The sequence below is a fragment of the Dendropsophus ebraccatus genome, chromosome 8 (assembly GCF_027789765.1).
Source record: "Dendropsophus ebraccatus isolate aDenEbr1 chromosome 8, aDenEbr1.pat, whole genome shotgun sequence".
NCBI classification, from domain to species: Eukaryota; Metazoa; Chordata; class Amphibia; order Anura; family Hylidae; genus Dendropsophus; species Dendropsophus ebraccatus.
Window position 1 is genome coordinate 42,443,998 of NC_091461.1, and position 72,089 is coordinate 42,516,086.

Below are 72,089 nucleotides of genomic sequence, written 5' to 3' on the forward strand. Positions count from 1 at the left end.
ACTATATGGGATACTGATCTAGAAATTTATTCTGACTGCCAAACTTGGGAGTCAAGAAAGATTTTTTTTTTTTTTACCTGGTATGGGGCAACTCTAGATTAGCAGAATAGGGTTGAAGTTAATGGACTCTTATCTTTTTTTTTTCAACCTTATCAACAAACTATGTTCAGTACCTGTATGTATAAATCCTCATGTATTTAGCTCCCCCTAGTGGTGGCCACAAATAATACTGTACCTTTCAACTTTTTTTCAACGGTCCAACAGGGATACTTCTGGTGCATTGTATAAAAGATTGTTTGTTTTCATGCATATCTACATGCTGCAGTAGGTTTTGAATTAAATATAAGGACAAATGTAACTAAATACAGGTATTTTATGGTCCATTTCCCACCTCTACTGATAGGTGTTGGAGAGGATGTGGACTTACAGGTACAATATTACACATAGTCTGGGACTGTCCCCAAGCCAAAGATTATTGGAACACTGTATGCTAGATGCTGGAATCAGTGCTAACTATACGAGTTCCAAAGTCAGCCCAACTAGCTCTCCTATTATTAGGTATACAAGAGATTGACCCAATGTATTGTATCCTTACAGATAAATACTTTACTATTGCCAAACTCGTGCTAAGTTGGTACTGGAAATCACTGGAGATCACTAATATGGCTGAACTTGGTCAATTAGTTAATACCACATACAAATTCAAAGAAGCTATAGCATATGGCAACCACAACATTGTGGACTTCCGTAAATTATGGTACCCATGGAAACACAGTTCTTACTTTGTGACCTGAGTTCCCCATTAGTCCATATACATATCTACTTTATTGCTGTAATAGCGTAATTGTTTAATTATTTACAGTTGTAAGATGATGCCTGATTGTTGTTCTTTGTTTAGGTTGTTATCTTTCTTCTACATGTTGATTGACATGTCTGACTATGTGAACTTATTTGGTAGGCTTATTATGCTTTATTATCTTCATTTATATCCTTGTATACTTATCCAACTGTTGTATCTTACTGCTATGTTTGTGGCAAACTGAAAAATTTTGTGAAAATTTAATATCATTGAAACAAAAATAATGCTTAATTGTTTTAGATTGTTCACTGAAAACTAACATTCTTTGCTTAATTTTCCCAAGAGTTAGCAACTACAGCAGGTTATACCATAGTGCAACAGGGCAAGCCTGCTATATGCAGAATGTGGCCTTGTTTCGTTGCAGTATGTCCGAACTTAGTGGTAATACTGAACCATAAATTTTTCCAAAAAATGATATTTGTTCATGTGTGTTGCAATAATGTTCATCAATGCTAGTCCACTTGTTTAGAGCCTTAGTACAGCATTCTGCTGGTAATACTTAACCTTGATAGAGGTCCAAAGCAATCCTAAATGTCAACTCATAAACAGGATTTCTTCTATACAGAGGCCAGCAGCACTTAACTGTTTATGTGTTAATTATTTTCCTAGTCGGCAACATAAATATCCAGTAATGTATTGTAATTTCTCTACTGTAAGCCTGAATTAGGCTAAACAGCAAAGACTAATGAAACAGGTAACCTATTTTTCTTGATACCACCAGTACAGTACTGCCCTTTAACTAAGCCAGAATGAAACGTTGAGATTTAAAGGGGCTTCTGGACAATTTTTTGCGTTGATCAGTTGTTCGGTGGGGTTGTTGGCGCCCAATCAACTAATGATGGCTAATTCCATGAAATGGCCAGAAAGAAAACCCCTTCTAGAGGGGTCATCCAGGATTGGAAAGACATATCTGCTTCCTTTTAACAACAGCACCACAACTGCTCTCAGGCTGTGTGTGGTATTACCATTCACCTCCATTCTCTTTAATGGAACTGAGCTGTAATACCACAAGCAAACTGAGGGCAAGAGTGGTGCTGTTTCTGATTCAAGTATATTGTGTGAGGATACTATGGAATTAATGGCTTTATCATACAGAAAATCCAGTACTGAGTGGGACTGATGTGTGTCTAAAGTATATGTGACACGTGTAACTAAGAATTTTAGAATCCTGTGCTCATCTACATAAACTAAGGAATAAATCACACAAATCTGAGTAGGGTATAATATACTGTGGGGTCTGACAGGGTTACAGATGTCTGGGGATGGTCCATTGTAGATAAAGCCACTCAATGATAGTGGATTTGTGCTTTGTGAATGGGTGGCCCAGACCAAAGGTACCTTCCTGCAGCCAAGTTTGAGTGGGGCAAGCTTAGCAAAAGACAGCATGATCACCTCTTTAGGGGAGTCCATCAGTCCAAGTAGGTCATAAGAAGAGGGCTTCCCCTGCAGCCTAGAGATCCCTATATACTTTAGACTTTAAAGGGGGTTATCCAGTGCTACAAAAACATGGCCACTGTCTTTCAGAGACAACACGACTCTTGTCTCCAGTTCAGGTGCGGTTTGCAATTAAGCTCCATTCACTTCAATGGAACTGAGCAGCAAAACCCCGCTCAAGCTGGAGACAAGAATGAGGCTGTCTCTAGAAGAAAGTGGCCATGTTTTTGTAGCGCTAGGTAACCCCTTTAAACAAGCGACAGGTATAGACGTCATTCTAAGGTGTATGGGTCTCTCTGGACTGTCCAAGAGAACATCCATTCCAATTCCAAAACAAAGGGGTCAGGTGTAGTCAGGGGCGGATTAACTTTACCATAGGCCCCGGGCTGTTCACCAAGCCTGGGCCCCCCCACCCCACTGTAACTATGGCAGCACTAGCCTGGCATTCACAGTACAGAACAGATAATGTCATGATGTCCTGATTTGTGCAAAATTGCCATAAAAAAACAGTGATTTGTTTGCAAATCATGGCGGAAGTGTAGCCAGGAGACAGTACACCACTGAAAGTATAAGTCTTTTTGAGTGGTCATGGGCCCCCCAGGAGCTCAGGGCCCCGGGCTGCCGCCCAAAACGCCCCTATTATGATCCACTACTGGGTGTAGTGTTGAGCTGATCTGTCAAAATGTTCGAGTCGGCAGCTGAAAGACTCGGCATTTGATTACTGGTGGCTGCAGAGATTGCATGCCGCCCTAGGGCTGCCAGAAAAACATATCGGGAAAACATGTTTTACTGGCAGTCCAAGGGCGGCATGCAATCTCTGCAGCCACCAGTAATCAAATGCAGAGTCCTTTAGTTGCCGACTCAAACACTTTTGACAGATCAGCTCACTAGTCAGGTGGTGATATTCCTTCACGTCCAATCCCTTTGTTTTGTAATAGATTAGCTGCAGTAAGAGCTCTCTGGCTGCGGCTTATCCCTCTCAACCCCTCGGTCGTACCGAATGTCCTGTGTATGGCTAGGACAGGCGGCGAGTGGGAGAGATAACTGACAGCCAGACAAACCATTGTTCGGCCATCAGGTATTGAAGGACATCAGCAGATTTACTCAGACAGCAGTGAGGGAAGCAGTAGAAAATTATCATAGATAAGAGAAACGCCAATCTGTGCCTCTGACGCTCTCTGCCCGGGCGGCCACACTGGGGGGGGGGGGGGGGGTTATAGTAACTTTAATATGAATCTCACAGGCACAGCAGTGAGACTGCTAGGTTTGGCAGCCCACCTACAGATCTGCACTGGTACATGTTTGCATCCACTCCTGCTTTATATGACATTGCATAGCTTCAAGATGATAGTATACAACTAATAATTATCAGAAAAATAAGGTATCATGCTGGAAATCCCATTGAAGGTTAAAGTTTTATCTATGACTCATCTGGCACTGGACGGACTTTATGACTGATCTCACATGACATCGCTTGTATGTTCTAAGCAGCCAGTGCTAAGCAACAGGACAAATACATCCTAGGACTTCATTTACAGTGACTGTATATACCTTTTGTCGCAAGGAAAATTATGATAAGAGTCCTAGCTAGGAGGTGCACAGGAAAGATCAGTCTGATGAGAGATGTTCACACAGTCTGATGAGAGATGTTCACACACTCTGTTTCATCAACCTCATTTGGAAGCTCAAAAAAAAAATGGCTTTTTTTTATCTCTTCAAAGGAGACCGTCAGTGGGTTTATGCTGTCCTATCTAAGGATAGCATAATCTAGTGACAGAGGAGCTAAACATAACGATGAATCACTTACATTGTTCGGTGCAGCTGAACCAGAGATATCTTTCTAAATAATATGGACAATAAGTACTCCTCTCCATTATGTGCATGAGCCCAATAGTCCTGGATATTCATGAGTAGCCAAAAACTCTGCCCATCAGCTGCTGATTGGCAGTTATCTATCCATGCTAGGTATAGGCAGTCAACAGTCAATCAGCCTTATACAAAAAACGGCTATAGTCACACTGAAGTGTCAATCAGCAGCTGGAGGGCGGGGGAGGGCTGTGGCTAGAATCCTATTCTCCTGCATATTAGGAGAATGGCTAAACAGAATTATACAAGTAATACACCAATCTGTTCAGCATTTATATCACTAGTGTATGCTGCCCACATCCAAGGCAGCATTAACTTAGTGACAGATTCCCTTTAACTTTTTTTGGATTTTTTGCATTGTTTTCAATATTTTTTTACAGCTGCTTAACAGCTCAAATGTGCAAAACAGGAGTCTATGGAGCCTCGGTTGCGAGTCTCAAAACACAGGATAGCCAGATATCTCTAGCCTGTTGCCACGGGGTGCCTCCATGATAGGGAGAGCACCACACCACCCTGATAAATAGCCCCTTAAGTCCCACTCTGTTGCGAGTATTGGAACATAAATAGGGAAACACCAGGGTGGCCCCTTTTTGTCAATGTCTAACTCAAGGTGTGATTATTGCGATCATGACAAGGGCTTGCCAAGGCAGGCTTCCATCCACAGACAGCCGTTTCGGGGTTTTTGCCTCTCGTCAGTGTGGAGTAGGATTCTGGCTAGTTGGGGCAATAGCAAATCTACCAACAAAACACAGTTATCACTGAACTCAAGGAAAACAGTGAAAAAAATTCCAATGAAGTACTCAATCAAGAGTCTCCACTGATGCCCCCAAAAATGTAAATATGCAAAACAGGTTGCTTTACAGCTCAAAAACAATGAAAAAAATACTGTGAACAAAGCTGCCTGCTGTAAAGAGGTCAGACACGAGCCTGGTGAAGATGCCTGCTATGCCATTATAATAACCATGAGAAGGTATTAGCTGTGGTTGCAGTGATCATACCTTTAATAATCCATGGCAGTAATGGTGCAGAGAAAATGCACATGTATGGTTAACTTAATAAAGAAGATCAGGGGAATGTTCTTAGGTCTGTTAGTATGGAAAGACATTGAACAAATTGCTCTTTACAGGGGGAACCACAGTTAGAGTGGATGCATGCAAGAATAATATCAACACATTTTTGGATCTGTAGCTGATAGTTTGGGTAATAGTTTGGATCTGTATCTGTAATATGGATGGACTGTAGCTGTAATAAGGATGCAAGAATGTGTCCAGAGTTTGCTAATGTGAAACCAGCCTTACAGTTTCTATAAAAGCAGGTATAAGACCATTTTTTAGATGTCCTTCCTTTATTTAAAAAAAAAAAAAAAAAAAATCAACATGCGGAAAACCCATCTAAACTGTCTACAATACAATGCAGACTATGACCTTATGGCTTAATGCATAAAGAAGTCAATAAACTGTAAATATATAGACTGACTTTATTAATAAGGCAGAAACGGTGAGAATGATTACATATCTTTAACCCATCACGGTCCATAACAAGTTTAACAGTTTATTGATGCATTCATTTTAGCAATGAGCAACTATAATAAGCGATTGTGGGAACACTATATATGTGTAGAAACCAGCAATACTAAATTAGTAGCGCCTGCTGTACTACTTCCTTCCTGATGAGGTTATTACAGCTTGGATTTCTGTGGCATCGGTCCCAACCACTGTTCACCTGCAAGATAACATAAAGACAGCATGAGGTGCATTGTCCAGTATAAAGGGAATGTATTGCTCTGCATTAGTATTCTGAATGAGTACATAATCTCACCTTGATGTAATATTCTTAGATACCAGTAGGGGGCATATAAGGTTTTGGTAGAAAATATGTCATAAAACTATATAATTGCATATATGGAATAGAATTGGGTCACTACACCTTATATAGAAAGAGGCAGTGAGACAAAGAGGTAACTTACAAAAAAGGTAATGACTTTGCAATTATATTATATATAGAGCATAAACACTCATCCAATGGAGGAAAAAAAGGCAAATGTATGCTTATTTATCAGCATAAGTCAGCACTATACTTCAGGGAGAACACACAATGTATACTTTACCCCTAATTATATTCTGGTGGTGGTCCTACATCAGGTTACTGTGCAGTGACCAATCACCACAACAAGCACTATGTAGACACTGGGAAATATCAGCTCTGAACTGTGAATACAGCTCTGGCCTAGAATTACTATATAGATCAGATCGAAGTAAAGTCTATAGTTGAACAAATAATTGTCTAACAAAACAATTGTGAAAAAGAGCTGGTCCAAAGAAGGTGCTGGTGCCAACCTCATCCTTTATTAGACTGCCCTCAGGGGCGGATTAACTTTACCATGGGCCCTGGGCTGTTCACCAAGCTTGTGCCCCCCCCCCCAACCCACTGTAACAATGGCGGCACTAACTTTAGTAATTTTACTCCATAATGCAGCCTGTAAAGGACCTGTGGTGACATCATTGTCACATAATAAGGTCCTTCAGTATGTTCTCTAATGTTAATGCATTGTCTCCTGGCTGCAGTTTTGCCCTGATTTGTGCAAACTTGCAGTAAAAAGCAGCGACTTTTATGCAAATCATGGCAGAACTGTAGCCTGGAGATAATAAACCACTGAAAGTATAAGTCTGTTTGGGAGGCCATGGGCCCCCCAAGAGCTCAGGGCCCCAGGCTACCGCCCGAAACAGACCTATTATAATCCGCTACTGACTGCTCTATACTTAAGAGCTGCTGTCAACTCAAAATATGTGAGGTTTTAATGAAAATTCTAATAAAGCTAAAAGGTTGGTATATACATATCTCTAACACTGAACAGTCTCTTTTCCACATTGCTTCTATTACTGCCCTACTCAGAGACTATGCAAGGAGGCGCCGGCCTGCTGACCAGCTGAGCTGGATTACACTTTGGTTTCCAATGAACAATTGTTTTACAGCCATGCACATTTTAGTCCATATTAGCCGTAACAGTTTACACTGTCAGTACATGATCGATGACAATGGGCAAAAGCAGGAACGTTCTTTTTGGGAATATTCTGCCTTGAAAGATCATTTGTTCGACTATGAGCCAAAAAGCGTCATCAATAAGCTAAAATAATAGTTTGCTGTTAAATTGTCTCCTACAAACTGACATTGTAGGAAATTGTTCATTTTTATCAAGTTAATCTAATGTGTATGATGGGTAACTTTTATTGTAAGTGACTTATCTAGCGGTGGAACAATCAGACTTGCTTGTGACGAGTCAGATACTGCAGCATAGAAACTTACTACATATTATTCACACATCCTGTTCACTAAAACAGCTAAAGTAAAAGTAAACCCATGTAGGCTGTGTTCACACAATGTCTTTGAAAATAACGGCCATTGTTTTACAATGACGCCGTCAACCATGTTCCAGATCATCATTGACGACCTTCATTATCAAACAACGCCCGTTATGTTGCATAAAGACGTTGTGTGAACATAGCTTTAAGGCCCTATTCCACAGAACAATTATCGTTCGTATTCGGACGATATCGGCCGCTACGGACGATAATCGTCCGGTGGAATAGAGTGCAACGATCAGCCGACATCGTTCATGTCGGCTGATCGTTGCAGTCGCTTGTTTTTCAACATGTTGAAAAACAAGCGACTGATATAGCAGCGATCTGCTGCCGTCGCTCCGTTGAATAGGAGCATCGGCAGCAGACGCTGCTATATCCTATGGGCTGCCCGGACGATCAGCGATCCCCCGGGCAGCCCCTCCCGCACTCACCCGCTCGCTGCAGCCGCGTTGAATAGCGGCGGCAGCGAGCGGGGAACGAGGAGCAAACGAGCGCTGAGAGCGCTCGTTTGCTCCTCTAAACGACCTGTGGAATAGGGGCTTTAGTCTGTATTGAAGTACTGACCCAACCGATGTGCTAGAAGTTCAAAACGATCCGATCCAAAATACAGCTCTGGCTTGTCATTTATATGAGCCACTATGGAGGGCATCCCAAATATCTGCACAGCAAGAGAAAAACAGAAACTCAGTGAAGATAAATTATACAAAAACAGTAAAAGAACACACACAAATAATAGGAGGAAGAAGTGGCAGAGGAACTGGCTTTATCATAAAGGCAGAAGAAATTTGTACACAAATAAATTAGAGAGTTAATCTATTTTTATTTCATCTCATTCAACCCCTTTAATCTTAGGTATAGGAGGTCACAAGCAGAGATGATTGAACATCGGAAAATCTTAGGTTTTATAGAACTCGAACCTTGTTGAACCTTCCACTTTTGATTCCCGATGCTTTCCCGTTCCGTGGGGAAGGAGGAGACAGCCTGAGTATCGCCTGGAATTCCAGGATTCAGCCTAGATAATAGTCTGTATCCCAGAATTCCAGGCGGTAACCGTGCTGTCTCCTCCTTCCCCACGGACCAGGAAGGCATCAGGAATCAAATGCGGAAGGTTCAACAAGGTTCGAGTTCTATAGAACCTAAGAATTACCGATGTTCGATCATCTCTTGTCACAAGGAGTCTTTAAGTTTGACTGAATGGCAGCTAGCCATTAAAAAGGGAATACCATCACAGCATGTTATCATCTATCCACTAGATAGAAGATAACATGCTGATCACTTGAAGCACAGCTGATCCAGAGACTGGAAGAAAAATGGACCTAGGAATAGATAGAGTGCACCACGATTGCCCAATATTTATTGTCTAAGGTATGACATGCTAAATTAGAAATACCCATTAAAGGGGTTATCCAGAGACAGCACAACTCTTGTCTCCAGTTCAGGTGTGGTTTACAATTAAGCTCCATTTACTTCAATGGAACTGAGTTTCAAAACCTGCACCTAAACTGAAGACAAAAGTCCTGTTGTCTCTTGAAGAAAGTGGCCATGTTTTACAGACAGCACAGTGCCCCCATAATAGGAGAAAAACATAATGTCGCTTACCCCATAACCCAAAGCTTTATCTGTTGTTTCCTTTAGTTTAGTCTTAACTTCTGGTGAGGAAATTGAAGACAGTAGTTTTTTTGCCAGGTCTTCGGGTATCCCAGCCTTCTTAGCAGCCTAAACAAGGTTAGAAAATAACTATATAATGATTCTGAGCAATTGTTTAGAAACTGGACAACTAGAAGACAATACTGCAGAGCATGTCCTTACACCAAGAAGATAAGGGAGATTTCAAACTATTTGATGAGACCTCTGTGCTCATAGGAGTCTTGCAGCCCCTTTGTTGTTCACATCAGCCAAAAGCCATTTGCAATTGCAAATGCCATGCTAATGGTAGCAGTGGTGTAAGGTATGGCAGCTTTGTTCTGTTCACTTGAATGGGACAAAGATGCAATGCGTTATATTGTGAAAACAAATAGTATGTACCAACGAGCCTGCAGCCGATGCAAACATTGAAGATGCCTCAGTGGTCACCTAATCGCTGATCAGTGGTGTCCTGAGAGTTGGACCCCTGCCCATTCAATACTGATTGCCCGTACAGAAAGTCACCAATACAGAATGACTGCTTTAGCAGTTCCACCTGAGGCCACAAGGTGGCACTAAAATCCCACATGCACAGAAGATTGTATCAAGTGTCCCCAAGTTAATAACATAGAATGGGACCGATGACATATATATGAAACAGCAGTCTATGAATGGGTCAGAAACATACATAAAAAACATAAAAAAAACCATACATTATAATATATAAAGAAGAGCTGTAGCAGAGTAATAACAAATCTAGTGCTACCATCTCTACAGAGCGAGCTATATAGGAGAAGTCCCACCAACTTTGAAATCTGCAGGCAAGCAGGGTGGGTGTGAAAATAAGTTAACTCACCCATCCTCTGTGCCTTATAGCGCTGCCAGTGGGGTCTCGTTTTCTGCTACAAGACATCATCTTCTGCAGTAAAACCGGGTCCTGCAGCAGCAACGCCACGGCGCGGTGCCCCTGCCCCACTCTAGTCACTGATTGGCTGAGTAGGCAATGACTCAGTCAGGGTCATGACATTGCAGCAGTGAACAGGACCCGGCGGGGGTGCTATGAGACTCGAGGGAACGGTGAATTAACTTACTTTATTTTCACACCCACCCACAATAGTTGGTGAGACTTCTTTATATTGGGTGGTTTAAGGCGGTACCAATAACATGTTGTTTACCTTGTCTTAGGCTTAATTCACATTATTTTCTGGCTGTATGTTGTCGCTATACACTAAGATACTTACAAACATATGCCAATGTGTACTATGGCGTAGCTGAGATGGGCCAATGACTTCAATGGATTAAAGTTAGTCTTGTATGAGGCCTTACCTGAAGTATACTCTCTGGTTCTGTAATGTCTTTATCCTGTAAGAAGGAAATACATTTAAACCAGGCAGATTAAAAAAATCATAAAAATATATACAATTAGGGCTGGGTATAAACACACACAGCTCAATTATTGTGCAGCAGGGCTGTATATATATTATAATATACTGTACATTTAGCAATGTCCGTGCAGCCATTGCTTTTCAAAACGAAAAACAATAAAGTTTATACTTTCCTATTCTCCCCCGTTGTCCTGCAGCCTTTTGCCCACGCTCTCCACTCACTTCTGGTTCAGTCTCTTCAGTGACAGGCTGCTCAGCCAATCACTGGGCGAAACCAAGAGCCAGAAGCATCAGCGCTGAGTGGGGAACATGGGCAAAAGGCTGCAGGACAACGGGGGAGAATAGGAAAGTATAAACTTTATTATTTTTACACTATACACGTTACACTATGCACATCGATCGGTGGTCGATAATTTTTAAGCAAGTTTAAACAGTAACTATCATCTCTTTAGCTGATTATTGTCTTTATTACATGGAGCGATGATCTGCACAATCGGCCCGATTCGACTGATTATCACTCCATGTAATAGGGCCCTAAGGGTGCCCCCTCTGTGCCCCATATATGCAGTTATGTCTAATATGTGCCATCAAATAGTATTTAGGCCACCTTGAGCTCCATATAGTACAGGCAACCTCTATGTCTCCATGTAGTATAGGAGGTTTTCTCTGTGTATACATGTAGACAGAGCCCCCCCCTTGTCTCCAGTAAACTGTATTCACCACAGAACTAATCCCCCAGCAGTAAGCCCCGGTGTATGTTATGTGACTACTGGCAGTCATTTATGGGAATATTGGATGTCACTACGGTGGGCACTATGGCTGGCGCTGTTATGTAGTAAGCCCCCCTGTATGTTATGGGAATACTGGACGTCATTATGAGGGCACTATGGCTGGCAATGTTATGGGAATACTGGATGTCGTTATAGGGGGCACTAGGGCTGGCACTGTCATGGGAATACTGGATGTCATTATAGGGGGCACTACGGCTGGCCCTTTTATGTACTAAGCCCCCCTGTATGTTATGGGAATACTGGATGTCATTGTGGGAGCACTATGGCTGGCACTGTTATGGGAATACTGGATGTCATTGTGGGGGCACTATGGCTGGCACTGTTATGGGAATACTGGATGTCATTGTGGGGGCACTATGGCTGGCACTGTTATGGGAATACTGGATGTCATTGTGGGGGCAATATGGCTGGCACTGTTATGGAAATACTGGCTGTTATTATGAGGGGCACTATGGCTGGCCCTTTTATGGGAATATTGGATGTCATTATAGGGGGCACTATGGCTGGCAATTTTATTGGTCACTCCAGCTGGCACTGTTATAGTCTAGCACAGTATACTTTTCACTTTATACATGCATTCTCCTTGATATAATAGCAGAAGCAAAATCCCCAAAGAAAACCTCTTCTGCTTTCGAGACTGGAAAGAATACACCACTTCCTGCCTGGCATACAGCAGCTGGTAAGTACTGGAAGACTTGAGTTTTAAATAAAAGTACATTACAAATCTCTGGCACCAGCTGATTAGAATTTTTTGGTTGGAGTACCCCTTTAAAATAAATTCAAGGAAAGATAAGGGCCCATTCACACTAAGGATTCAGTGCTGAAATTCTGTGCGGAACCCCCCCTTCCGGACTGAATCCTGCCTTCTATGTGTTTGAAGGGGAGGGCTCTCCACTCAAAGAACGGACATTCTCAAATTCAATTGACAGCCTAATGGACAAAATGCTCATGTACACAATATAACACCAACCTCAGACCAGATGCGGACCCACAACTCACGGCAGACCTCCTCTAGGTACTCTGGATGTGACATCTGAACAGCTGTCACAAACCGCATGGCTGAAAGACTCCCTGTAAAATAGACCCAAAAATGTAAAAAGTTGAATTATACAAGAAAAGGAAATCAAAAGGAGTCACTTAAAACAGCCCATCAGGGGTTGACCCTTGACCTCTATAATGTGTAACACACAGAAAACATGCAGAATAGACCAAATAGCAGCCTAGGAGGGAGACTAGAAGAAAAGCGACCATCTGGATGCTTCTCCCAGCTTGAACGGGAAGTCGGATAACTCAGGCTACTACTAACCAAAGCATTGTGCATGTCTCTGTTATATCAAAGGGATAAAGGGGGAATCGGACAGCACATAGTCCTGGTAGGTAGCATGCATGCTTGATAAAGGCAAAGTGTAGGCCAAAACATAGCAATTTTGGTTGCTGTGTGTTTGCTACAACATACATGTAATATGTATGTCATATGCGATATGTCAATTTTTTTTTAACAATAGTATCAATTTCAATCCTAAAAGGATGAAAAAAAATCTAAAGATTCACACATAGTATTTTGGTCTAAATTGCAGTCAGTATTTTTATCCCAAAACAGAAGCTGAACCGACACTATGTTTTGGGCCACTCCTGGTTTTTGGTAAAAATACTGACCAGAATATTAAGTGTGAATCCAGATAATCTGTCAGATAATCTTTCTGTGTAAACGGACCCTCAGTGTATGTGATGTAGCCTCTACTATATGGAATACAGCCCAACCACCCTCACAACAAGGCAAATACCAACCTTTCTTAATGACAACATGAAAGAAATCACTTGGTTGTCGTAAAGGAACCTGGTAAAATTCAGCCAGCCGTTCCAAGTCCTTTGTCATGTAGATACCTTTCTTTGGTACCATGGCGGGTGGGGAGTTACCTGTGTGAGGAACAGATGAGAGTCGTTTCAGACACTTAATGCATTTCAAGTAATTGGTTAAAGGGGTTGTCCGGCGATAAAAAATTATTCACAGAATAACACACATTACAAAGTTATACAACTTTGTAATGTATGTTATGTCTGTGAATGGCCCCCTTCCCCGTGTTTCCCCCCACCCACGCTAGACCCGGAAGTGTGGTGCATTATACTCACCGCATCTCGTGTCGTCCACGGTCTCCGATCGTCAGCAGTGACGTCTTCTTCGGGAGGCCGGCGGATCTTCCCGAGTGCCGGCCGCCCTCTGCAGCGTCATCCGAAGCTCAGCCGCGATTGGCTGAGCATAACTGTGCTCAGCCAATCGCGGCTGATGACGCGGCCACGTCATCAGCTGCTCAGCCGCGATTGGCTGAGCACAGTTATGCTCAGCCAATCGCGGCTAAGCTTCGGATGACGCTGCAGAGGGCGGCCGGCACTCGGGAAGATCCGCCGGCCTCCCGAAGAAGACGTCACTGCTGAGGATCGGAGACCGTGGTCGGCACGTGACAGGTAATGTATAGCGCACCACACTTCCGGGTACACGGGTGGGGGTGGTGGGACACGGGGAAGGGGGCCATTCACAGACATAACATACATTACAAAGTTGTATAACTTTGTAATGTGTGTTATTCTGTGAATAATTTTTTATCGCCGGACAACCCCTTTAATATGACTGGGCAAGTTTATAGAGCTACTCAGCAGCGCCATCTGCAGGGTAAAATGTGGGGTTCAAAGAACACCTCATCAGCTACTTACAAGAGTTAGTAAGACATAAGTGAGCAAGACAGGGAAATTCACACAGCATGGAACTACATTTATGATTTTTCAGGCAATTTTAACCCTGACAGACACTCCTATATCTGCTCTAACACAAGAGCAGTCTTTTTTCTTCTAATCTTCAGGCTGACTGACACCAGGAAGGCTTCTTAAATACAGGAACCCCAGGTATTTCCTCCAATGAGATCCGTGTTACCAGGCAAGGGCGGAATGTGTTGGTCAATCAAAACTTCTTATGCTGACTTAAAGGGGAACTCCGGAAAAGAAAAACTTGTTTTCTATAAAAAATACATTAAAAGTTATATAGATGTGTGTATACAATGTATTACCGTATCTGTACGGTTCTGCCACACTGGTAGCTGACAGAAATCCAGAAAGTGAAAAAAATGGCATCTGTGCAAATCCACATTGTCTCCTGCTCCTTCTGCTATCCCCCTTAGGAGACAAATCTTCCATGCCTCTGTCTCACATTGTGTGTGTTTGCTGAGATCAGGCTGATGATGCAGACAGGGGGCAGGGTGTGAGCTCACAGAAGGCTTGGCTGGATCCCCCAATCCCCTGAGTGATCCACTGTCTCTGACCAGCCAGAAGCAGGTGCAGCACTGATTTCACTAATTGTGCAGAAGTGTGCAGTGAAATTAGGGCTGTGTTCACACATGTTGGAGTTTCATTGCAGTACTGCAGCGTATTCACAAAAAGGATGCAGTAACACAAGTAAATGATGCTAAACGGCAGAGAAGATCAGAGCCTTATTGTGGGGCTCAACTTCAAAGATAACAGATGCTTGATCATAATATGTGCATGGAAATGAAAAGAAAAAAAAATTCAAAAAGTTCTTTACTTACAGGTAGAGAATACAGTGTGCTGTGTGGTGTTACAGGTAGAGAATACAGTGTGCTGTGTGGTGTTACAGGTAGAGAATACAGCGCGCTGTGTGGTGTTACAGGTAGAGAATACAGTGTGGTGTTACAGGTAGAGAATACAGTGTGGTGTTACAGGTAGAGAATACAGTGTGGTGTTACAGGTAGAGAATACAGCATGCTGTGTGGTGTTACAGGTAGAGAATACAGTGTGCTGTGCGGTGTTACAGGTAGAGAATACAGTGTACTGTGTGGTGTTACAGGTAGAAAATACAGCGCTGTGTAGTGTTACAGGTAGAGAATACAGTGTGCTGTGTGGTGTTACAGGTAGAGAATACAGCATGCTGTGTGGTGTTACAGGTAGAGAATACAGAGTGCTGTGTGGTGTTACAGGTAGAGAATACAGTGTGCTGTGTGGTGTTACAGGTAGAGAATACAGCGCTGTGTGGTGTTACAGGTAGAGAATACAGTGTGCTGTGTGGTGTTACAGGTAGAGAATACAGTGTGCTGTGTGGTGTTACAGGTAGAGAATACAGCGTGCTGTGTGGTGTTACAGGTAGAGAATACAGTGTGTTGTGTGGTGTTACAGGTAGAGAATACAGTGTGCTGTGTGGTGTTACAGGTAGAGAATACAGTGTGCTGGGTGGGTTGGTTGCTCCACAATGAAATCATAAATTACTGCAAATAATTCAGTAACACAATGAAACTGCAATGTGTGAACACAGCCTAGATGTTCTGCAACAGATTTGCAGGGAATGGGCAGGGCGGAGGACTGTGATGAACAGCTGAGGGAAAGCATTGCATTCTTGAACCTGTAGTATTGTGTACAACTGATAAACCAGGAAGTGCAGAAACACAAAACAGAACAAAACCCCCAAAACAAATGGATTTTTGGTAGTTTAAAAAAATAGGATAGGTAAGTAATGCTTTATACTTCTGCAGAAGTTCAATTTTTTTTACCTGTACCTGGAGTTCCCCTTTAAATTAAGGACAGAAATACTGAACAAATCGGTGTATTACTTACATCATTCTATTCTATAGTTCTCCTGATATGCAGGAGAATAGGATTCATGCCAAGCCCCCCCCCCAGCTGCTGACTGACAGATGTCTGCTTATACACAGTATAGACCGACAACTGCAAATCAGTGGCCAATGGGCAGATGGTGCCAGTTCTCATTAAATCCCTCCCCTATCAAAAACTCAAATCAACCCACTTTCCTATTTTCCAAATAAAAGTGAACAAAAAAAAAACAACAAAAACAAACATATTTGGTATCATTGTCCAAACTAACCACCTCAACGCAAAAAAAAAAAATCCAAAATTGCTATAATAAAAAAATAAAGGTCAGAGCATGGCAATGCACACATTTTCTTTGAAAAACTACCCAAGTCTGGTATTGTGGCATATCAGTTTTTTCTCTGGCTTTGTAATACATCATACAGTAAAATAAAGAGTGGCAGTAAGAAGTACAACTTGTCCCGCAAAAATTAAAGTGTTATATATAAATGGATGGGGTTGGAAAAGGGTTAAATAAAATAGAACCTGAGGGACTCTGTATGCTGTTTGCTTCTTATCAGAGGTGGAGTTTGGCCTATGCTGGCTGTGATGTCTACTACATGCTGATGTGCTGTGACAGCAGAACAGGGTCAGTATAACCCCAATCAGCCAGACATCAGTGACCTGTTACCACTACAATGATTTTCATTTTTTACTTACACTTTTTCCCTCTCAATGTTCAATATCTATAAAGCTTTTAGATTTCCACCAACAGAGCTGTATGAGAACTTTTTTTTTTTGCACCACCATACTCTGACCTCTATAGCTTTTATATTTTCCCATCTATGAAGCTGCGGGCTCGTAATTTGCACAGTCATCTGTAGTTTTTATTGGTACCAGTTTGGTGCAGATCAAAGTCCAGGAAGAGCATTTCCCTACCACCTTCTAAGAGCACACATTCAATATGGTTACACTTTTAAATTGACTTTGTATTTTACACACAATGGTCTAATGATCCTGCAAAAATCATCCTTGAAGCGTGCAGTGTATGTAAAGGGATTTTAGACTTTTAGGCCAACACATGAAATGACACTTCTGGAGCACAGATCATAGATAGTGTCCCAGCACAGGTGTGCCACTAAGTCTTTTGTGCACCTGGGCAAAGTAACTCACTCAGGTTTCCACATTGGGATATGGTTAAAGAGTATTCTGTGTTTTCCGCCCTAGTTGTCACTACCGTGTTTTCTGTATGTCTTATGTTATGCACAGCTGAAGGAAGCATTGGGTTAATTGTGTTTGTCACATGTGTGCTTTCCTCTAATCACAGGTGCAGGCCTGTTTCCCTCTTTTTTCTGTCCTATCTCCTTCATTTTCTCTTTGCGCCGCACAGCCCCACCAATCACTAGGAGGTTTAGTTTTGCCCCAATAAAAGGGAGATTAGTTCCTGGTGGAAAGGTTCTTCTCATTTCAGTCACCAGAGAGAAAGCAACACAGAGATAGTTCCTGCCGCAGTGAAGTCAAGGCCTGGCCCAGGCCAGGACCCTTTGCAGGGACCAAAAGAGTTTTCTATTTTTTATGTAAGTCGCCACCGCTAGCATGCAGTACTAGACCCCTGAAGAGGAAAGGACGTCCCCTGAGGATCCCCTTGTCCATGCCAGGGATACTTTCTACAAGACACAGAGCAGCATACCTGAGTTAAGCACTGACCCCAGTAGGACAAAGCTGCAACTTGCCTATGTATCCAACTGTAACGCAAAACTGTTCTGAAAAGTGTCGGGAAGTCTGCTCAACCCAGCGCAGGGACCTGAGACCTTGTACTACCCTAATAGGACAGGTATGCCGACACTGTAGGACATAAGGCGGTCAGATAAGTGAGTACAAGTATCTTCTTCTTCTGCTCCTCTCAACTGCGCTATCCTGGCAAAGTACACCACTACCTTGGACAGGGCCCTCAAGACGCCCCTCTACTCTCACTTCTACAGTTACTACCTCTTCTCCCACTTGCCTGGACCTGCAGTTACTGAAGCCTTGTTTTTCTTTTGTATTGCACTAAATAACTCACAGCCCTCCAGTTGTTGCAAAACTATGGTTCCCATCTTGCCTGAATAGGCTAAAGCTGTAACTCTCCAGGCATGAAGGGAATTGTAATTTCGCAACAGCTGGAGGGCCTGAGTTTGACACCTGCAATGTAATGCATGAAAGTCCACCAGGGTGGGAGGCATCCTTACAATGCATTTGGAAAGTTTTAAAGGGGTACTCTGGAGAAAATAAAATTGGTGCCAGAAAGTTATACAGATTTGTAAGTTACTTCTATTTTAAAAAGTTTTTCAGTGTTGTATATCCTGCAGGAAGTGGTGTATTCTTTCCAGTCTGGCACAGTGCTCTCTGCTACCCCCTCTGTCGATGTCAGGAACGGCCCAGAGTAATAGCAAATCCACATAGAAAACCTCTCCTGCTCTGTACAGTTCCTGACATGGACAGAGGTGGCAGCAGAGAGCACTGTGTCAGCCTGGAAAAAATACCCCACCTCCTGCAGGACTTTAAGAGCCCATGCACATTACCTGACTTCACAGGAAAGGATACAACTCCAACATCAGCTCTAAGGTTATGTTCACACTGAGGAATCCGGGCGGATTACTGGCCGCTTGCATCTCCGCCCGTGCCATAGACTCCATTCTATGTTTGGGCAGATTACACAGTCCGCCTAAAGAATGAACAGATTCATTCTTTGGGCAGACGGTGGAATCCGCCTGTGCATAGAATGGAATCTATGGCATGGGTGGAGATGCGCGATGTCATAAGCGGGGGCAAGCGGTGGAATCCACAGCGGGTGATCCACCGGATTCCTCAGTGTGCACATACCCTAAATCTTCAATGTATACATGGAAGCCATGTGTGTGTGTCTCTCTCTTTATTAATGGAGAACCCTTTGGACTTCTGGGCCCACCACACAGTAAGGGAGAGACCTGGTACTGTAGGTCGTCCCGTTTACTTAAAGAGCTACATGTATGAATAAGCTGCTATCCATGTTCTACATTCTGATTTTACTTACCAGTTGTATTCATTATTCCCCCAAGGAATCCAGGTCGTAACTGAACATCTACGTTCCATATGTTCTTGTATCTGCATAGTATCTGTTGCAAAGTTAAAAAAAAGTATTAGAACAGAATAACATAAAACTGTATTTAAAGGGTACCTGTTTATAGATTTTTCTCCTCAGATCTGCGTACAGTAGCTGCTGATGACAAAAGATTTGGTTGGGTGGATACGTCCAATGTCTGATATCAGTACAGCATTTGTGTATGGAACTGGCCAGGTGCGGGACACATCTACGACAACCTGGTCTTCTGACGTCAAACGATGTGGAGAGAGAAGCAAAGTGACAGGTACCGTAACATACACTGCATGATACATCATGTCTGTATTCAGATGCATGGCTGCCCAGCAGTGTCAGGAGCTCTGCAGGATATCAATGACTCTTCTCTATAAGGGCACATTCACATGTACAGGATCTGCTGCAGATACCACTAAATGACTGAACAAAGCATCAAACCTGCAGCAGATCCTGAACATGTGAATGTGTCCTCATAAATGCCCATGCAAATGGGCACATGGCATGCATGGCTATATAATTTATTTATTTTACCCCATATTGCTGGGGTTGGCCTAGATAAAAAAAAAAATTAATGAAACCTACCAAGGTCCCCTGCCGCATCTGTTCCAGCACCTTTTGGTCCCCGGCTACTCAACGCTTCTCCCTGCTGAGCCAATGGGGTCTGGTTTCAGCCAATGACTGGACGGCTCATCTGAGAAGCAGGGAGACGTGATGAGCAGCATTCTAAAATTCATTTGACATGCCATATAGACATGTGAGTAGTTTGGACCAGTGGTCCAGGTGCTGAGACCCCCAGCCAATCACTAAAATCAAAAAGACCCCATACACAATAAGGCAGAAGCTGTTGTACAACTGTGAGTGTGAGCTAATATGCATCTAATGATACCAGGTCAGAACATGAGCCATATACATCAGGTATTGTATGGTTAGCCTCACCAACACCACTAAACAAGTGACACACATACAATACAATACAATACAAACACACACACACACACACACACTGCACACACATCTCAGCCACACTACATTGCAGCCATAAAGAAGTGACATGCAGCATTATGCATTATAATAAAGGTTTATTTCATGTATGTGAATCATCTGCAGCAACATATTAAGGATTTGCAATATGATCAATTCCCTTCCATGTTATTACCACAAAGGGTGACAGTAACAATAGTGTCCCAGCCCATACTGACACCAGGAAGTGCACGCACATGTGCAATGGTACTGACACAGCTCTGACCTCTCACCTCAAAGCCCAGCCAGGAATAAGGGGAGACCACATCATAGAAAAGCTCCAACACCTTCCGCTGAGACATGTCTGCTGCTGCTCTCACCCTCCAAGGAGCATTGTGGGAAGAGGACAAAGTGTATCCCCGCCTCTCGTATTTCTCTGACCTTGTCTTGACTGTAAATAATAGAGTAACACTGCCACCTCCTGGTAGCTTTCATTATTGCACCCAGCCAAATACAAACAAAGAATCGCATTCAACAGTTTGGTGCGGGTTTTTTGTGGACTAGAAGCAGGAAAATAGTGTTTTGTTTTTTTTCTTTTGACGAGAAGCAGGAGCAAATCCTAAAACCAGAGACTATCTTTCTTCATTGCTACTAATAGATTTATTCCATGAAGCTACATTTGCAATCAGGCAGAAGACAGACAAACGAGGCTGAAGTTGGTTTCTTATTCGGCCAGTTTCTTATTCAGAGGATTTTTCTTTTTCCTTTTTTAGCCATTATTCTTACAGAAAATTGATAATATTCATAACCTGCCCATAACTGAGGTGCCCTGAGGAGATTGGTGATAAAAATGGCCAAAAGGACCCCAAGGTTGGCGTAAAAGTGGGCATCAAAGTGAAAACTTTGCATCACATCCAAGAGAGTCCAGCCTGGCCCAAAGTAGTTCTGGGTATAAAAACTGGCATCAAAGTGGGCACATAGGTATTTTTTCCTATTTTGAATAAGTAACAGGTGTTTTCAAAGGGTTAAATGAGTTCGGGCCACTGATCTTACACTACGTACACACAGGTAGGGATGCCCTGCATCACATCCAAGAGAGTCCAGCCTGGCCCAAAGTGGTTCTGGGTATAAAAACCGGCATCAAAGTGGGCACATAGGCATTTTTTCCTATTTTGAATAAGTAACAGGTGTTTTCAAAGGGTTAAATGAGTTCGGGCCACTGATCTCACACTGATAATACACAGAGAGGGGCCCCGCATCACACTGATACTACACAGAAAGTAGATCCAGTGCTCCTAAGGGTCTAACTGTACAGTGGAGCAAATGCCAAACTGCACCACAACGGCATCGAGGATGAAGATAAGAGACATCCCTTCATCCATGGCGTCTCCACTGCAATAGGGACATATCAGCAGGTTACATTACTCTCACCTCCAGAGAGTTCCCCTTTAAGGCCAGTTCACACAGAGTAAAATCGGCGCAATTCGGAGTAGGAAATCTCCGCTGCTGAATCCCGCCTGCCTCAGTGATATACAGTCTGTCTATGGGAAGGATTGCGCACCTCCGCTCTCCGCGTCTTCATCCTCGATGCCGTTGTGGTGCAGTTTGGCATTTGCTCCACTGTACAGTTAGACCCTTAGGAGCACTGGAGCTACTTTCTGTGTAGTATCAGTGTGATGCGGGGCCCCTCTCTGTGTATTATCAGTGTGAGATCAGTGGCCCGAACTCATTTAACCCTTTGAAAACACCTGTTACTTATTCAAAATAGGAAAAAATGCCTATGTGCCCACTTTGATGCCAGTTTTTATACCCATAACCACTTCAGCCCCGAATAAGAAACTGGCCGAATAAGAAACCAACTTCAGCCTGGTGACAGACAATAACACTACAAGAAGTCTCAGTGTAGGTCTACAGAGAGAACACAGACACTATTTTGCACCCTTGTTAGGTGGTAAGGACAGCTATTTTCTTTTTTCACTCTATGTAGTTCCCCAGAGGAAGAAAATGTTATAGCTAGTACTAATATGTCTGATATGTCCCTATCACAATGCTGTGTTTATTGATAACTGATGCATATACACTGAGAAGGCTGAGCCTGGATGCAGTGAATGATAGGATAAGGGGGTGGGAGGTCTACTAACCTCACCTCTTTATTATGTTCCATAATGGTGCGTTTACACAGAACAATTATCGTTCTAATTTTCGCAATGATGATCACATTTAAGCGATAATCGGTTCGTGTAAACACAGCTAACGATCAAGTGACGAGCGAGAAATTGCTCATTGTGATCTTTCAACATGCTCTCAAATCGTTGTTGGTCGTTCGCTAAAACTTTGCATATCACTTCGTGTAAATAGTCTTTCAAAGATTCACACTGTGTGTGAGATGAGCTTAAAGGGGTACTCCGGGCAAAATTTATTTTTAATATGTTATTAAAAAAGAAAAGTTATACAAATCCCTAATATACACTAATTATGGGAAATGCACATATGGTGCTTTTTTTCCCTTAACTTAGTAGATCAGGCAGGCTCACTTCCTGTAAAAAAAGGTACCCACAGCGCAGGAGCAGGACCGGGCGCAGGACAGAGGCTGTCCTCGCTTTGCCTCAGAGCTCACCCAGACGCCCGCTCCTGCTCCTGCGCTGTGGGTATCTGAGAGGGGACAGGTTTATGCATATGGAAAAGGTGCAGGAACGCTCACAGCACCGCGACCGGGTGGCTAGATGGGGAGGTACAGGAGCACTCACCCTTCCGGGAGTAAACGGCGGGTGAGCGCTCCTGCAAGGGACCGGGCGGCTCAGAGCACGGGCAGCCGGATGGGGAGGTGCAGGAGCGCTCACCCTGCCAGGAACGACTGGCGGGTGAGCGCTCCCGCACAGGATGGGGCGGCTGGGTGGGCTCAGAGGTAGTTAGGGGAGCGCTGACCACGCTGGAACCGGACGGCAAGGTGAGCTAGTTGGGAGGAGGGGTCTCCTCAAAGGGGTGTCCGCACAGAGAGGGAGAAGGCAGAAGGAAGATGGCACTGATACATCTGCATACATGCGCCCCCTGCTTGACCCGGCCTTGAGACGTGACGTCACCTTTTTTTACAGGAAGTGAGCCTGCCTGATCTACTAAGTTGAGGGAAAATAGCACCATATGTGCATTTCCCATAATTAGTGTATATTATGGATTTGTATAACTTTTCTTTTGTAATAACATATTAAAAATAAATTTTGCCCGAGTACCCCTTTAAGAGATCTTAAAAACAAGGATTTTTCAGGATTTTTATAACGATTTGTCTAAACGCTGATCGTTAGAAAAACCTAATTGTTGCTTCAAAATCGTTAAACGATTGGGCGAATTATCGCTTTGTGTTACAAAAAAAAACAAAAAAAAAACATGTCTTACATAGTGTTGATGCTAGAGATGAGAATAACTCCCAGTGGCTGAAAAAGTTGGATGCAACCCTAGGGAGTCCTGGAAAACATGCAAAAATTTTAGATGTAGTTTAAAATGTTTTTCTTTTTTAATTGTTATCTTAACCCAACAATAAGGGATGTTGTTAGGGACAAGAGAAGATAATTTTTCCTAGATTTTAAAGTAAATGGAGCTTAATTGCAAACCGCACTTGATCTGGAGACAAGAGTGGGGCAAAAGTGGCCATGTTTTTGTAGTGCTAGATAACCTTCTTTAATATCAATGGGGTATTCCCCCCCAAAATAATTTTTGCATTAATACGTTGCCCACTCGTAGCTTTCCATCTTTCTAATATAAAGTTATTACGGATTCTGCACAGTTTCACTATTATCTAGATGCATACACCCCCACGTGGCACCCCCGATCCACGCAAGTCGCCTGGTGCTGGCCTCGTTGCTGGCCGCAGCACCCCCCGCGGATCGCCCAGTGCTGGCCGCATGGATACCCCCCTCCCGTCCCGGGACTCACCCGGTCCTGGCCGCAGAACCCCCCGCAAATCACCGGGTAGGCTGGTGATGCCACTGGACTCCTCACCCGCCCCCCGTGACCGCAGCTGCTTCCCCCCCAGCTGGTACTCACCACCTGCTGCACCACCCCCGCCGCTGCTGGACTGCACAAGCTGCCCGGCAAACGTCCCAAGCACCAACAGAATACCAAGAGAGGTGAGATCACCCCCCTCAATCCCACAGAACTAAAACTCCCTAACAGGTCATGATGGGAGTTTTAGTTCAGCAACCTGAAGGCATCCAGGTTGCAGAACTTCTACTCCCATCATGCCCTGCTGACAGGTAATGATGGGAGATGTAGTTCTGCAACCTGGATGGCTACAGGTTGCAGAACTACAACACCCATCAAGACCTGTCAGTAGGGCATGATGGGAGTTGTATTTCTCCAACCTGGATGGTCTCAGATGGCAAAACTACAACTCCCATCATGCCCTGCTGGCGGGTAATGATGGGAGATGTAGTTCTGCAACCTGGATGGCCATCCAGGTTGCAGAACTACATCTCCCATCATGTCCTATTGGCAGGTCCCAGCAAGCACTGCATGCTGGGAAATGTAGTTTCCTGGCCAGCGCCATCTTGTATACATGTATCGGCTTTTAGAAAAACGGCAGCAGCTAGAAAGACGGGTGATGGCTCAAAATACTCAGGCGGACTTGGTGAGTAAGACCAGCTAGGTTTGGGAGAATTTCATTTTTTGGCTCTTGGGGGAATACCCCTTTAAGTAGTAACCTATGCCTCTTGTTGTAAACCCAACAGACTTCTATTCATGGCAGATATGGTTGTTTGGTTCCTAGCTACCACAAAACCATATGGGCACTCTACAGTCTCTTCTCTTTGTTGGGGTAGAAAAATAAGTCCCCCCTTTCTCTAACAACTTGCACACTGCAGTTGCTATTAACCACGGCATCTAAGCAGGGGTACTCCGGGCTGGGAGGCTTTTTCGCCTATGGCCGTGAAGGAGGTGGATGAGTGCAATGACATCCCCTTACCTGCCCGGTTCCATCAGGATCCCGCCTCTGCCACTGGCTGGCTGAGCGGACTTGAAACATTACGCCTCAAGCCTGCGTCAAAGACCAGGACGTGGCCGGGCTACACAGACCAGAGCGGTGCGATCCGGCGAGGTAAGGGGACATCATTGCCCTCATCCACTTCCTCCCCGGCCATAGGCAAAAAAGCCCCCAAGCCCGGAGTACCCCTTTAAATGGCCTCAGATGAGAGCTAGCTCAGACATCAGCAATAGCTTTATGGTGTCAGCTGTATTACAGCTAATACCCACTGCTAATGGTGATGACTTAGCTCTGAGCTCATGCCATCACTGAGCCATGTGTGCATGGCAGATTGCACTAGCCCTCTGGCAGTATTACCATGTATTCAGTATATGTTGTTAAAGGGGTTGTCCAACGAAAATCTTTTTCTTTTAAATCAACTGGTGTCAGAAAGTTATATAGATTTGTAAGTAAGTCTTCATATACTTTTTAGCTGCTATATGTCCTGCAGGAAGTGTTATTTTATTTTAGACAGGAACTGTCCAGAGCAGTAGAGGTTTTCTATGGGAATTCCTATAGAAAACCTCTCCTGCTCTGGACAGTTCCTGTCTCAGACAGAGATGTCAGCAGAGAGCACAGTGTCAGACTAAAAAGAAAACACCATTTCCTGCAGGACATACAGCAGCTGATAAGTATGGGGAGGCTTGATATTTTTAAATAGAAGTACATTACAAATATATATAACTTTCTGACACCAATTGATTTGAAACCCCTTTAAAAAGGTTTTACCAAGTCATCCCCTTTTGACAATAAGTTTTTCATGGAGATTTATAACCCCTGGTGGATTACTAACCCCATGGATTCCTATTTGGCTTTAAATATTTAGGCTTCTGTTTTTTGGATCTATAACAATTGACTCACATGTATGGAGATTATTAATATACTGTATATATATATATATATATATATATATATATATATATATATATACATATACATTATTAATATACTGTGTGTATATATATATATATATATATATATATATATATATATAGTCAAAGAATTCCGCAGCACAACCATGTAGTGAAAAAATCCAAAATAGTGTATATATATATAAGGGTAGCTTCACACACAACGGATCCTCAGCGCAATTTACATTGCAAATTTGCAGCGAAATCCACTGCGGATCCCTTGTCATTTATTTTAAATGAGAATGTCTTCTCATTCAAAATGAATGACAAGGGATCCGCAATGGATTTTGCTGCAAATTTGCAGCATAAAATGCGCTGTGGATCCGTTGTATGTGAAGTTGCCCTAAAAAGAAACTTCTACCAGCTGGCAGGACAAAGTTTCCAATACTTACACAAATTTTCTCCCATTTACCATTATAAACATGGAGACTTCAGGGGGCTAAACAGAGCACTTGTACTGCCAGCTGGGTAATAATTTATTTTTCGTTATTGTTATTTCCAAATAAACCCTTTAGCATTATAGGTATGTTTTCCAATGAATGCGCAATTTTAATCTATTTGGTGAGTGGACAAACTGGGTTATTCTTCCTTTAGTAAAGGGAGGGGGGGGCGGGGATACCATCTAAAAGGGTGTATGGTTCTTTCATTGTCATAGAAGCAGGAAAACAAACAAACAAACACCTGGCACCGCAACATAAAACGCAAAGCAAAGATTTGCAAGGTAACCAGAATGGTGTTTCCTTTTGCCACTAATCCTCCTTGCCTGATGCAAATCATTTGGGAAGCCGGATCCAGTTGCTCGATTTGAATAGCATCTAAGTTGTTGTGAGAAGAAATGCAAAAAGAGGATTTGTTACCCAAGTCTAATCTTACGTGTGAATATGAACGGTTGTGATATTTGTTTCTTGCCAGCACTTAGTAACTGGTGTTTTACTTATCTATTGAAATGATTATTATTATTACTACTACTCTGTTAAAGGAGTTCACAATCTGATAAAAATAATGTGCTCTCTTGAGTCCAAGGGCACAGTACCTGCTAATCTTTCAAAGTCCTTCATGTCTCCTACAATTACTTTTTGGAAAACAGGGGTCATCGTTAGAGATGAGCGGACCACCATACTTTTGGTCCGACGGCATCGGCGCTCTCTCATTATGCCTGAGATCCCGGCCGCATAGTTCCGATCCCGTGAGTATGCAGCCAGGATATTCCAGGGAATTCACCATAGATTCCCTGGAATATCCTGGCCGCATATTCCCGGGAGTGCAACTATGCGGCCGGGATCGCAGACATAATGAGAGAGCGAACTGCTTTCGGACCAAAAGTCAGAACAGTTCGCTCATCTCTAGTCATCGTGCCCACTCCTGGAAAACCCAACCAGGACCAAAATCCGGCTGCATGTACCTTGTGCAAAATGACCCTTTCTTAAGCCGTCTTTTCAAGAAAAGTGTCTGAAAGTACTGTCTATGTGGACAATGCTGGTAGTTTTTATCACACAATATCACATAAATTTCACAGAGAACTATACAGACTAAAAATGCCTGTTTGTCTGTTGCAACGGACGCAGCATCACTGGTATCGGGTCCACCTACAGTGCAGCCCCTTCAAGGGGTTCCTTACCCATTACTGCTCCTGTTCTTAAAGCACTTAAAGTTTCCTGTTGCTGCTCCTGGCTGTGCCCTGCCTAAGTTGCTCTCTGTTGTATCTCACCGGCCACTGCAAGTAAGCCAAACCAGGGGTAGTGACCTGGGGACAGCCAGTCTTACCTGCCTTGTGGCGGCCCCTTTTACTTTGCTCTTAGGTGCTGTTTCTCCATCACTTGCCATGGTCCAGCAAATCCCCATCCTCTACCGTTACTATAGAATGTTCTGGAAGGTGGGAGAAGCTTTGAAACTGTCCTTTATCTGCCAGATTGTCACTTATTGTCCCTTTAGTGTCCTTCATTTCAAAACCCCACTAAGTCCTGTTTTGCCAGTACTGGCCCATTATTATCCTTCTATCACAATAGGCTACTAAAGAGGACGTGGAATTAGCAGAGAAGAGGCACTGAACAGAACAATACTAAAGGGGCAATAAATAGCAATTGGACACTAAATTGGAAGTTGATTCTGTGCCCATTTGTTATTTCTTTGTCTCTTTGTACCATTCCTAAGTGCTCAGTTGCCCCTGTTTAATCAATGAAAGCCCAAATGTAGTAGCTGACCTGCTTCTCTTTTCAGGCTGCCATCCTTCTCCTCCGCTGCCGAGGAAATGAACAGAGGTTTTCTGTAGTGTCACTGCTCCATCTTGTGTCCTGTACACGCTTTCTGGAAGTCACCATTACCCTGGCCTGTATCACCGCACAGAAGATCTCCTGTTCCTCAGTCACAAGTAGTAAGTTGCAGCTGACCTGCTATGGCTGCACACAGCTACAGCCGGCCATGCATCAGACTTTACAGTAAAGGTCTGTCTTTAAATATCCACCCTGTCCCTTTTTACATTAACAGACCTGCACCTACGCGGGGATGACGGTGGTGTAGTCCTTTTTTTTAACGGCTGAGGTCTATTCTCAAGCATCGGCTCGCCCCAAAGCACTGGTGGCAGGCCCTCCGGCCCCAGTGTAACAAAACCCCTTTGTGGCGCATTTCCATTAGAATCAATGAAGCCACAGCACAGAGGTGAAGGGGTTTTGTCACACTGGGGTTCGGCGGGCGGCGGTTAAAAAAAAACCAAAACACTGCAATACCGGCATCACCGTACCGCCGCTGGTCTGTTAATGTAAAAAACCTGGTGGTACACTCGCTTTAACCCAGTGTCATTTATAGACATACAGTATACACTAAATGTTATTTGAGACGTCTGCCTCTTCATAATTGAAGGTCCCTGTATAGAAATTAGACAAGTGATTCTGTAATACAGTATTCTAACTTTGATACTTTCTTAATGTTTCCTATACTTTCCTCTATTCCACCAACCCAAGACTTACATATGAATCCATATTCCTACCAAAGGACAAATAGTCGAGACCGTTTGTTATTCTAAAGCATAATGAATAGGACAAGATGCTGCTGTCATACATGACCAAAGAGTTTTGAGGTGGGCACATTCAACATGTGGTTCTGTTCTAGGTTATGTGCAACATCATTTTTGCCCATTTTTGGGTTATCTTTTTGCATTGCTGTCATTTTGACACCAAAATACATCCGTATTAAAAAGACAGACGTGAAAAAGGCATTGGGGGAGATTTATCAAAGGGTGTAAAATTTAGACTGGTGCAAACTGCCCACAGCAACCAATCACAGCTCAGCTTTAAGCAGTGCTGAAAGGAAACCTGAGCTGTGATTGGTTGCTGTGGGCAGTTTGCACCAGTCTAAATTTTACACCCTTTGATAAATCTCCCCCATTGTGTTAATGTAGCCCAACAGTGCAGGGTTTCTGGAAGTAAAATTTGAGGGGGAAAAAAAGGGCACACATAGATGTTTGGAACCTCATATTTAAATGTAGTGATGCTAAATGTAGTGACCAATAATAAAAAGGTAAAATGACAGGAGCCATGGATGTCTGGAGTCCTTCTCCCGGGGACTGTTATAGCGGAGAACGATCTGCCTGATTAATGCTATGGATTAGTGCACAAAAAATACACCAGACACAGGGGTCAGAATATGGCGAACAGCTACTGATAATAACTAAAGCTCACTGTATAAAGAATTTGCCCTCACTCAGACCCATAGATGGAAAAATACAAAAGTTATAGGGGTCAGAATATGACAATGTGAAGCCATTTTTTTTTTTTTTTTTTTAGAGTTTGTCCGAACTTTAGTGTGCGGCTTTTGTTTAGCGGTGGCTGCTAACATCAGATAAAGTCCTAAGGCTACCTGGGAAACATGAATACAGCCATTTAAACCCCAAATTTTGAGGCTTACCTTTTGTATTAAAATGTGATAAATGTACAGTGAAATTCCGTATCCTATAGACTACAAACAGTAGTTTATTATGGTACTAATATCAGGGTGTCAAGTACTATACTATCTTGCTGTCCATGATATGAACAAGATGACAGAGAAGACGTTTAGTAATATATAGAAGAAAAAGAACACAGTAGCACCGTATGAGCAGACAAATAAAGCCTGTGAGACAATAGTCTATACAGTTCACAAATTCACATTCTCCTGGCCCAGTCGTACCTGCTCAATGAATGTTTTGTATGTGTATTGAAGGGCTGCCGCCTACCAGTTTTCAGTGTCCCTGACGGGGTAATCAGTGGAGAAGATCAAAACTTGGCACAAACAGTGGTGGATTTCATTTGCCGCTAATCCCTTGGAACCAGGCCCGGTCTCTTTTTTTTTTCTCTCAGTTGTAAAGAAGACACGCGGCACTTGCATGGAGCTAAATTAGCTCTTTATTTCAGATGCGACACATTTCGAGGGTCCGCCGCCCTCTTCATCAGGCATAACATAACATGGTACAAGCACGTATTTCTATTAAGAAAGAAATGAATAACCGGGAACGAGTTTGCTTTTTGTTAGATAAAAGATTTTTTTAAAATATAAAACATGACTTTAAATATACACATATGTATAATGCATTCACAGCATTACATGTACATAATACATATGTAAAGCATACAAATTATAAAGCTCAACTCATTTTAAGAAACACTCACTTCACTATTAGTTGTCCCAGATTTCATACCAAATAGCTTCCTCACAAAATTACTTAGTTTTCTGTTTCCTGTTATTAAAATGACAGCATTTATACTTGGGAAACCTGAAACCAAAATGAAACATAAGGAAAACATCCAAGTGCCTATCTCTGTAGTCTCATTGAAGATTGCATTGAGGGCCCCGTAGAAGCATAAGTAGAGAATAAGGAGGAGAGTGATGGTTCTAGCAGCAGATATGTGGGAACTGACTTTTGAACTGGTAAAACCTTCACTGTTCTGTTTCATCCTTCTCATGTGCATGTATAGTGAATAGATGATGGTTCCAGCCGTGATACTGATGACTGTAAATGCAACAGCAGAAACCATCATGAATATCTGAAACAAGCACTTACATCTGCTCTTGACATTCAGATTATAGGTAATGATCGGTGTTCCATTATTTGAAGAGTTAGAAACAAAAAACAGGGGATTCCTATGAATGTCCCAATAAGTGGGCAGTCCAGTAGCCCAAGATAGAGCTATAGCGAAGAGAAGTAGCCAAGGGACCATTCGCGGGAGAGCTGACTTCATCTTATAGAAACATGCTCCACTGAGATTGACTATCTTCACGCAATAGTAGAAGCACAAACAGGTGGAGCACCAGAGACTGGAGAATGCCAGAGAAGCCATGGCGGCCCCTAAGGAATTAAGAACCCAGGCTTGGGCATAAAAGGGTAAAAACAAAAAGAAGCAGATCTCATTGCATAAAACTGTTCCTTGGAGAAAGATATTGGACAACACAATGGAGTTGATGATGAGATCACAAGGGTTAATTTCACGAGTCTTCAGCCAGTCTAGAAAATGGATGAGAAGGATAAAACTGTTTCCAATGAAACCAGACAGAGATAAAGTTGCATGTATGCCCACTCCTACAACAGGGTTCAGCTCCGACATAGTGACCAGTCTCCGATGGGGGAGGATTACTGAGTCATAATCTTCATTACTTTGTCCATGCAAGTCATTCGGTTAATCATAGTGTAATGGGTCTTTTTGTTGGTATTTTAATCCAGCAGGTAGAAAATTATGTCTTTCTCCTTTGTGAAGGAAGCCATAGGTCATTTTCCTTTTATTAAATGAGGCATCCTCTTTACAAATCAGGTGGTGTGAGTTTACGTGACTATACTTCTTCCAGCATTATCTCATGCACTGTGTGTAACGCTGTTCAATACCATAAACAACAATATGGAGACGCAAAAATATTTGCAAGTCAACCTAGTGTCAGCAGACTTCCTCTCCTCTCCTTACCCTATACAAACATTATGGTTTCTTTCTGTTTTGTCTACTTTAGAATCTATGGAAACATATTCCGTTGTCCTTTGTGTGTAAGGTTAAACTTTCAACGATGTTTACACTAATACCTGATTACAACGTATAGCCTGTGAAATGATACTAATAGACCACAACTACTTACCCTAACTTTATTAAAGTGATTTTCCATCTATATGTGTTATACAATGGAATGCCCCTCTGTGGGACACAGCAGAGAGGCCCTACAGATTACCAGCTCCCACTCTGTCAGACTCAGCAATTCATGAATGCCAGTAATGGCTGACTGTATGTTTCCTTGGTACCAACAGTTTCCTTCTAGACCCTCTGTTAATTTCTTGAACAACTTAATCTCTCCCCCCCCCCATTCTTCAGAAGTCTTTGTACCTATTGTTGTTTGGATTTGGTTAATTTTGTTACTACCTGTTAAAGTAAATGTTCCATCAGGAGAAGTGAAATTTTTTTTACTACTCTGTTAGTGCCAGCGCATGGATCCCAGTGGCATGGTCCTTTTTTCAAAAAGCTGCCCAGTTCCCGCAATCGTTGCCGTTTTCTTGTTGTGCACCAGCCCTCTCTATGTACCGGAGACAGGCCAGGCGCCCCCAGTGTAACACTATCCCCTCCTCTGCGGCCATGCTTGATTTTAATGGAGGCACATCACCAAGGGGAGGGGATTTTATTGCAATGTTTTGAAAAAAGTCACCATATGCCAAGATAAGAATACACACGATGTGGCACTCGCTCCAGTTTCCACTTGCTTTATTTAGCCATAGACATGACAACGATGCACATGAATGTGGTAGGCGACGATCGTTTCACGCTTTATAGCACTTCGTCACAGCTGTAAAGCGTCACGCTGTAAAGCGTGAAACGATCGTCGCCTACCACATTCATGTGCATGGTTGTCATGTCTATGGCCAAATAAAGCAAGTGGAAACTGGAGCGAGTGCCGCATCGTGTGTATTCTTATCTTGGCATATGGTGACGTCTATTTTCCATTGCATGCTGAGCACCGCTCAATCCACCGACTGTGTCCAGGTGAGCCGCATCCATTTGACTGCTGTGCAGTGGGGGGATAGTGCCGTGACATGTTTTGAAAAAAGGACCACACCACCGGAATCCCTGTGTCACCGCCAACAGGGTAGTGAAATAAAAAATTTCACTACTCCTGATGGTGCATTCACCTTTAAGGGCCGGTTCACACTGAGCAAACACAGCGCAATTCCGCAGAGCTCTCCGCCGCGGAATCCCACCGTGCTCAGTGTCCTGCTGTTAAGTGAATGGAGAGGGCGCGCACTCGTCCGCTGCTGCCGCTCTCCGCTCAAAGAATGAACATGTTCATTCTTTGAGCGGAGAGGAGAGGGAGCGGACAGGCGCACGCTCTCCCATTCGCTCAAAGCAGGACACTGAGCACGGCGGGATTCCACCGGAATTGCACCGTATTTGCTCAGTGTGAACCGGCCCTAACCTGTGCTCTTGCTTCTCAAGCAGCCTCCTACAGAGACTACAGAGACATCAAGTAAATTATTACAGAGACTCCTGCACCAGGTCTATATAGTAGAATGTAGGCTCTCAGTGGGGGCCCATTTATCCTATTTAGACAGGGTTTGTTAGAGTTCATTGAACTCAGATTGAAGCTGCTGTTTATTTGACTACTCTACTGTTTTTCACTAGTTTTTAGTAGTTCATAAGTGCTTCTAGAGCCTCCCATTATATGTTTCCTCCAAGTAGCGGGAGTCAGGGCACAGCAGCTTTGGGCTATGTTCACACAACGTAAGAGACCGTCACGGAACGGCTGGTCTCTGAAAAGATCATCCCGGTCGATCTTTGCAGCTGCAGAGTTCTGAGCGAGTGGTCGCAGAAAACTGACATGTCAGTTGTTTGCGGCGCCACTAGGGATCCCGGCCAGAGCGTATACTATGTATATGTAGATGGCAAGGTAATGTATATTTTCATAATAATCACAGCCGTTCTATAACAGCCATGGTTTTACGAAAATATGCGTTGTGTGAACATAGCCTTGGACAGTATCATGATCATAGAAGAGGTACTGCAGAGATACATCACCATCTGGCCTGCCGACAAGGGTGGTGGTGATGGATACGAACGCTGACAAACAAGAGGTGTATAGACAAGTGTATGATGATCAACCATCCTACAAAGGTCTATTAGAAATAATTTTTGGAGTTAGTTCAGAGGGCTTAGACAGAATAACTGATGAGAAGCTGGTTGAAGTCTTTATTGTAAATTATACTACTGTACCTGTACATAAATATGTTGCCCAAAATTCACAAAAGTCTGGAGAGCCCACCTGTGATAGTCTCTGGCCGTGGATCTCTATTTGAAAATGCAGCCAATGACTTAGGCTGTATCCATGTTTTGCAGGTGGGACTTGGACTGTCTCCATCTTTCCCACAGAGCAGGCAGACAGCGGGATTCAAAAGTGGATAGTTCTGATAAGTACTTGTAAGATGGGATGTTTCCCTACCTAAATTGTTCCTGCTGTGGGAATCTTTTGGAGGGTAATGAATTCATCATCTGTACATGGGGAACACCTTCAATATTAATCATAGGTACACATGTAGGTCTTACTATGTGGTGTATATGTCCCTGCAGTTTACTGTATGTAAATGAACCATTAATGCAGTAACTGTCCACATACAGAAACACAAAAGCACAATCAGAACACAAAAAGTGGAGCTGCCAATTCCTAAGCACTTTATTGAGTCTCGAGTCGACATTCCATTATTAAGCTACTATTCAGAGTAGTGGACCATGTACCATCACTAGTGAGGGGTGGTTACAGACAATTGAAATTGAAGAGACTTGAGCTTAAAGAATTTTTCTATTGAGAACTATGAGCCCAAAGGGGCTCTATCTGCAATTAAAAAGTCCTGCTCGGTATGTGATGCATAATCATCTGTGCATGTGTACAGTATATAGTGAGGGAATTGGTATTCTAGCGATTACTGTTTTTATTCTGGTTCAGGGAAGAAAAAGCGCTGCACCTCACACCTATGGCTGATACTAGTGCCCCTAGGCTAAATAAAAAACACATCAGAATTTTGTGTATGAATTGATCAAGTCATACTGCACCATGTACCATCGTTCAGGTATCTGATACACATGGGTCCCTACACTAAGTCCACACCGTGCCAGTCAGTGGCTACCAACCCCGCAGGCGTGCACAGTCAGGGAACGGGGGCCATGGGACAGCCCTGCGACCCCCATGCCACAGGACCAGACCCAAAAACACCACACCAGAACCCGGCCAGCACCGACGGCGGAGAAGGTCGCCCCCAAACAGCACAAGTCTGGATGAGGTATTGCGCTCACCATAGCTGCTGCAGACAGAATGGGAAAAGACAGGAGGGAATAAAACCATGTGCACTCAGGTGTCTCCTGCTAATTGCGGTCATGTGGGTCTCACCAGGAGGAGTGCAAAACACGGAGAAAAGAGAGAAACAAAATGCAGTTCATGAAAGAAAAAGCGCTGCACCTCACACCTATGGCTGATACTAGTGCCCCTAGGCTAAATAAAAAACACATCAGAATTTTGTGTATGAATTGATCAAGTCATACTGCCCCATGTACCTCGTGCCGGTATCTGATACACATGGGTCCCTACACTAAGTCCACACCGTGCCAGTCAGTGGCTACCAACCCCGCAGGCGTGCACAGTCAGGGAACGGGGGCCATGGGACAGCCCTGCGACCCCCATGCCACAGACCCAAAAACACCACACCAGAACCCGGCCAGCACCGCCGGCGGAGAAGGTCGCCCCCAAACAGCACAAGTCTGGATGAGGTTGCAGGGCCGTTCCATGGCCTCCCTTCCCTGACTGTGCACGCCTGCGGGGGTGGTGGTCACTGACCGGCACAGTGTGGACATGGGGCAGTGCGGCTTGATCAATTCACATACAGAATTCTGATGTTTTTTATGCAGCCGAGAGGTACTAGTATCAGCCATAGGTGTGAGGTGCAGCACTCTTTTTCTTCCCTGAACCGTATTTTGTTTCTCTCTTTTCTCCGTGTTTTGCACTTCTCCTGGTGAGACCCACATGACCGCAATTAGCAGGAGACACCTGAGTGCTCATGGTTTTAATCCTTCCTGTCTGTCCCATTCTATCTTTGATAGCTATGGTGAGTGCTATACCTTATCCAGACTTGTGCTGTTTGGGGGCAGCTTCCTCCGCCGGTGGTGCTGGCTGGGTTTTGGTGTGGCATTTTTGGGTCTGGTCCTGTGGCATGGGGGTTGCAGGGCCGTTCCATGGCCTCCCTTCCCTGACTGTGCACGCCTGCGGGGGTGGTGGTCACTGACCAACACAGTGTGGACTTAGTGTAGGGACCCATGTGTATCAGATACCTGCACGAGGTACATGGGGCAGTGTGGCTTGATCAATTCACATACAGAATTCTGATGTTTTTTATGCAGCCGAGAGGTACTAGTATCAGCCATAGGTGTGAGGTGCAGCACTCTTTTTCTTCCCTGAACCGTATTTTGTTTCTCTCTTTTCTCCGTGTTTTGCACTCCTCCTGGTGAGACCCACATGACCGCAATTAGCAGGAGACACCTGAGTGCTCATGGTTTTAATCCTTCCTGTCTGTCCCATTCTATCTTTGATAGCTATGGTGAGTGCTATACCTTATCCAGACTTGTGCTGTTTGGGGGCAGCTTCCTCCGCCGGTGGTGCTGGCTGGGTTTTGGTGTGGCATTTTTGGGTCTGGTTCTGTGGCATGGGGGTTGCAGGGCCGTTCCATGGCCTCCCTTCCCTGACTGTGCACGCCTGCGGGGGTGGTGGTCACTGACCGACACAGTGTGGACTTAGTGTAGGGACCCATGTGTATCAGATACCTGCACGAGGTACATGGGGCAGTGTGGCTTGATCAATTCACATACAGAATTCTGATGTTTTTTATGCAGCCGAGAGGTACTAGTATCAGCCAGGTGTGAGGTGCAGCACTCTTTTTCTTCCCTGAACCGTACTGTTTTTATTCTAATTATTGTTTTTATTATACCCAAAGATATTACTGCAGAACAGAATTGATGGGAACAGCGTTTCGTGTGGCTTTATGTAGTTGATATAGTCATCTGAGTGGTGATCACCATGCGCACTATGTTTATAATTACAGGTCCGGGTCGTGGGGACATCACTGAAGGTATTAGCGGCAGGTCTATGACAGAACAGAACAGAAGCATGCAGAAATGCAAAAATGGTGTCAAAACGCTTAGGGCAACACAAAGAGTACAACAGGGCTGCTTTTGAAATTCTTTCTATAAACTGCATTGGGTGGAATACCGTCACTGTCGTTATAACTTTCTAAAACAACAGTTAATGTGAAATAAAGCCAGTTTGCAATACACATTAATTATTTTTTTGTTGTTATCTTGCTGTTAAACAAAGCTGAACTTACCAGAAATCCAGGTCCAGTCTCCTGAAGGCAGATTTTCTGACTTGCGCTGGTTGAAAAAAAAAAAAAAACGGCTAAACACAGGAATAGCGGCCAGTACAGAGAGTCACGGCTTAATACAGTATGTCCATCAGTCACATGACTGCCTTTTTCTCTGTGAGCGCTCAGATGGCCTGGGATACACAGGTCTTCCTGTTTTTTGACTGTTTCCTGTTTTTTGTTCAGAAAAAAAGAGTCAGAAAGCAGGAAGTGCTGTGTTTTCCATGATAACAAAAAAATAAATAAAATAATAATGAATGTAAATTGCAAACTTGCTTTATATCACATCTACTGTTGATTTAGATTTTTGAAAGTTATAGCGACAGTGACACTTTAAAGTATACTCACCAGAACATGCTATCTGACTCATTGACCTGGAGTAAATGTGATTGTGCTGACAAGATTGGTCTCCCACTTTTGTCTCTTTTCCACACACACATATTAGATGCGATACCATGCTGACAAGCGCAGGGTGGACTCCCCCATCGATCCGGCATCTACTTTTTGTGTTTACCTCTGCTTCCTGAAAGTTTGTGACGGATCATGCAGCGCTTTTCTGTGTGCTTTTTTAGCACATCTAATTCATAAAGTTTATGTGAATGATGTTTTGGTGATATGTAATAGTGATTCTGACATCATGTGCTTCCCTATTAGTTGATGTTGTAAGGAAAATTCTTCTCTATCAAGTAGGACCAAACACCGAGGTTATAGTAAGATTTATTCCTGCAGGGAGAGCCCACACAGACAGCGTCCAGAGTGAGGTCTAAGGAAGACACACTGTGCGAAGCTTTTATAACAACTGAGACAGCAAGGAGCTGACTTTTTTACAACATATGGTACAATACAGAGATAGAACTTGCTTATTCAGGAGTCAACCAAGCAGACCTTCAATCTTTATTTAGCCAAGAAGACCCCTTCACATTCCTTACTGTGTCCTTCTCCCTGGCACACTACTATTCTCAAACTGTACATAAATATATCAATAATACATATTAAATCAACCCTTAAATTAACCCTTTATGATATATTTTAAATATTTTCCTAACATTCCCCCCTGATTAACATTTTATCATAAAGAGTCCACAATTATTTAAGTTTCCTGTTTGCTTGTCTAAGGCTTTTGCATGTTCCGTCATGGAGTGGTCATCTCTTCATCATCATCATCATCATCATCATCATCATAAGATTCTTCTATGGTAATTTCTTGTTGGTACATGGTCTTAGTTATTGACGTGTCAATTAGTCTCCGGATTAATCCTCTGATAAACGGAATGCAGCAACATCCATACACAGTCAGTACACTGATGATAAGTGCAAAGGAGATTAGGATGGACTTCACTACTTCGGACCATCTGCCAAACCATCCTTCAATCCATGATGTGAAGGGACCATAAACCCCAGAATTTTCAGCCAGTAACTCTGAGAGGGCGTTGAGGCCCTCTAGTGCTCTTGTGATGCTGCCATCTGGAGAGGTGTTGTTGGGAATAAAAGTACAGTAATAAGTACCAAACATTTTATATACTCCTCCTTTCTCAGTCAGCAGCATATAGAGAGACATCCCATTCTGCCCTCAATAAGGTTGGACCTAGCTGGTCTGCAATGCCCTTTATTGCATCTCTAGTATAATTAATCAATCTCTACTGATTATAATATCCAATCCACATTGTTTATTGTAGACCACCAATGAAGGAAACCTGCTGCCACCTGGTTTCTAGTCTTGAACTCGTTCGGTACACCTGTAGGGACTCGAATCTCATCTCTTTATAGATTCTAGGGTCAAAGGACCCTCCAGGGACTGACCTCTCAGTTCTATACCATTTGGTAAACGAGGTCCTTTCACTTTTCCAGTTATAGTCTCCTGCTGAGAACAGATGGAAGGGCATCAGTAGCTGGACCACAGTACAGACTCCATACCAGTAGGCCGGAGCTTAGGCCTCAGCTGCTTATCTCCACCCAACCACCAAATATCGGCTCTCATTGCAGTCTGACTTCTGAACCAAGATGCTAAATAATTTTCTGAGTCGAATGTTACGTTCCAAGTTTCTAACAATACTCTTTTATCACGTCTCCTACATACCCACCTGATCCCGAACGAGCAAAGCATGTATAGTTACCAGGGTAGGCAGTGACCAGGGGTGGTACGTCTGTTCCTTTCACTGTTGGATACAACAAAGAGAATGTTTTACATTTTCCATTGGAAGGTAGAAAAGAGTCATGATACAATTGAAGGATGCATTGCAGACCAGGGAGCAGAACTCTACCGTGGATGTTTCCCCCACATAGAATTTCATGTTCACAGGATTCTAGTCTAAGCCAGTGTCACAATCAACCCCGACCTTCTACCTATTACCCTCCTAAATTCTAGTTTCCCCAAGGGTTTTTATATAGGGAACCACTGTCCCCAGCAGTATCATTACTACAGAGGAGAGTAGGACTACTCTTTAGCCTTCGATCCCCCATACCTGTTTTTCCTCCTAGCCACGATTGTCCACATGGTCTCCACACACTACCATACTTTTCTTTTCCCTATCAATTCCATAATCACCCTAAGTCTCCGTCAGCCGTTGTTTTTTTTCACTGAGGTTGAGACGAGCCCCCTCTAATAGGAAGACCCCCCTTTGTAGTCAGACTTTGCCTCAGGAGATGGTGGTGATTCCCTATTCTCTCCCTATTGATCAGGTAGTGGTTTGACCAGCTGCAATGTGACAGGTGTATCCAGGACGTTCTCTCTATCCTCACTGCACTGGGGGTTGTTAACAATACCTGATATGGAACCTCCCACCTTGGATTATAAAAATAACTTTTTTCACCAGTGCTTTAGCTACAGTGATGGCATCTGGATTGCCCGTAGGAAATACCTCTATCCACCTTATAAATGCATTAGTAATTACCAAACAGCAGGATAGACAATTTTTTTTTTGTTTTTTATTAGTAATTAGAAATCCCTTAGATATCACCTCTACCATCCCCCCTGTTGAGACATGACTTGTCCCATGGCTCAATATAGCTGTAAAACTGAAAAGATTACTAGGTAGTATATATTTACCTAGTGGACATACAACTAGAGCTTCATGTAGGATTGCACATTTGTTTACCCATTCTGTTACTAATATCATCATCCCTAATATCATGTTACACAAATTCTAATCAGCATTTAGATCCACTATGTGTATAACATCACTATGTGTATAGCAGCACTATGTGTATAGAGATAACTGCAGGCTCCTTCATTTCATCTTGCTTTATTTCTTTTCCCTTTTCTGTTAGGACATAATATATTTGTTGGGAGGAGCAAGAACTGTTACATTTAACCTAAAGGCGAACTGGAGAGAATGGAACGGCTGCACATCCCATCTATGGCTGATACTAATGCCGCTAGGCCTATATTAAAAATCAACACCAGAGTGTCTGTATATGAATTGATCAAGCCATATTGCCCCGTGTACCACCGCGCAGGTCCTCTGGTCCACACGGGTCCCTACGCTAACTCCACACCGTGTCGGTCAGCGACCGGCAACCCCGCAAAGCGTGCACATGCAGGGAAGGGAGGCCATGGAACGGCCCTGCAACCCCAATGTCACAGGACCAGACCCAAAAAGCCCCACCAAAACCCAGCCAGCACCACCGGCGGGGAAGGCTGCCCCCAAACGACACCAGTATGGATATGGTATTACACTTACCACTGCTGCTCTCACAGAATGGGGAAGACATAGGGTCCAGACATGTGAGCACAGGCATATCCTGCTAATTTTGGTCATGTGGGTCTTATAAAGGAGTGCTAGCTGTTCAGAGAGGGAGAGCTGTGAAACACGAACTGGAGAGAATGGAACGGCTGCACATCCCATCTATGGCTGATACTAATGCCTAATGCCATCCCATCTATGGCTGATAACCTAAAGGACTGTCCTTCTCCCTCTGGGGTCCCACCTCTCTCCTCCCCTCTATGACACCAGTCTCCCACCCTTGAATTGGGTGAATTTGTATTCCTCTTGTTTCCCCGTTAGTTGCTGTCTGGGGATAAACTCTATCTTACTGTCCGATGGTGACACAGTACACACAACATGAACAGACACATAATACAGATATAAAAGCATAGATCACACATGGGCCCAGCACACCATACATTTCATACAAAAATATAAAAACATGGAGCTCCTTAAAAAATGAATAAATGACCAAAAAATGCAAAAATAGCCAAAATAAAAATGATTATCAAATCAAAATTGCAGTACTAAGTATAGCCTATTATCTTCTTCTTTCTGGCCAAATTTGTTCCTGAAATGTAAGTAGATAATTAGTGACATTATTACATACCGGGGCTTTCTCGACGTCATCCTCCAACTGTGAAATAAAACGTTATCATTGGACAGATTAGTTGTGGTGTCCCACCACTGTGGTTCTTAGTCTGACACCTGTCACAAAAGTTCTTCAAAAGTTTAAGTGGTGATGGAGGTAGAATTCTAGTTTTACCACTTAATGTTACTATATATTGCACAGCTGCAGTTGCAGATGAAAGCAAAGCTCCAGATTTCTTCCAAACAAACTACCATAAACACTATGCAGTGCTTAGCCAAGGAACACCCTAATCCAAGCCCTTTCTCTACACTGCTACTCTTTCTCCTGTTACTAAAGATTCCACTATCCACCAAGTTTCAGCACTAAAAAGAATGTATATATATATATATATATATATATATATATATATATTTTTTTTTTTTTTTGCTTACTGTACCTAGTATCAAATGTTCAAGATTATTTTGTTTTCTATGAAAGATCCACAGTAAAGCTGCTATTAATTTTTATCTTATCTGGGACTCTGTCTTCTATCTCACCAGCACCCACACACTGCACCGTACCCCTTGGGTTATTTTCATCTCACTGTGGGTGGCGGTGCTGCTAGTCTGGGTGAATCAGTTGCCACTCAGGAATACCATGACAAGAGCCCCAGGGACCGTCACAAGCCTTGTTAAAAGCAGGTACCCGCATCCTACCTGTACACTACTACAGTGCTGGCGTCACGACAGACAACACCCCTGTCCGAGTACCACATTAGTAGCTTTACTACAATTGTAAAAACAAACTTATTGTCTGAGAGAATCATAATAAGCTCAGACCTATCACTACGTGGATTTTACTTTGTTACATATCAATTCAAATGGATCCATCACATCACACACATTCCCTCAACCTAAGATTCAAACAGCTTCATAATAGAACAAAACATTTGCAACCTATATCACACATGCATACCATAGTATATATTGTTTCTTTTCATATATACTCATTGTAAATCTCCCAAATTATATCATAAGATGTTATCCATTTTAGTGTCATCATATAACATCAGACCGGCTTTTTACTTACTAGTCTTCCCAGCAAGAGAACCTGCTCTGCTGTGACACAAACTCTTCCCACACAGCTTTCCCAGGTGTTGAATAGCAACAAGTTATCATCAATGCATTTCTTTCTTTCAATTTCTAACACTAAGTATATATCACTTCCTGTCTCCCATCTCAACAAAAGCAACCCCATCCCAATGATTTACGTACTTAATTGCTCATAATTACTCAGCTGACAAGGTATTATTCTTAAAATAATGTGAAAGGAAAATACCCTCGTCTCTGATCTATATAGATCTTAAAACACAACAGAAGAGCAAACAAAAACAGGAGGAAGATAATCAAAGAAAATCCCTCCAAACAATGAATATCTACCCAACAAACGGGAATATCACAAACATCACCAACACTGGACTTATTCATGAGAGACTCTTGAGACGAGACACAATACATATAATAGTTGTGATTTTACTGGGGGACGTGTTCCTTCCTTTTATTTCTTATTCAATAATAAGAAATCACACCTAACGGGATCCCTTATACAGCCAGGAATTTTATGTATGAATTCCTTATATCAGTCACTCATCCAGTCACACAGACCATTCAGAGATCCTCATATATGGTGACACACATTTGTTGGGCATGTGGGATGAACTAGAAATCTAGTTCGTGAATAACAATGCTCGCTGCGTTCAAGACTGTGGGTCAAGAACCGCTTACCAAACCGTTATTCTCCCAGGACTTCAATGCTCGCTGCACCCTGTACGCACAGGGCCGCTTACCAAAACAAAGTCCACAGAACAGTAAGGCCGCTCACCCTTGGTGACCACAGCGGGGGTGTAAGAGACTGTCCCAACTCTTACTTTTGCAACATTTATTCCCAGACAGAACGCAGACAAAATAGAAAGACAAAGACACACAAAAGAAAACAAATGAACGTTCAATATAAATGATCCAGATCAGTTTCCTTATACTCTACGTAGCACATTATAGTCACTTCCCTGAGAATTCTCTACTATCACAATCCTTTCGGTTATCGGGCATGCACGGAGTATTCTTTCCTGTAGCCTCTCACAATGGCTGTGGACGATAGACCAGACCATAAGCAATATAAAACTCAAGCTATATTTTATCCTTGCCCTATATCCTTATCTCTGTCGTATCCCATACCTTAGTGACCTTAGTGACTCAACACAAAATGGTCTTACCTTAACCCAGGTGAATGGTCCCGTTCTGAAGGACTATAAATATGAACCCGTCACTCCGCTCCCGACCACATGGGCTGGCCTCTGTTTACAACAATTCAGTTGGAGGTCTTTTCCTTCAGAAGTCCCAGACTTCCCCGTTCACGGTATCAGGCCACGAATGGACAGGAGCTGGAGATGTTGGGTTCCGGTTCGAAGGACCAACTTGTAAGGAAAATTCTTCTCTATCAAGTAGGACAAAACACCGAGGTTAAATATTTTCCTAACAATGTATATATACCATCTATGTTCCTGGGCTGTATAGGCTTGATAAATACCTTTTGAATGAAACATTGCAGTTGCCAAGATGGAATAAAAAACTTTTTAGCACTTTAAACTGCCTTATTTGGATGTTACCGAGTTTGCGTCATGTCAGTTCCATAGGACACTGGGACTGGTAGAGTTATATATATATATATATATATATATATATGCGTTTGTATACAAGGCCTTGTGTTGGTCTGTAAAGTGGATTGCTATAGCACGATGGGGAGAGGCTGGTGCGCTCTGCTAACGTCACATGGTTCCCGGCCCAAGTGATACAGTATGTGTATATATACCCATGATGTTGTGTTTATATTTTGTCTATATTGATATGATTATCACCTGTTACATTGGTCACCAAGTATGAATTATATATGTTCTCATAATCATGTTTGTGATGTAATTAAAATCGGATCATGTTAGGTAATCCCTTACAAAGTATGGTTTTGTAAGCATTACTCCTGGATTTGTACAGTTTTATCATATTTTGATCACATTTTTATATTTAATAATGGATGATTAATTGGTTGATTGTAAGGGTTCACTACCATAAATATCCCCTGTTGGGACACAGTTGTATCACTGCTTGAAAAAGGCATTCTGCCCCCTACATGTATCCCTGTTGCTAATTGCAACACATTGTGACTGCACACCATGTCAGGATATCTTTGAAAAGGCATTCTACCACATACCATAGAGTATCTGTCATAGTTGCCAACATTTAAAATTTATTTCCAGGGACACGCTGGCTTTGCCATCAAGGGGTGTGGCTTCTTGTTAGTGCGGCCTATTGTGGATGTGGTTTTCAGAAGTTTGGCTGATCTCCAGTGTTTTTTTTTTCAGAATTCTCCCTATATTGTCCTCATTGTATGGACCTTACAGTTAGGACAATACAGAGGAAGCGTATCACACATCCTAGTGGCCCTCAGTATATTACAGACCCCAGTATCAGGCCTTCAGCATATTACATACCCTGGTATCAGACCCCCAGTATATTACACCCCCCAGTATCATGCCCCTCAGGATATTACACTTCCCAGTATCATGCCCCCCCAGGATATTACAGACTCCAGTATCAGGCCCCAGTATATTACACATCCTAGCATATTACACTTCCAAGTATCAGACCTCCAGCATATTATAAACTCCAGGATATTAGACATTCCTGTATAAGGTCTTCAGCATATAACACACCCCAGTATCAGGCCCCCAGCAGATTGTACATTCCAGTATCAGGTCCCCAGCATATTACAGACCTCAGTATCAGGCCTCCAGCATATTACAGAACCCCGTATGAGGCCCCCAGCATAACACAGCCCCCCTTATCTGGCCCCAGCATATTATAGACAACAATATTAGGCCCCAGCATATTAAAGACCCCAATACCTGTCCCATCATGTTAGGCATCTCCCCTAGTAGTTAACCCTCTCACTACACCTCCCTACCATGTAGACATCCCCCTCATGTGCAAGTTATAAAAACACAGCTAGAGACCCAAAAGTGTAGTCTATCACGCTTTGACTGGCACTTATCACAGAGTAAGGAGAAGTCAAAATAAAACACACAGGACAATAGATACATTTTAGAATTCTTTTTTAATTGCAACATTGTAATGAAACATTACCGGCCTTTATAACACTAACCATCGTCACAGTGACTCTCACGTCAGGCCTGGTGGGGACCACAGAACTCGTTGCGGTCATTCACAGCCGTCCACCATTGTCCTGAATTAAAAGCCACTGAACCTAAAGATCCAAAGGAAGGCAAAACAACCCCCGGAGAGTTCTACCTCAGGGGGGAAAAAATTCCTTCCTGACCCCACAAGTGGCGATCGGATATCTCCCTGGATCCATCTGGCCTGCTGCATATTGCTGTATAGGAGAAAGGGGGAGGGAGAGAAATACATGAAATCAACATATACAATACATGCCCTGCTCCTAAGAGCTTACACTCTAATATACAATACATGCCCTTCTCCTCAGAGCTTGTTCTCTATGGACATCAGGTGCACCGCTCGTGGACGCGTACAGTCTAACCAACCACAGACACACTGCCATTATACAGGAGGCGCACTGCTAATGGGATTGTACGCTCTATGGACAGCCAGACGCGGGGCTCCTGTGGCCACATTCACACCAGGGCCGACACACCGCCAACATTTTCACCACACGCACTAGCTGCAACGCCCGCCTGAGCGCGTACACTCAATGTACATGAGAAGCTCCAAAGAGCTTACACTCTAATACCCAACAGATGTCTTACTCCTCATGCAGCTTCATGTCTGGAAAAATCCTCTTCAATCTGTCAAGTGTGAAAAGATGGTTCAGCTGTAGAGGTTTCTACATTCTGCAACAATTGTGATGTCATATGATGTATATGATGTCATAAGCCTTATGATGTCATGTGGTATACTCTATCAAGCAGTGTTATAATAAGAATATATTTTGTTGCCCATGGCAACCAGAGCTCATTATTATTAGGAAGCTGAGCTGTGACTGGTTGCTATTGGCAACAAAAAGAATCTTACTATAGGACGCCACCATAAATCCCCCTTAAATCCCCAGTCACCCCCTGATCCAATAGGACCAGAAAGAGATAAGAGAGAGTTACTATATAGCACTTTTGCTATTAGATTTATGTTACACAATGCTAACAAAACATTATGGTACAAACTACCCAACAATGGAGCCTTATGGAATTGTCCCCCTGTCCATATGTCAGCCATGTAATTTTATAGGAGCCCTGTAATACCACATGTGTCCTGGAGTGGCAGCACCCCCCACCTCCATAACAGCTGACTGATACTTTATGCTCGTTGGGGCAATAATAATGCCCAGACAACAGAAATCTTTGAAATGTTTTGGGCATAAATGGCGCAATTCTTAACTCCCCCCCCCCCTCCCCCAGCTACGCAATGTGGGATGAGGTCTCAGCATTTAGGGAAGAGCTACTTACCTGCACTCGTCCTCTGTCAGGCTCCAGTGACTCCAGATTCCGGATTGAAGCTGTTTACATTCAGTGCCAGTTGTGATGTCACGGCTGCGTCGGCGTCCCGCGCTCCGGGCCGCCGCCGCAACTCCTCCTCCCCGCGGGCAGCCGCTGGGGTCCAAGTACCGGGACCCAGCGCTGCTGCTAGTTTGGCCCCTGGGGGCGCCTCACCTTCCTCCGCTCCTGTCTCTCGCTGTGCCGGCGCGTGTGTCCCCGCCTCCTAGGGCGCGCACGTGCCGGCTGTCTCAGATTTAAAGGGCCAGTCCGCCCCTAATTGGAAGTTACACTAAATCACTCCCTATAAATCCCAGCATGCCCTGTCCCTTGTGTTGGAGCCTCTACATGCTTCCCATAGCGTTTGGCCCAGCTCCCTGTTGTTCCTGACCTCAGTCCTTGTTCCTTGTTCCTGTTCGCTATCCGGTCCCTAGTCCCTGTCCACTGCCTTCCTATTGTTCCTGAGTACTGTCTGCCACCTGCGATTACGCCTACAGACCTCTGCCTGCACTACTGCTCCTGCCACGCCTCGCCTGCCGTCACTAGCAACCAAGCCAGGGGTAGCGACTTGGGAGTCGCCTGCCGCAGCAAGCCCATCCCGCCTTGTGGCGGGCTCTGGTGAAAACCAGCGGCCCCTTAGACTCCGCTCCCTGGTGAGGTTTGTGCCATTGCTAGTGACGGTCCAGTGGATCCATGACTCCAGGCGTTACAGATGTCATGTACTCTGTGATGTCATCATTACTGCTGCTCTGTGTATTATCTTAGTGAAAGGGAGTATAACATGGGGAGTGGGTGGGGCTTAGTGGAAGGAGGTGTGGCCTGACACATTTGTGTAATTGATGTCAGCAATAAATGTACATGGCAGTGGAAATAAACATGGAGGGTGATTCATCAAATTTTGTGCAGAGGAACAGGGAAGCAGTTGCCCATAGCAACCAGTCACATTCTGGATTTTATTTTTAGAGGCCTTTTTTAAAATTGAAAGCAGCAATCTGATTGGTTGCTGTGGGCACCTGCTCCCCTGCTCCTCTGCACAGGCTTTGATAAATCTCCCCATGGGGTATAATTCAGTATCAGCCACAGATGTAATAACGTTATGAAGAGGTTTGTGGCTTTTATTACACTTGGAGCATCTTCCAGCTGTGGATTTCAACTTAGACCGATGTATGAGGAGCCAGACTGTACTGAGTCTCCCCTTCTAACCTGCTAAATTTTTTTTTTTTTTTTTTTTTAAATTCTTTATTTGTATTTTCAAGAAAACACAAGAAGACACAGCAGGCAACAACGCCAACAGCACAGTGAAAACAGAGAGATAGGAACATCTTAATAGGAAGTAAAGCCAACATATTGCTGAGGCTCGAAGGACTGAACACTTAATACTTAATAGTAGGACCAAACCAAGGGAAGGGTCCCTTAACATCAGTACATAAATGAGCACTAGCCTAGGCGTCGGGGGATGTCAGCAATCCCTTAGGCCCCTAAGGTATAAGGACCAATAAAAACCGGGGCTGCTGCTCAGATCACATGAAAGAGGACATACAGAACACTTTCAACAATACGATCAGACATTAACGGGACAATAACACAAAGCAAAATCTCAAGTGGGGAACAGGAGAGGGGGGGGGGAGGTTATAAAATGGAGAAAAGAAAGAGAATTAGGTAAAGAAAGGAACGGAAAGTAAGGGGTATAGGAGTGTCCAGGGCGAGGCTACCAAAAGGTACAGCGCAAATCCCCACTCAACTCAACACTCAAGCTGTGGGGGAGGTACGCAGTAAGTCTTTATACATGTCAGTTTCCTGGAACTGCATCCACACAAACCAAGTGCGGGTAAAACGAGTATTGGAATCTAGGATACTAGCTGTCAGGTCCTCCATGTGCATGAGGTCGTTGACCTTGGAGATCCAGAGCGAGATCGGAGGGGGGTCTTGTTTCTTCCAGTAAAGGGGAACACATGCTCTGGCGGCCATTACCAAGAAACGAAGCAAGGAACGTTTGTATACTGACACCGATAAGTCGCAGTGATGAAGGAGAAATAGGGCAGGGTCCATAGGAAACGTCAGGTCAGTAACCTGTCGTATCACTCGCGTGACTTCTGACCAAAAAGTCTGAAGGCGAGGGCAGTCCCAGAAAATATGAAGGAACGTACCTTCCTCGATGCCACACCTCCAGCAAGTGGGGTCAACCTCAGGGATGAGGGCATGTAGTCGGGAGGGAACTCGGTACCATCTGGAGAGAATTTTGTATCCTGTTTCCTGAAAGCGGGAGCTAACAGATGACCTATGCGTGAGGGTGAAAATCCTTGATCTTTGTTCCTCTGTAAGGGAGAGATTAAGGTCCTCTTCCCATTTTATCATGAACTCAGGAGGGGGCTCCTCCGGGGGAGTCAGCAAAAATTGGTAAGCCAAGGAAAGGCTATGTCGCAAGGGTTCCTTTTCCGAGCAAAGGGCCTCGAAGGGGGTGATGGACGTGGTAAGCGTAGAAGGGCTGGGAAGGGAAAGGAGGAAATGACGCAACTGTGCTGCTCTCCAGAAGCCCAGGCAACGCGGTTCAGTGCGTTCCAGCAGGTCAGAGGTGGATAACCATGAGGAGTTGGAAATGAAATCTCCAGCGCGGAAAAACCCTGCTGCGATCCATTCCCTGAAGACCGGGTCCTCCAGTCCAGGTGGAAATTTGGGGTGGCCCAGTAGAGGGGAAAGTTTAGAGTTCAAAGGGAGGAGAAATTGCCGGACCACCTTTTCCGAGCACGCCCCGATCACTGGGCCAATAGTGGGGTGAGACTTCAAGGTCGAGAGCATAGTACCAGGCAGCCACGGAATACCTTGTAAGGGAACCGTCGTGAAAGATTGTTCCACCACGATCCATTGTTTCTTCTGGCTATTACGACACCAGTCTAAGACGTGTGACAATTGGGCGGCCAGATAATATTTTTTAATATCAGGCAGCCCAACCCCTCCACGGTCCTTGGGTCTAGATAGGAGGCTACGGCGCACTCTCACGGGTTTATCGCCCCATACAAATTTTGACTGGGAGGAAAGCAGAGATCTAAAAAAAGCAGCGGGCAAGCGGATGGGGAGGCACTGGAAGAAGTACAGAATCCGTGGCAAAATGTTCATCTTATATATAGAACAGCGGCCAAACCATGTGAACATTCCCTTCGACCATTTAGCACAGTCGGCAATGATAGTGTTCAAAAGTGGGAGGTAGTTATGTTGATAGAGCTTGCTCAGATCCGCAGTCAAGCGGATGCCCAAGTACTTAAGGGACTCCGTCGCCCAGCCAAATCCAAAGGCCGTTTTGAGGCCGGTAACCACAGTCACTGGAACCGTAAGGTTGAGAGCTTCCGACTTAGAAAAATTTATTTTGAAGTTAGAAAGGCGAGCGTATACCTCAAATTCCTGCATAAGGTTCGGTAGAGAAACCAGAGGGGAGGTAACAAAAAACAGAAGGTCATCGGCGTAGGCCGCTATCTTATTAGACAGTGTACCAACTGTCAGGCCCGATATGTTCTGGTTAGCCCGTACCCTACACAGGAATGGTTCCAAGGTTAGGATGAAGATAAGAGGAGACAGAGGGCACCCCTGCCGTGTCCCATTCGCTATGGGAAATTCTGAGGAAAGAATGCCGTTCACCCGGACGCGCGCCGATGGGGAAGCATAAAGGGCAAGAACCCAAGAGAGAAAATTGGTACCCATGCCTAAGAACTTCAAAGTTTCGGTCATGAAGGTCCAATTAACCCGATCGAAGGCCTTCTCGGCGTCAGTGGAGAGAAGCATCATCGGGATGTTACGTAGAGAAGCCTTATGGATCAGGTTAATTGCCCTCAGGGTGTTGTCTCGGGCTTCTCGACCAGGCATGAAACCGGCCTGGTCCGGGTGAACAGCACTGCTGAGGAAAGGGGCCAATCGGGACGCTAGTATTTTCGAGAACAGTTTTAAATCCACGTTCAATAGCGAAATAGGTCGGAAGTTGGAGCATTGAGTGCTATCTTTCCCCGGCTTGGGGATCACGGCTATGTGGGCTCTCGTGGCATCTCGCGGCAGAGGGGTGCCCCCCGAGAGAGAATTAAAGGCAGCCACAAAGTGGGGAGACAGAATATCTAAGAAGGTCTTATAATATATTAGGCCAAAGCCGTCTGGGCCTGGAGCTTTACCCGCCTGCGTGTCTTTGATCGCCGCCTTGAATTCGGCCGCTGATATTGGTGCCTCCAGTGCCTCCACATCCGCCTGGGAAAGAGAGCGCATTCCTGACTGCCTAATATATGCCGAGATTTTATCTCTAAACAAGGGGTCTAGTGTAGCCGGATTATTACCATCCGACGTGTAAAGGTTCGCGTAGAAGTCTTTGAACGCCTCCGCAATATCTTTCGGGGCGTTCACTTTTGTCTGTGCAGAGGAGAAAACACTAGGGACATATGATTGCTGACGTTGCGCTCTAAGAGCACGAGCGAGGGATTTACCGCTTTTATTTCCATGCTCATAGTAATGGCGTCTGCATTTAGCCAGTTGTGCCTTAGCCTTACACATGAGCAGCGTCCGCAATTGGTCCCTCGTCTGCACCAGAGAGACTCTATTGTCTTCGGAGGGAGAATGTTTGTGGGTTTGTTCCAGTGATGTGATTTGGTCTAGCAGTTTCAGAGTCTTAGCCGCCCTTTCTTTTTTGAATTGGGAACCAAATTTTATGAGGATCCCTCGGATAACGCATTTATGCGCTTCCCAGCATATGCCAGGAGAGGTGTCATTTTCAGTGTTCGTAGCAAAGTAGTCAGTCAAGGCACGCTTCAGTTCACTGTGCACAACCACATCCTTTAGTAGCGAAGCGTTAAGTCGCCATTGCCATTGAGTTGGGTAGGGATTAGTCAGAGAAATCCTAACAGTGACTAGTGCGTGGTCGGAAAAGGCGATACAGTCAATGTGCGCATCTAGGGCGAGATGGAGTTCCCTATGCTTCACAAAGAAATAGTCTAAGCGGGAATACATATCCCGAGCTGGTGAATAGAACGAAAAGTCCTTGTCCTGAGGGTGTAAAATCCTCCACACATCAACCAGTTGGTGGTCTCTGAGAGCAGCACTGAAGCGTCTGACAGTAGTTGCGGGAAGATGAGAAACCCCTTTGGAAGTATCCACCCTGGGGTCCATGGCAACGTTAAAATCACCCCCCAGGATCAGTGTGCCCTCAGCAAAGTCCTCTATTAGCTCCAAGTAAGAGTTCAGGGATTTGTCTTGTTCCGAGTTAGGTAAATAAATGGAAGCTAAAGTGTACGGCACCGAGGAGATACGTCCCTTTACCATGAGAAAACGACCATCGTCATCACTGCGACTTTCTATCAATTCCCATGGTAGGGTACTAGAAATGAGAATACTCACACCTCTAGCTTTGGAGTCATTAGAGTAGCTATGATAGGCATGAGGAAACCAGCGGTTGGATAGTCTAAAGGCGCATTGCGCCGTAATGTGCGTCTCTTGAAGAAAGGCCACCTGGAGATGTTTACCCTTCAAAAGATTAAACAAAATTGATCTCTTACCCGGGTCATGTAGCCCTTTCACATTAAGGGTACCTAAGAGGACGTCTCGCTGTGTCCGGGAAGACATCCTGTAGGCAGATGGAGGAAATCACAGGTAGGATTAGTCGAAGGACGCCTCTCGGGAAACCTGCTAAATGTCACAGACATAATCCATGCTTGAAAATCTATCTTAAAACCTGCATGAAATTCTCCAGTCCAGGGTGTTTAGTTTACAAAGCATTGTCTAGATTGGATGTAACTGTCTGCACCCCTCAGCTGAGGACTAGCTGTGTACAATGTATCAGTCTCTGGAGTCCAGGCTGTTCATTTCATAGTGTGTTGTCTAGATTGTCTAGATTGGGTACAGTTATTTCCTCTTCTCAGCTGAGAGCAGGACTGGGTATGTACAATATGTATATTGGTGCAGAGAAGGGGGGGGGGGGGGTTGCAGGCTGCAAATCTGTTGTATCTTCGTGATTTACCTATTATATACCGTAATATGGGTGGTCTGTGTGTCTGCTCAGACCTTCCATATTTTGTTGCATTGCATTACGTCCCCCAGATCCCTGGACAGTCTCTGCTTTCCAGTGAGGGAATAGATAGTCACCAGCTTCTCAGTCTCCTTTGTAGCAGGTTTGTGCATACAAACTCCATATCTCCTCTTTCAGGCACAGGTCTTGTTATCCTTGTATGTTCTGCAGTTTTTGTAACATTTACTACTAAAGAAATGTAAATTAGCTCCTTAGGTGCCATTAGGGTGTTCCTTGGCCCCCCAGTGCACCATTCAGCCTGCCCAACGCCCCCTCTGTTCACGCCTACGAATGCATATTCTGGTATGCATAAGCAGGCCGGTCTTTTTCACACATGTACAGTAACAGTGCCTGTATGGAGACCGGTGGCAGGTGGGCCAAAGAATGCACTGGTGGTGGTGGTGGGTGGGGGGACAGTATTGTCCCTAATACACATAAGAAGCTAATTTACATATTTATTTTTGATTAAATTTCTTGAAAACAGCAGGTTATACAAAGGTAACAAGACCTGTAGGACGCTTAAAGCTCTGATGGTTTCAATACATCCCAGGCTGTAGCCAGGCCCTGGCTTAACTTAGGCAGGAACTTTGTCTCTGTGTGTCTTCTCTGACTGAAAAAACAGACTAGACTGACTCACTTCCTCCACCAGGTTAACTCCTCCTACAGGGGCATTTGTGTACACTCCTGTCAGTGGTGGGGCTGAATGTGTGTAAGAGAGAGGAAGAAGGGGATAGGAGATATAGAAAGAGCACCTGTGAGTGGTCAGCACACAAACACATGACGTAAACGATTAACCCATTAACTACAGCTCTGCACATGAAATTCATACAAAATAGTAATGACACCTAGTAGGGGACATAGGGCACTTGATCTCCCACTTTTACCTAAGTGCACCACTTACTGGGGTGCATATATAACAATACCCATAGTTGGACACCACATGTGCATTATGTTACCATCACTGATGGGTTAGATTCTGATCCATCTGTTGCTTGTCTAGGGATTTCGATGGGGATACTCCACTGTTGGAAAACCTTGTAGTCAGGGTTGGTGCCCTGTTTTCTGCACTGCTGTGCACGCTGTGCCCTATGTACACACATACTGATATGTGCCCTATTACGTTGTTACATTTATCACATTTTAATATGTGAGTTTGCTCATGTCAGCAGGTACTATAATCCTGCCAAACAGGTGTGTTTAATTTTAACGTACAGAAAAACTTGGTTACCAACATTTTTTGTTATTTAAAAAAACAGCTGTTTTTCCTATAATGTAAGTTAAAGGGAATCGGATTCTACAGTATACAACACCATCTGTTTTTACCATCCATTGTGCATTGTTTTTTTCCCTTTTACCTTATTGGGTAAATAAACAGAAAAATGTAGTGTTAACCCAGCCTTAAAGGGAATCTGTCACCCCCTGTGCTGGGGCAGAGCCCGGCTGACCCCCGCTAGAGACCCTTATACTTACCCCGGAGAACTAAGTCCTGCTTCTGGAGCCGCTCCCGCTGCAGAGATATCACAGTCGGAAGCCCAGCACGCATCAGAGATGAGTCCGATGTCCATAGATAATGAATGGAGCCATCATTCTCTAAGGAAATCATGCAGGTTCTGTCGCTAACCCCCCACGCTCCCACTTCACTCTCTACCATCCCATAGATTCTATTCTATGGTCAGGCGCGTTCTACTGTCCGGCCAAAGAATTGACATGACAATTCTTTGGGCAGAAGGCAGGATCTTTGCATAGAATGGAGTCTATGAGACTGGGGGAACTTCAAGCGGAAATATTAATTACCAAAAATTGAGAAAATGAATGTAGACGTCTATAAAACACGCACACAAGAACAGACTTTTAATTGTATATTTACTATTTGTATGTTTACTATTTGTCATCTATTCTCTCACAATATATCACATTGCGTATATCACATATAACATGTATTAGGTACATAACATATTTTGGATTTCATGTATATACGTTAAGTATTTTTAATTTTTAATCTACCACACACCTACAATATTAAGGCATTACATATCTACCATGAGTGACTTATCTGTACCACCTTCTACATGGTTAGAATCACATCAAATCGATGGCAACAGCCTAATAAAAAATATATTTGGGGAAAAATAACCTTGGAACATGGTTTTCAATAACATCTATGCCAATTGTGTATGTTTAACGCAATCTCTCGTTCTAATCTTCAAGACTTCTACTATGGTTCACCCAGCTAAGGAAAATTCTGTAAGTGTTTAGCTCTTAAATTTTAACTACAAATTTAGGAAAATTATTTAAACTGGATTAGGAATTAGATTTTTTTTAGAGTTCATCAAATAAAGTTTTTTTTACGCATCCCTGAGTTCCTTATTGGAGCAAAACTAGACCATTATTTTACACTATTATTTTGTTGCAGGGGGCATTCATCAATTTATTTATTTATTGTCAGTGCAATAACATGGCTTAGGGCTTATTTCCATATCCCATAATTTACAGATGCTATGGATGGGGAAGTGTAGTGGACTGTTTCCCCGCCCAGCATGATGGATCAATATCATGCTGGGAGTGGGAAAACTCTGCAGCACTGTAGTGACTCTATAATGCCGCAGAGATTTAAACAGTTTCCCCACTCCTGGAATCATATTGATACATCATGCTGGGCAGGGAAACAGTCTACTACAGGGCTTCCCCGTCCATAGCATCTGTAAAGTACGGGATGTGAGAATAAGCCCTAACTTTATACTCATGGAATATGTGCCAACATGCCCGAATGCTGTTGTTTTGCCATGAACTTGATTATGAAAAGTTGGGATCCTGCAGCCACAACTATATGAAAAGCACTTCTATATAGAATGTAATACAAAATAGAATATACAGCTTATGGTACATTTTTAATGGAAGTCTATGACAGACATGAGTAGTTTTAGGGTATGTTCACACTGAGCAAATACGGCAGAGTCCCGCTGTGAGTGACATGTCACTCCTTTGAGCAGAGAGCGGCGGCTGCGGAGGAGTGCGCGCTCTCCCATAGACGGGCTATGGGACACTGAGACAGGCGGGATTGGGCGCGGAATTCTGCCTGTTTTACTCAATGTGAAAATACCCTTAGGCTAGGTTCACACTATTTAGAAACAACAACTGTATTTAATAACAACGGCAATTGTTGTGCAAATAACAGCTGTTATTTTTACATAGTGTGAACACAACTGTAGGTATACCAAACACAGTGTACATTTAGCTTATTTTTCATTTTGAGTGCTTAATGGCTCCCCTATTGTTAAACACTGATGAAGATATTAGTACTATATTAACAAAGAGTATTACTATTATTACGATCTGGCTGTGTCCAGCTGTGGAAATAAAACATCTGAAAATATTTAGATACTTTGCTCAGTAGTCCAGTAGTAGATTAAACTCCATACCAGAATCAAGGTCCGCGCCTACATTTAGATTTTTGAAACCAAAGCCAGAAATAAATAATAGTTAGAGGATAAGTATAAAAACAACATTTTTAAATATATTTCTGGCTTTGGCTTAAAAAAAGGATTAAACAACCTGCACATGGGAACACGACCTTACCAAAACATTTAACTGACATTAATTGGTTGTTACAGTGACCTCTGTATTGCTGGCACCAGACTGTATGCAGAGAAGTTTCTTCAAAGTATTTATAAGTTTTCTGTTTCCAGAAATTAAAACAACAGAATTTATTGTTGGAAAAAAGGAAACGATAATTAGACAAAGAGTCATTGTTATATCATCAGGAAAGCCGACAGGATTGTATATTAACGTAAAAGATCCATAGAAGATCAGATAGATTATAAGTAGAAAAGTCACGGTTCTGGCTGCTGATAGATGAGAACTCATTTTAGATGGTCCAAGACCTTCGCTGTTCTGTCTCATCCGCATCATGTGCTTACACAAAGAGGCGATGATACCCCCGGCTGTGAAGAAGATGATGATAAAAGCGACAGAAGCAACAAAAACAAACACTTGAAACATACAATTGCATCTACTGCTGTATTTAGCAGACACCAGTGTTGTTAGGTTCCCTGTAACGTTTAGTGTAGTGGTTGAAATCTGCAAGTATAAATCCCAGTAGGCTGGCAGGCCAGCACACCAAGCCAGGATCACAGAGACAGCCAGCAGCCAGGGTACCAATGTCGAAAGCTTTGCCTTCAGCTTGTAAAATATAGTTCCTCGAAGATTAACTATCTTTACAAAGTAGTAGAAGCACAAACAGGTGGAGCACCAAAGACTGGAGAACGAGAACGTAGTTTGCAATGCTATAACCATGTAAATTACCCAATCTTTAAAGTAGTAGTCAGAATACAAGAAGAAAGTAATTTCTTGGAAGACAACAGATCCTTGAAGGAGCATGTTGGAAATTCCTATTCCATTGAGGATAAGATTACAAGGGTTATGTTCATGGGTCCTCATCCAGTCTATTAGGTGAACTATCAGGATAAAGCTATTCCCAGTTACGCCTGTCACAAGAAATATACAATGGATAAGCACATAAATGACCGCAAGAGATACCATGTTTGTGATATCGAAATTTTTACCTAAAGGTCGTATAAAACGTGGTATTAAATTTTCCACAGATTTCCAAAAACTGGAATTTCGGAAATTATTGTTTTTAAACTATTTTTGCTCAATTCTAAAACATTCCAGATTAAATTGGGTCTTTCTGTTCATCTTGTCAACCAGTTCTTTAAAAGGAAGAAATCTTCTTGGTTTGTTGAAACCCAATATTCTTCTACGAAGGTGTTGGTTCTGTAATGACGATCCCTACGTGTTTCTAATTGTGTAGATTCCAAGACAAGGGCTTCATTTTTCACATTCATCCTTTTTAAAACAAGGTCCCTGAACACACGCGATCTTACAAGTGCATAACAAAAATAACATATTTGCAAGTCAATGGAATACATGGCAGTTGTTTTTCCGTTTTCTTTTTGAGCAATACAAATAAGGTGGTCAAGACCATACATCTTTTCTCATGACATAACTAACCTTTACAACCAAGTGCATACCTTTATGTAATCTATGTTACATCCAGTATTTCAATAGTGGTACTTTAAAACATGTACATATACATTATATTCTATACACAAATACAAAAATATTTTATCTTCACATAACCTAAAGATGTGGCCCAAAAGTTGTAAATTATGGGTACAGCTAAAATTGAAAGATCATTCTAGAAACATCCAATCTAACTGTAGCTGTACTAGACTGATATAAGAACTGCAGGCCACTCATCTACTTGATTTAAAGGGGTTATCGAGCATTAGAAAAACATGGCCACTTTTTTCAAGAGACTGTCTCCAGTTCAGGCATGGTTTGCAGTTAAGCTCCATTCACTTCAATATATCTTGAGATCGAAAAACCCACCCAAACTGGAGACAAGTGTTGTTTCTGAAAGAAAGTGCCCATGTTTTTCTAACCCCTTTAATGCACAAGTAGTTGGTTAAGAAGTCCACTAAACTATATTATTGAAAACAGTGGCTAAAAATGAACGCCCCTTTCTGGAAAAAAAAAAAAACTCCACCGTCCCATTTTTTTTGTCCCATGGATAACAAAATTCCTCAATTTTGTTATCCCTGGGACTAAAAAAATGGGACGGTGGAGTTTTTTTCATTTTCTTGAAGATCTAACAATTTCACTAAATAACCCCTTTATCCATTTTAAGTTTTTGGGACCATTCCTGACTGTTAATGGAAAGTATGTTTTATCCTAAATAATACATATACATGTACAGCTCTCCTTTAGCATCTCCTCTCAACTTCTTATCTTCTTTTGTTATATTTGACCTCCTCCAATTTATTTTTTGACATTGCGCTTGGATTGACTATTTGTTTGTCTTCCTTCTATATGCTTTTACTAGCTGCTTCTGCAGTATTTTGTTTTCCCTTTCATAATTGTGAAAGTATTCTCCATAAAATTTAAATTTAAAAAGAATACACAGATGAAATATGAAATAAATAGTACATAGTTCTATGCAATAGAAACACTGTGATAGATAGATAGATAGATAGATAGATAGATAGATAGATAGATAGATAGACAGACAGACAGATAGATATCGTCACTGATGATATAGCACTAGTACATTGTGATGTTGACTTCTGCATTGCCAACACTAGACTGTATACAGAGGAGTTTCTTCAAACTGTTTGTCAGTTTTCTGTTTCCAGAGATTAAAATAATAGAATTTACTGATGGGAAACTAGAGATAAAAATTAAACAAAGTGTCATTGTTACATTATCGGGAAATCCTAAAGGATTGTATATAAGTGTAAAGGAGCAATAAAAGAGCACATAAGTGACCAGGAGTAAAGTCACAGTTTTAGCCGCTGACAGATGAGTACTGACTCTCGCATGTCCAAATCCTTCATTGTTCTGTCTCATGCGTCTCATGTGCTTCCACAGAGAGATGATGATGGTCCCACCAGTGAGGGAAATGATGATGAAAGCTGCAGAAGCAAGACAGATGTACACATGAAATATACAATTGCATCTGCTCCAGTATTTCGATGGAGGCTCAATTGTGATATTTCCTGTAATATTTAAGGTAGTGATAGAGTTGAGCAAGTATAAGTCCCAATAGGCTGGTAACCCTGTAGCCCAAGACAGCGCAATGGAGAAAGCTAGAAGCCAGGGCACCAAGTATGAAAGCTTTGCCTTTATTCTGTAAAATAATGTTCCTTGTAGGTTGACGATCTTCACGCAGTAGTAGAAGCACAGACAGGTGGAACACCAAAGACTGGAGAATGAAAATGTAGTCTCCAGTGCTAAAACCATGTTGATAACCCAATCTTTAACATAGTAGTCAGGATAGATGAAGAAAGTAATTTCTTGGAAAACAACTGTTCCTTGAAGGAATATGTTGGAAATTCCAATTCCGTTGAGTATAAGGTTGCAAGGGTTGTGTTCATGGGTATTCAGCCAATCTAAAAAGTGAACAGTCAAGATGAAAATATTTCCGCTTAAGCCTGTGACTAGAAATATACAGTGGGCAAGAACATTAAGAATCACAGTCAGTGACATGCTGAAGAATATAGAAACGTGTCCTCTTGATTAAGTGATGTTTTCCTGTCTATGGCTTGGTTATGCTGAGTGCTGGTGGAGAGCTCTGACATTCTATTGTACCTCTATGCATCTATTGACATGTAAACTTGTATAGTGTGTGAACTCATAGACAAGATTTAATTTTAACATAATCTTCCTAATCCAGAACTCAATCCCTGATTACACATTAGACCTCAACAAACTGCGTAACGCGACTAACATTTGCAAGTCAATATAGTACATGCCAAATGCTTTTCCATATTTCCATTGCTTAAAAATGGTCTGTCTAAATAAGCAAACCCCTTTCTATGCACTCTACCAAAGATGGCATTGCAGTTCTCTGGATGTTGCAAAACAACTTCCATCATGGCCAGACTGTCAGGTCTATGGAACTGGTAGACATGAGACAGGTGATGCCCTAGCACTGGCATCTGCCCCTGCCTAATTACCTCAACTGCCCAAAGAAAGGCAAGAAAGGATACACAGGGTAGACATTGAAGCCCCGGGCTGCGGCAACAATTAATGAAGGAGCCGCAACTCTTCTAGCAACCTGGCCAGCCGGTAGCCAGTGATGCAGTTGGTGCATTCCTAGCAACTGGCAGTACTCTTCAGCACATGTTTCGGCGTATGCCTGAGGGAGGTTGGTCGTATGCTCCAGCTGTGCTGGGAGTTGAGCTTGGCGGCTGACTCCTGACATAGACAGTCTGTGTATGGCTGTTTATGTTGGAAAATATTATAATGGGTTAGATTAAAGGAGGATTAAAAAATGGTGATGTCACGACCCAACTCCCAGGGCTGTGCGGGCTGTGGCTGCTGGAGAGGATGATGGCAGGGGGACACTGAGGGACACTAAGCATCCCCCTTCCATCATCTTCTCCAGCAGCCACAGCCCGCACAACCCTGGGAGTTGGGTCGTGACATCACCATTTTTTCCAGAAAGTGAAGCCTTGATGCAGTAGTAAGTGCAGGGAAAAAAGCACTTTATAGGCATTTCCCGTAATAAGTGTATATTGGTGATTTGTATAACTTTTGGGGGGCAATACAATACTTTAATGAAAATTTTTGCCAGACTTCTTTAATTTAAGGCTTGGATGTAGAATGGTACCTATGAAGTGTTTTCAAAGGGGTTCTATAGGATTAGAGGAATAAATAGACAAGAATTGCAATTTTTTCTGCAATTGTCCCAGTAGGGCACAGCTTCCTACTAGGCCAAGCCAGGGGAGGTGATGCAACATCTGGTGCCTGCCAGGGACTTACCCTGGATGTTTGAGTAGTGCATTGCAACTGTATCCACATGCTGAGGATGTGCATGTCGTAGAAAACTGTGGCACAGCAGAAAGCTATAAGCTCCCTGCCCCACCACTGACTCTCATAGGCCACAGATTAATTTATGCCTGTGACTGTTTTGCTTAGAGCTTAGGTTCTTTGGATTCCGTTATAGAACATGAAAAGAGAGTCAGACAAATCAGCAATAGTTAAATATAGTTTATTAAAAATATAATAAAGCACTTACCACACTGTTACACATCATTGATGAGGTTCCGAAAGGGGGATCATCAGGAATTACGTCATCAAGCCCGCAACAGGTACAAAACATCAGGCAGCACAGGCGTCCCTTATACTGCCGACTCAAAGGTTAACAAGGACTTGGTGGCGTGTATCCATTTATATACCCCTTTCTGCGTCATAAAAAGTAGGCAGTTACAGATGTGTTCACACATCTGTAAGGCATTACTTAGATAACTCGAAATCAACCCAAACATTCTGGCCAGGAATGTTCGGGCAGATATCCAAGCCACGTTTCTCATCCCAGAATATGCCACATGTGACAACGTGCAGATATTACTGTATCCAAAATATTACACAATAAGTATGGGTGAAGCAAAGGATATATGAGGTTGAGTGAACTGTCTCAATAGACCGCCATTTTGTACTGCGGCAGCTATGACACCTTGGTTTGGCGCCATTTTATAGTGCGGCAGCCATCTTAGAAGATAGTCCGCCATCTTAGATGATGTGGCGGACATTTTGTGTGCTCCAGCCGCCATTTTAGGTGTTTCAACCGCCATTTTATGTGCTAATGGCAGGGATTTTAGCTTTAGTATCACAGTGACATGTAAGTGGCATGAAGCAGCTCAGATCATCAACGTGCAATCAGACTGCAGGACCGAGCTGCGAAAGTGCCAAGTGAGAAATAGCTTACCGTTTGTTTGTTTTTTGTCACAAAGCGGCATTGTTAATGGAGAAGGGGCCTATCTACCTAATATAGGCGTCCACCTACTTACCAAATATTGAGGGTTTGTCTTCCTATGTGGCTCTATTTAAATAATATGACGGTGTTTACCTACCATACTGACCTAATATGGGTGCCCACTTACTTTTCAAGTATTAGTGGTCTACCTACCTGCCTAATATGTTTGTCAACCTGCCTACCTTATATAGGAGGTCTGTTTACATAACTACCTACCTAATATAGAGGATTACATACCTACTATAAAAAACTTACCTACAGTATAGTATTGCTATACTATAATGCCATCAGCATCACTCTGTTGCTATGTTGAGAGGCTGGGCAGCCTATCAGGTAGCACAAATCCCATGCTGTCTGATACATCTAGGTTTAAACAGGTTTACTGGCCACAGTTTCCTGTAATTGATCTTCTTAGATACAAACATATTCTTGCAGCATTGTATGACTGGGCTTCAGACTCCTTGCTTCTGACCTGGACCTGGATGCCTGCCTGTGTCTCAATGTGATGGATAGTGTGCCTCCGTTCTCCGTGTCTCTCCGATCAAAGAATTGACATGTCACCAAGCTCCTCTGTGCCCCCGTATAGTAGTTAGGTCCACTCTGTCTTCATATAGAATTTAGACTATGGAAAGGGTGCTATCCTGGAGGAGGGCAGTAAAGGGGGAAAGTTGCTGAGCTCACACCTGAAGCCGGCTGCAGCTGGGTCACATTGGATGCTGTGATAGAAATCACTTCAAGGGAGACAAATAAGTATGTATAGTGGAGACTCGAGTTTCAGAATCCAGAAGGTCTTCTTCTAAGTAAGCCATGTTTACTTTGTTTTGCATTGTTCCTAAAAACTTCAAAACTAACCACCTCAGATCATCATGAACCTTGTGTCTATGCTCAAAGAAATGTTGCGCTACAGAAGTTTCCCCATAGCACTTACTAACTTCCTTTTTAACCCACTGTTTTCCTGTTTTGAACACTGTTCATACAATCATATAGCCGAATGGTGTTCATTCAGCCTCAACTTCACGGCATGTGAGGTCTGACCTACATGGGTCAAGCCACAAGGGCACTTCAACATGTATACCGCAACAAATAAAAAAAAAAAGTAGCAGTATTACATGTATACATCGCATTGGTTCATGGTGACTAGATCTATGTAGAAGATTATTCCTATCGATTTCTTTGGAGAGTAATATTGTATTGATCCCCTCCTGTGTCCTATTCAATTCAACATCTAGATAGTGAATCCTGTCTGTGTCCACCTCTACTGTGAAATAAGTCAATGGATGTACCTGATTCTTATATGCTACATACATGTCAAGTTGTTCTCTGGTGTCCCTCCATAGGATAAACATGTCGTCAACGTCAACATTGCATGGAGTTTCCATAGGCTCTTCAGTAGCCCCAAGTTTGACCAATATATTTATGCATGATTTTGAGAAGCGGTTTATTACCGCATGTGGCATGCCCTGGTCATCCACATGGGTTCGCTATGTGGACGACGTGTGCCTGCTGTGGACAGATAGTAAGAGTGCCTTGTTGGACTTTGTGTCCCGGTTAAATTTGTGTCATCCTTCCATTAAGTTCACATTAGAATATGACTCTTATTTTATTAATTTTCTTGATGTACGGGTAAGGAGAGGTAATGAGCAGTTTGAGACAGATAAGAACAATATGCTACATCGGAGGAGTCAGCATGCTGCTCATGTATTTAAAAGTCTTCCGAAATTTCAGTTCATCAGAGCTAAATGGATTTGGAGTATAGATGGTGAATAGAAAAATAATTCTATGAAAATTGCTAATAAATTCATTTAGAGAAGTTATAATAAACAAGAAGTTAGACGTACAGAAAGAGGTAAAACAAATAGAAAGGAGACTATTGTTAAGCATGACGTATGACAAACATTCTAATTTGATTTTAAAAAGTGTTTTGAAATATTGGGGTTTACTGGCTAGTGATCCCAAATATGGGCAAATATTCATTTTTGCAGATAAAAAGAACGAATCAATAGATAGTATGTTGGTCAGAAGTGATATTCAACAGAAAAAGAAAGGAAAACAGCCGTTCCTGGCGACATGCTTGTATGAAGTGTCAGCATTGTCACAGTATAATAAAAGGTGACTGTATTCACCATCCCAGTTAAGGTAGAAAATTTAAAGTAAAAGGATTTTACTCATGTAATGATAAAAATCTGATTTATCTTCTAAAAATGCCCATGTGGACTAGGATACGTTGGTCAGACAAGCAGATAGATCAAGACAAGACTAAATGAACATAAGGCAGCAATCAGAAAATTCATTGAAGGTAAAGATCAGAAAGAGGGTAAGGAAATTGGAGAGACTTCTGTAGCGAGACACTTTACAGAAATGAGACATAACATATGCAACCTTAGGTGACAGGTTCTTAAGCAAGTAGAGGTATGTGCAGACAGCGAAGAGAATCGCATGCATCTGTTACGTAAAGAGACTTTTTGGATCACAAAGCTGAACACACTCAACCCACAGGGGTTAAATGAAGTGTGCAGCTTTAAAGTATTCCTATAAGAGATCACAGGTTATGCAGTATTTGTGATACGTTTGTATAATTAATTCATTGCTATTCCCTTCCTGTGTAAATCATGCATCTTAGTCTAAAGTACATTATATAAAGTTTATGATGAGAGGTAATAGTTAATGCCATTGAGCTCATGTAGGGTCAACTGAAAGACTTAGCTGGCCTTATAAGATGTTCCTTTTCCTCACGCCCTTCACGCATGAGGAAGGAGGTGTCCCATCCTCCGAAACGTTGCAACGGGAGGTCGGAGTGTTCAGAGTGTGCTCAGTCTGTGAGCATTATGCAATATACCCTGAAATTAATGGCAACAAGATGAAGCCTTGTGAGTATGTGTCTTTCTCTTAATAGGGCTACACGCTGTCAATGAAGAAATTGCTACAAGACAAAGTAATATCACATAGCACATAGAACCAGTGATTTTGCCACACGTTTTTCTATATGATAGACTGTTTGTAGAACGGATCCGGATTGTGTGGAACTGGAGTTTCTTCAGTAAGTGCGGTGTTGGTTGTTTTTTGAACAGTCAACGTATCATAACCACTGTGAATGTGACAATTTATGTTTTATAAGCCAACATTGCCATAAAAATATTAGCTTTACTTGGTGCCAAAGGATATCCCATGGAGATGTCCTGCATCTGCGAGTACAGCTCGTTACCAAATTGAAAATAAATCCTAGATAGCATCATCTCCAATAGCATCATCAAGAATAGCATCACCATCCACCTGATGCACATAAAAAGTACACTCCAAAATGAAGCTTGGGTGAAGTAATGCTGTCCTGGGAATGGAGCTGCTGGGAGGTAAGCAGAGACCCTAGCTAGTTTTTGTGTTCTGAAACATTAGGTAACATCACCTTAAAGGGAACCTGTCACCCCCCCTGCTGGGGTGAAGGCCGTCTGACCCCCCGCTAGAGCCCCGGATACTTACCCTATCTTGCCAAGTCCCGCTCCTGGAATCGGTCCCGGGATGGAGATATCCTTTTTGGAAGCCCAGCGTGCACGCTGCATAGATAAGACCGATGCCCATAGAGAATGAATGGAGCCATCATTCTCTAAGGGAGTCGGACTCATCTATACAGCGCGTGCCGGGCTTCCGACAAGAATATCTCCGTCCTAGGATCGGCTCCAGGAGCGAGACTTGCCGAGATAGGGTAAGTATCCGGGGCTCTAGCGGGGGTCGGGCGGCCTTCACCCCGGTACGGGAGGGTGACAGGTTTCCCTTTAAAGTGTGCACTACAACCATCAGGATTAAAAGCTTAATTTGTCTACTGTAACTAGCAACCTTGCTGTGCCTTTGTATATGTGGGGGAAAAAAATAAACTGTTTAAAATGAACTTTGTCTAGAATTGTTCAAATACATCTTGGACCCTAACATACACACGCAACATAAAATACGCACGCAATGTTATGAAATATATGACAAAAAAAATTTGGTTAACCCCTTAACGACATCGGGCGTAAACTTACGCCCTCGCGCCCTGGTACTTGGCGCATCAGGGCGTAAATTTACGCCCGATGTTTCCCCGATCGCTGCGTGTTCACACACAGCGGTCGGGGAAGATGGCCTGCTATAAATCATAGCAGGCCATCTTAGCTTCACGGCACGGGGGGTGGTTAACACCCCCCGTGCTTACGATCGCCGCTATAGGCTGATCAATTCAGATCAGCCAATAGCGGCGATCGGAACCTTTCCGGGTCATCGGCGACCCGATGACCCGGAAAAAAATGGCGGTCGGTGCTGTCCGAGGACGGCACCGACCGCCATTACTGTAAAAAGTAATGGTGATCGCCGTGCCACCGGCCCGATCGCCGTGAACGGCCGGCCGGTACCGGCCGGCCATACACGGCGATCGGGCCGGTGGCACGGCGATCAGAGTCCCACAATATAGTAAATACCTGCCCTGGACCCCTCAGCTAGGCAGCCGAGGGGTCCAGAGCAGGTATTTGTACATTACTCACCTGTCCCGGGCTCCTGATCGGCGTCTTCCGGGTTCGCGGCATCCTCGTCTTCGTTCGGGTCTTCGGCTTCCTCCGTGACGTCACGTTCGGCTTCTCTCGGCTATTTTCGGCTCCAGCGTCGGCTCTTTCCGTATTTTGCGCTCTGCTGCCCTCTAGCGGCTGATATGTGTAATACACTTATCAGCAGCTACAGGGATGTTCAGAATTTTTTTTTTTTTTTTCAAATTTTTTTTTTTCTATTTTCCGCACCCTATCGCCGCTGAGTGTTGATCAGCATCGCACGAAAGTGCGCTGCTAATCAGCAACTCCTCCTTTTTGGCGTAGGGTGTTTTTTTTCTATATTCTACTGCCACGGTCTGCTTATAAGTGCCGCACATAACTGCGGCATTTATCAGCAACTCCTTTGTTGGCGTAGGTTTTTTTTTTATACTTACTGTAAAAAAAACACGTAAAAAACACTACATTACACCACACTACATTGAATAAAGTTTGACAGTACACCACTACATACCCCATATACTAATCCCCGTATAAAGATGGCCCCCTGGGTGTTTTCGGCGTCAGAGGGATACGTTATTATTGCCTCCGACACCGAAACAGCCAGTGAGGATGAATGGGGGGTCCTTCGTTCCTCCATTCATCCTCATCATCCTCATCCTCCAGTGACGTGTCTGGGGGTAGCGTAGCGTACGCTGCCCCCCAGACACATCTTTTCCGCCAGTACCGTCCCAATAAGAGATGACGGTATGGAGTGAAATTCTACAAACTCTGTGAGCGTACCTTAGGGTACACTTACAGATTTCGGGTACGTGCACACTGCGGAATGGCGAAGGATAACCCTTCGTGCATTCCACAGCTGGCACCCGCCGGCGGACTGATGCAGGCATGTGTCTCCACCCGTGTCATAGAATCCATTCTATGCACGGGCGGATTCCATCGTCCATCCAAAGAATGAACACGTTGGACGGAGAGCGGAATCCGCCCGTGCATAGAATGGAGTCTATGACACGTGTGGAGACGCGCGCCTGCATCAGTCCGCCGGTGGGTGCCAGCTGTGGAATGCACGAAGGGTTATCTGTCGCGATTCCGCAGTGTGCACGTACCCTTAGAGTGTATGTAGGAAGGGACACCCGAATCCAGCCCCCAGATGCCCCCCCATCCTCGGAGTTAGTGGGAAGATCGTCCGGGAACTGATCTTCCCACTGCTGGATAAAGGTCACCATCTGTACGGGGATAACTTTTATACCAGCGCCCCCTCCTCTGGTCTCTCGCTGCCCTGTAGCTTGCGGCACGATCCGAACATATCAGAAGTAGTAATAGCGCCCTAATATTTAGCAGCCATGGAGCGGACCCAGCGCTTCTGGATATGAAGGACCCCGTATCGCACCAGGGCAACATTTTCCAGGTGACGTCCCCCACACTGGAGAAAGGGAGACCCCAGAAGAAGTGCAGAGTGTGGTGTAACAGGGGGATCAGGAAGGACAACATTTTCCAGTGTGACACCTGTCCTGATCCCCCCGGCCTCTGCATACTGGATCGCTCCAAGGCGCACTACACGTCACTGGGGTTCTACATTATCTAAATTCTGTCCCTTATTCCTATTTCAGGGGTCACGTTGATCCAGGGATTATTCTGATCGCCATTATGGAGTCGGGAAGGAATTTTTCCCCTGTGATGAGGCTACTGTCGTCTGCCTTACGAGGGTTTTTTTTTGCCTTCCTCTGGATCAACACAGGTTGAATTTGATGGACACCTGTCATTTTCAACCTTATAAACTAATAATTGGCCTAATACCCTCAAATAAATTAGAATTGTCCCTTTTCCCCAGCTAAGTAGGTATGGCCGCCATTCCCATTAGAGGATGCCATGATGCAATTACAAAGCCTCTGTGCGGCCAGGACAGTAGAAACCCCCCACAAGTGACCCCATTCTGGAAACTACACCCCATAAGGAATCTAAGAAGGGGGGCAGCGGGGATATGGCCCCCTGGTGACGGCCACATTTGGGACGTGAAAATGAAAAAAATTGTATTTTTTATTTTCTCGGCACATGTTCTACGTAAGTGCCCGTCACCAGTGGGGTCCATATGCTCACTGCACCCCTTGTTGGATTCCTTATGGGGTGTAGTTTCCAGAATGGGGTCACTTGTCGGGGGTTTCTACTGTCCTGGCAGCACAGGAGCTTTGTAATTGCGACATGGCCTCCATCCTCCATTCCAGCCTCTAAATGGCGCTCTGTCCCTTTGGTGACTTGCCCTGTGCCCATATGGCACATTATGTCCACATGTGGGGTATTTTCGTACTCAGGGGAAATTACCCTACACGTTTTGTGTTCATTTTCTTTTTTAACCCCTTGTGGAAATGGAAAAAAATCAAGGCTAGACCAACATTTAGTGTAATTTTTGTAAAATTTTTACTCTAAATCATTAATCTTGTCATGTTTTTTCATTTTCACAAGGGGTTAAAAGATAAAAAAAACATTTAATGTGTAGAGCAATTTCCCATGAGTTTGGAAATACCCCACATGTGGACATAAAGCGCCATGCGGGTGCAGGGTAAGCCTCCGAAGGGAAGAAGCGCCATTTGGTTTTTGAAGGCTGGATTTGGATGGAATGGATTTCGAGGGGCCATGTTGCATTCAAAAGGCCCCTGTGTTGCCAAGACAGTTGAAACCCCCCACAAGTGACCCCATTATGGAAACTGCACCCCTCAAGGAATGTAACAAGGGGTGTAGTGAGCATATGGACCCCACGGGTGACGGACACAAATGTGGAACAATGTGGCGTGAAAATGAAGTATTACATTTTTTACACTATAATGTTGGTTTAGCCTTGAATATATCATTTTCACAAGGGGTTAAAAGAGGAGAAAAAAAACTAAATGTGTAGCGCAATTTCCCCCGAGTCCGTAAATACCCCACATGTGGACATAAAGCGCCATGCGGGTGCAGGGCAAGCCTCCGAAGGGAACGAGCACCATTTCGTTTTTGAAGGCTGGATTTGGATGGAATGGATTTTGAGGGGCCATGTTGCATTCAAAAGGCCTCTGTGTTGCCAAGACAGTTGAAACCCCCCACAAGTGACCCCATTATGGAAACTACACCCCTCAGGGAATGTAACAAGGGGTGTAGTGAGCATATTGACCCCACTGGTGACGGGCACAAATGTGGAACAATGTGGCGTGAAAATGAAATATTACATTTTTTACACTATAATGTTGGTTTAGCCTTGAATTTATCATTTTCACAAGGGGTTAAAAGAGAAAAAAAACACACAATATGTGTAGAGCAATTTCCCCCGAGTCCGTAAATACCCCACATGTGGACATAAAGCGCCATGTGGGCGCAGAGCAAGCCTCCGAAGGGAAGGAGCGCCATTTGGATTTTGGAGGTTGGATTTGGCTAGAATGGATGATGAACGCCATGTCACATTTACAGAGCCCTCCTGCTGCCAAAACACTGGAAACCCCCCACAAGTGACCCCATTCTGGAAACTGCACCCCTCAAGGAATCTAACAAGGGGTGCAGTGAGGATATGGACCCCTTGATGACGGGCACATTTGTGCCATGAAAGTGAAAAAATGAAATTTTTCCCTTTCACGTCACATTGTTCCACATTTGTGCCCGTCACCAGTGGGGTCCATATGCTCACTGCACCCCTTGTTAGATTCCTTGAGGGGTGTAGTTTCCAGAATGGAATCACTTGTGGGGGGTTTCCAGTGTCTTGGCAGCACGAGGGCTCTGTAAATGCGACATGGCCCTTGAAATCCTTTTCAGTGAAATTCAGCTTCCAAAAGCCAATTGGCGCTCCTTCCCTTTGGAGGCTCGTCCTGCGCCCCCTTGGCACTCTATCGCCACATGTGGGGTATTTCTGTACTCGGGAGAAACTGCGCTACACATTTTTTGTCTTTTTTTGCCTCTTATCCCTTTAAGAAAATGAAAAATTGAAGGCTAGAACAACGTTTTAGTGTAAAAAATAAATTTTTCTTTTTTCACGCCATATTGTTCGGAAAATCTGTGAAGCACCTGTGGGGTCCAGATGCTCACCGCACCCCTTGTTACATTCCTTGAGGGGTGTAGTTTTCTAAATGGTGTCCCTTTAGGGGTGTTTTTTAGGTTTTGACACCCCAGAGCCTCTGCCAACCTGAAGTGGTACAGTCAAAAATGACCAAATATAACGGAGGCGTTGAAATTCACTAGGCGCTCCCTTATATCTGAGGCTTGTGGTTGCGTCAAATAGCTCAATAGGGCCACATATGGGGTATTTCTATAAACTGCAGAAACGGGGCAATAATTATTGGGGTGCATTTCTCTGGTAATAGGTTTATAATTATGAAAAATATTGGATTACAATAAAATCTCTGCACAGAAAATTAAAATTTTCAAATTCCTTACACACTTGGCTTTTATTTCTGTGACTCCCCTAAAGGGTTTAAACACTTTCTGGATATGCTTTTGCAGAGTGTGGGGGGTGCAGTTTCTGAAATGGGGTGCTTTGTGGGGCTTTCTAACATACAGGCCCCTCAAATACACTTTAAACCTGAACAGGTCCCTAAAAATATCTGATTTTGAAATTTTACTGAAAATTTGGAAATTTGCTGCTAATGTTTTAAGCTTCCTATCGTCTAAAAAAAATGAAAGATAGTTTAATAAATGCCGCCAACATAAAGTAGACATGTTGCTAATGCTATTTAATATATAATTTATGTGGTATAACCACTTTCTGTATACGCAAAGAAGTTTCAAAGTTGGAAAAATGCATTTTTTCACATTTTTTCACCTTATTTGGGTTTTTTTCATAAAGATTTGTTATGAGTATCGACTCCAATTTACCAGAAATGTAAAGTACCATATGTCACGAGAAAACAATCTCAGAATCAGCCGGATAGGTAAAAGCATCCCGAAGTTATTAATGACTAAAGTGACACTGGTCATATTCATAAAATTTGTCTCTGTCATTAAGGCCATTTCAGGCTCTGTCCTTAAGGGGTTAAACAATAGTTTATTATTGTTATTCCTTCCTACTCCTGCAGAGCTCAACTCATTGTCAGCAGAAACAAACTATGAACCACATCCACACTCTCACTGAAACGGCAAAGATCAGGCTGATAC

General features: G+C 43.4%; 2 protein-coding genes across 3 annotated transcripts; both read right to left on the reverse strand.

Annotated features, from left to right (window-relative positions):
- Positions 1-5,616: 5,616 nt before the first annotated feature.
- On the reverse strand, positions 5,617-20,383 carry GSTK1 (glutathione S-transferase kappa 1). 2 transcript variants are annotated; one of them, XM_069980276.1, is made up of 8 exons: positions 20,273-20,383; positions 18,957-19,038; positions 13,106-13,234; positions 12,288-12,388; positions 10,468-10,503; positions 9,118-9,234; positions 8,083-8,176; positions 5,617-5,881 (listed from the first exon to the last, which is right to left on the reverse strand). In XM_069980276.1, the coding sequence occupies exons 1-8, from the start codon at positions 20,339-20,341 to the stop codon at positions 5,838-5,840; spliced, it is 672 nt and encodes a 223-aa protein (XP_069836377.1). In that variant the 5' UTR covers positions 20,342-20,383; the 3' UTR covers positions 5,617-5,837. The 2 variants fall into 2 exon arrangements, with proteins under 2 accessions (XP_069836377.1, XP_069836378.1); XM_069980277.1 differs by lacking the exon at positions 20,273-20,383 and adding an exon at positions 19,602-19,698.
- Positions 20,384-30,526: 10,143 nt separating this feature from the next.
- LOC138800020 (taste receptor type 2 member 7-like) lies at positions 30,527-31,474 on the reverse strand. Its single transcript, XM_069981830.1, has one exon. It carries the CDS (start codon positions 31,472-31,474, stop codon positions 30,527-30,529), a length of 948 nt encoding a protein of 315 aa, XP_069837931.1.
- Positions 31,475-72,089: the final 40,615 nt, after the last annotated feature.

Coding starts and splice junctions, on each gene's coding strand:
- LOC138800020 (XM_069981830.1), bottom strand. CDS start 31,474: ATGTCGGAGCTGAACCCTGTTGTAGGAGTGGGCATACATGCAACTTTA.
- GSTK1 (XM_069980276.1), bottom strand. CDS start 20,341: ATGTCTCAGCGGAAGGTGTTGGAGCTTTTCTATGATGTGGTCTCCCCT. Junction 13,235..18,956: donor GGGAATAATGAATACAACTG/GTAAGTAAAATC, acceptor TTCCTCACACAG/GTAACTCCCCACCCGCCATG. Junction 9,235..10,467: donor AACCAGAGAGTATACTTCAG/GTAAGGCCTCAT, acceptor AACCTTGTTTAG/GCTGCTAAGAAGGCTGGGAT.